Source organism: Meriones unguiculatus, assembly GCF_030254825.1.
Source record: "Meriones unguiculatus strain TT.TT164.6M chromosome 13 unlocalized genomic scaffold, Bangor_MerUng_6.1 Chr13_unordered_Scaffold_41, whole genome shotgun sequence".
NCBI lineage: Eukaryota > Metazoa > Chordata > Mammalia > Rodentia > Muridae > Meriones > Meriones unguiculatus.
This window is the reverse complement of record NW_026843650.1, coordinates 3,856,982-3,929,070: the sequence shown is the minus strand read 5'-3', so window position 1 is coordinate 3,929,070 and position 72,089 is coordinate 3,856,982. Positions and strand designations below refer to the sequence as shown.

The 72,089-nt window shown below is 38.1% G+C and overlaps 1 protein-coding gene and 1 pseudogene across 1 annotated transcript; one reads left to right on the top strand and one right to left on the bottom strand.

The window, feature by feature from the left end:
- The window catches only part of LOC132651214 (zinc finger protein ZFP2-like), a 17,068-nt pseudogene extending 12,200 nt beyond the window's left edge, over positions 1-4,868 (top strand).
- Positions 4,869-39,001: 34,133 nt separating this feature from the next.
- Positions 39,002-71,059, bottom strand: LOC132651235 (cytochrome P450 3A1-like). The gene is made up of 13 exons (XM_060376483.1): positions 70,883-71,059; positions 69,855-69,948; positions 66,220-66,272; positions 60,115-60,214; positions 56,471-56,584; positions 56,297-56,385; positions 55,794-55,942; positions 53,400-53,527; positions 52,483-52,552; positions 49,840-50,000; positions 48,340-48,566; positions 46,780-46,942; positions 39,002-43,939 (listed from the first exon to the last, which is right to left on the bottom strand). Exons 1-13 carry the CDS (start codon positions 70,951-70,953, stop codon positions 43,838-43,840), a joined length of 1,521 nt encoding a protein of 506 aa, XP_060232466.1. The 5' UTR covers positions 70,954-71,059; the 3' UTR covers positions 39,002-43,837.
- Positions 71,060-72,089: the final 1,030 nt, after the last annotated feature.

Below are 72,089 nucleotides of genomic sequence, written 5' to 3'. Positions count from 1 at the left end.
ATGTGGCTCTGGTCTAGTGACCCAGTGCCTGTGTGACCTGGGTTCTTGCTGGGTGACCCGAGAGTAGACCCGACTGATTCCCACACTTTGGTGTTTCCTCTGACCTGGAAAACACAATCACTGTTGTTTTAGTGTCCAGAGTTCAGTCTCTTAGGCACTGTACTAAGATTGCTGCCCTGCTTCTCAGACAGTGTCATCCCGGTGCCACCATCTTGGATTGCCTTCTTCCTCATCTCTTTCAATTAATGGTTGTTGAAAGTCTATTTTATTAGATATTAGAATGGTTACTCCTGCTTGTTTCTTGGGTCTATTTGCTTGAAAACCTTATTCCTGCTAAAACAGCCCAGGAAATTTTCAAGGGATTAGCTGAGTGCTCTCAGGTTGAACCCAATTGCTTTTCTCATCATTGGGGTTCATCTCACCTGGTAAATACAGTCAGTGGTGTTTGGAGGCCCACAGTTCCAACTATTGGTCACTGTGCAGTCTCTGCTACCCTGCTGATCAGGCACAGTGTGTGTTCAGCCCTTCCAGCTGGGATCTGTTTTTAATTTTTACTGAATATGAGTATCTTGATTGTATGCATGAATATGCACCTCTTGTGTGCCTGATCTTCACTATAGTCTGAAGATGTGTTCAGAACTCATGAACTGATAGTAGTGGGGTCCAGGTAAACAATGACAATTGAGCCCACTTATTTGGAAGAATAGCAAGAGCTCCTCACTGCTGAGCCATCTCTTCTACCTTATGTTGCTTATTTATGATCAGCATTGACATTGCTAATATTTTCATTTTTCTATTTTTAGCTCTTTAAACATGCATTCCCTTTTAGTAAGATGTTATTAGAGTTACAGTTTAAGCTGGGGCAGTGCAGATTTCTGGAAAAGGAATGCACAACTGGATTGAATGTATAATTTCTTGTAGAAGCTTCAGTAAAGACCTCTGAGTTCTTTCAATGTTTTATGTTTGTTTGACATTTAGGGGAGGCTCTGTCTTACTATATAGGTATGGCTGTCCTGGAACTCTTTGCATATATCATGCTGGCATCCAATTCAATAAGATACACCTGCCTCTGCCTCCTGAGTGATGGAATTAAGGCATAACAGAATACACTCAGCTTGTCCATAATTTTTGTAGTTAGTAACTGTTCATAAATTTCTCTGATGTGTACTTAGTACTGCTCATCTCTTAATTTCTCTATGTGTCTCTGTCTCTCTCTTTCTATTTTGCTCTCTTCTCTCTGTTTGTCTTTGTCCACATTAATTACCATGACTATTCAGAAGCTATATCCTATTCAAAAAAGTTCAGATATGACATAGTTAAACTTCATTATTCAGTTTTCTTCTAAAATGACTTAGTGATAACTTTAGCACTTATGTTTTAATAGAAAAGTTTTAATCTTTATTTTTAAACTATAGACTATACCTGATTTAGAAAAGAGAATATACAAAACAATGATCAAAGAATAATCATGTGTTCTATGCCTTTTCTTTTGTCTGGGAACTCAGAAATATGATGTTATCAGCTATGATTATTGTTGCTTGCCACCCACATTGTTTTTATCCATCTATTCACTGTAGTACAATTTCTCTTCCACAAATATATGAGCCCCCATTTTCATCTACTGGTATGCCACATCTCTGATCCCTGGTCAAAACATGATATCCAGTGCCATGTTGTCTTTTGACTGACACCACCCATCTGTTCACTGTCACCTGATAGCCACCTATCATTTGTTGCTAGATAAAATATCATGACTGTTTTTTCCTTCCACCTGTCTCAGGACAGTGTCCTGAGCTACTCACCCAAGTAACTGAAGATGATTCATAGATCACTCAAGAACCCAACTAATGGCTACTTCATATTCATGTCTTACAAACTAATACAAAACCTTTAACACAGGTTTTCAAAGCAAGCCTTTTGTTTCCGTTACAATCTAACCTTTAGGCTTTTTCTTGTCCCATCCTTCACCTGATGCACAGCACCCAACTGTCTAACACTAGCACTTCTGTGTCAGAAAATAAATAGAAGAAGCACTAGAATTATATGATTATATTGCCAATGAAGTATAAATTTATATTGTTGCCAGTCTTTCTTTTGTACAAATGTATGGTATATTTTAGAATTCAGTGACCTTCAATGATGTGCATGTGAAATTCAGCCAAGAAGAGTGGGCTTTGCTGGAACCATCTCAGAAACAACTCTACAAAGATGTGATGTTAGAGACCTGTAAAAACCTCACTGCTATAGGTAAGACTGCAAATTTTCTTTCACTTTTAAAATAAGGAGACAACTCTTACTTTGTTATTGATTCTCTTCTGTAATTCCAATTGAGACTGAGGAGGAATGAAGTGAAGAAATCAGGCATGGTTCTAAGGGTCACAAGAAGATAATGATTTAAGTTTTGCCTTAATAATAATATATTTCCAATAATATATATTTTCTGGTACTATATTTTAGGCTACAATTGGGAACACCATAATATTGAAGAACATTTTCAAAGTTCTACAAGTAATAAAAGGTAACTTTATGTGCACAATGATACAGATATGAATCTTAAGAAATTTTAATGTGTCCTGGAAGTATGTTTGTCTGTTTCTTTGTTGGCTGCTTTTTTTATTTTCTGTTTTTGAAATAGTTTTTTTTTTCTGTGTAGCTGTGGCTTGACTTAGACTTACTTGTTAGACCAGCCTGACCTTAACATCACACAGATCTGCCTGCTTCTGCCTCCACAAGCGCTGGGATTAAAGACATGTACCAGCACCCCTGGCTGTGTCCTGGAAGTTTTAAAAAAATCAACAGTGCAAAAACAGCACTGCTTTAAGTGTGATGATGATCATTAAAATCTCACAATTCCATGAACTTAAATGTCATGTATCTGATTTGTGTTTACAAGGCACTCCCCTAAGATAGAAGAAAAAAAATAATATTGTAACAGAAAATACCATTTGAATCATATGGATATTACAGCTATTGACTTGAACTGCCAATCTGTTTAGTCTCATTTTATCTACTCAGATATTGTAAGAGGTATACACATTGAATAGGTTATCAGTATATGTCCAAAACCTTCTAATGAGCAAATATTTCATAGTACAACCAGTGTTACTCATATTCATGCAGTAACATTGTAAAGTTTAGTGAAATGAGCAGCTTATGAGAATCAAGAATATTGTTGTGGAGAAACACTAATCCCTATATGACATATCTATGATGAATAAAAAAAATGTGTTAATTCAATGTGGGAATCTTTTATTAATCTTTTAATTTAAATAGGTGTATCATATGTCACAATGTTTCTCAGACACATGAGCATAGGGATATTGAAAGAAGCAGTGTACCTATCTTTCTCCAAGAACGATTGATTTTGTAGTAGTCCCCACTTTGAGTAGATTTTTGTGAATGTGATAAATGGTTACTCTTAATTGGTTTTGCAACTTCACTGAGAATTCATCAGCAAACACTTACTGCTGAAAATACCTATGAATAATAGGAATTTGGAACTTCTTCTGCTTGTTCTGCTCACTTCTTAAATGAAGTGTCATTCATACAGTACAAAAATTTGCGAATGGAATTGCTGTGGTAAAACTCTGAATTCTTACAATACTCTTGATATATTTGAGAAAATCTCTTATAGAAAAATGATGTAATCAAGTAACAAATTCTCTTACCATCATAGGAATCTTCAAAAATACCCATAATGAAGGGGAATACCATGAATGTAAATAAAGTGATAAAACTTTAAAATTTTATTCTTCTTTACCATTAGACTGAATTTTAAAATTAATTCATTTACATAAATATATTTATTACTGTAATGAAATTACTGGAGTAAATCTTTCACATGTGCCAATTATCTTTGCAGGCATGACAGTAGTCATACTGGAGAGAAATCCTTTAAATGCACTTTATGTGGTAAAGCCTTCCCCTATACCACTGTTCTCACGCGGCATAAAAGAACACATACTGGAGAGAAACTTTATGAATGTAACCAGTGTGGTAAAGCCTTTGCAGAAAACAGTGATCTCATACAGCATAAAAGAACACACACTGGAGAGAAACGTTATGAATGTAATGAGTGTGGTAAAGCCTTTGCAAAAAACAGTATTCTCTTAAGCCACAAAAGAACACACACTGGAGAGAAACCTTATGAATGTAAGCAGTGTGGTAAAGCCTTTGCACAAAACAGTGCTCTCATAAGCCATAAAAGAACACACACTGGAGAGAAACCTTATGAATGTAACGAGTGTGGTAAAGCCTTTGCAGAAAACAGTACTCTCTTAAACCACAAAAGAACACACACTGGAGAGAAACCTTATGAATGTAAGTAGTGTGGTAAAGCCTTCGCACAAAACAGTGCTCTCATAAGCCATAAAAGAACACACACTGGAGAGAAACCTTATGAATGTAATGAGTGTGGTAAAGCCTTTGCAGAAAACAGTACTCTCTTAAACCACAAAAGAACACACACTGGAGAGAAACCTTATGAATGTACCCAGTGTTGTAAAGCCTTTGCACAAAACAGTCATCTCATAAGCTATAAAAGAATACACACTGGAGAGAAACCTTATGAATGTAACGAGTGTGGTAAAGCCTTTGCAGAAAACAGTAATCTCATACGGCATAAAAGAACACACACTGGAGAGAAACCTTATGAATGTAACCAGTGAGGCAAAGCCTTTACAGAAAACAGTCATCTCATAAGACATAAAAGAACACACACTGGAAAGAAACCTTATGAATGTGACGAGTGTGGTAAAGCCTTTGCACGAAACAGTAATCTCATAAGCCATAAAAGAACACATACCGGAAAGAAACCTTATAAATATACGCAATGTGATAAAGCGTTTGCACAGCAGAGTAGTCTCTGAAAACATGAAAAAAAAAAAAAAACAGTGGAGAGGAGCCTTGTGAGGGTAATTAGTGAGATAAAGCCTTTGCATTTAATAATCATCTCCTAAGACAACAACACATTCTGGAGTGAAACCACACGAATATACCTACGTGGCAAAGCCTTTGCACATAACATCACCTAATGCATAAAAGAACATATACTGGAAAGAAGCTGTCTGTCTGTAACCAATGTGAATAAAACTTTTGGATTTCAGAATCATCTTCACACTCATGAAAGAATCCTAATGGAAAGAAATCTTGTGAGTGCTTTTAACATGGTGAAACCATTCCACATTTGTATAATCTTCATCATCATGAAAGGATTCATAATGGAGGAAAACTTATGAATGTGTTAAAATGGTGAGGCTTTTCACAAATCTGGAGTCATCATCATCATAAAAGTATCCTTACTGGAGAGGAGTTCTGTGACTATAAGCAATATGGAAAGGCCTTTGTGTTCTTTGGTCTACTGAGATCCAATAGAACTGAAAAACTAGCTCAATGGAAATGACCTCCCTTTTCTAAAGGGTAAAGGGAATACGGGGAATAGGAATGGAGGGTAGTACTGGGGGAGAGAAGGGAGGGGGACTACGATTGGATTTTAAAGTAAATAAACTTATCTTTAAAAAAGAATACAATGAATGGTGAATAATGGTGAACAATTACATGCAACAGTATTATATAATAAGGTGTTTATGGAAGACTTATTGATAATCCTGATTCTCAATATTTACTGTTTTCAATTGCCTCACTTTACACAAGAAACTTTGAGTCCAGTGGATGAATATGTAGGGAATGGTGAACTAACACCAGCCAGGAAGTTCTCTGAGAGTAACACAACAGTGGCAGCCTGTAGAAGTTTCTTTGTGTACACATACCTATTGTTCGAGGGGTTCTATTGAAAACCATCACAACTCAGACTGAATTTTGAGATGTGAGGGAGGAGGCTTTCTCTTCCATGTATGACTCTGCTTCTGGCCTAGATGGGTAACCATGTCAAGGGTGAGTTTTCTCTGCCTGACTTCATCTGGAGAGTATCTTTAGACATGGACACCACCAATCAAATTTGATAGATGGCCTTTGACACAGATCCCTGATAACTCTCCCCTCCCTTCAAATATAGGATAATTTGGATCTGTGTCCTTGTTCTTATTCATATAATAGGAATGTGCTGTTTAATGCAAATCAAGCATCCTTGAATTGCCTAGCATTAAACAATTATCTACACCTATGCTTGGAGCATCCCAGGCACTCCCCAAGGGATATAAGCCTCTGTTTTCTGTTTTCTGGAATTAAAGTTGAACTTACTTTCTGAGGTGGTTCCCAGAGTGGCTGACCACAGTTATGCTTACGGGCTTTCAAAGCTTTATGCTAATCATCTTCTGCCCCTTTTGCCTTCCTGGGCTGGTGGGAAACAGCCCTCCAGGCAGGAAGAGAGTCACGATCTCTGAAATGCTTGTGATGAAATGTCTCAGACTTCATAGCATTTCAAATTTCACATGTTTCTGGATGTGAAAGGGTCAATCAAACACTGTCTTGGGGTGGGACTCTTTAAAATGAGTTATACTTAGTGTTTAGTTCATGGTAAGTTTGCAGGCAAGCTTCATGGTATAAAATCTTCTGAGGTGAGTACAGTGGCCCATAAAAAGAAATAAGAGCAGAAATTTTATTTCTCTGTTTTTAGTAGCTGAGCATTGTTCCAATAAGGTATGGGTGGATGGCAGAGGAGAGGAACTCCCCTTTTTAGTAGGCTAGGGAAAGGGGATGGGGGAAGATGAAGGGAGGGTAGGACCAGTAGGAGTTGAGGGAGTGACCTTCAACCATCATACATAATGAATAAATGGCGAAAAATAAAAACAATTAATAAAATTAAAAAAATAGTTAGAAAAACAAAAGAGCAAAATAGCAAAATTTTGAGTCTAGTTTGGTAACTGCCCTCCCTCAAAGAGAAGAAAGAAGATATATAGAAAGAAAAGAAAAACATAATCTTTGTCTTTGTCACCTTTCTTCCCTGTGGGCTCACTTGAAGATCACTATCCAACGGAGACCAGCTTCTCTCTCTGAAGTTTATGTTACCATAGAAGTAGGATTCAAACCTGGAACTAATGGCAGAGGTTCCTATTTAACATACCAAATCAAATCTACCTGCTATTTTCTCCCAGCAATCCTTCAGTCCTTCCATGTTACCTGGTCTTCCAGGCTAGTACAGCCCATGCAATACCCTGAATTCTCCTTCCCAGGGCCTGAGCTAACCTCACTCCCCCCTTACCCATCTATAGGCAAACTATTTTGGCTTCCTGCCACTGTCAAGAGCCATGCAGTAGCAACAGCAAAACAGCTGTAGATCTCATGGAATGTTGCTCCCCTGTTAGCATACTTACGATGAGTTTGTCTTGGAGAAGCATAATCCCAAGAACTGATTTTCCAGAGGACTTTGTGTTCTTATGTAGCATATCTCTGCTTGTTGTCTTTATGATGCTCATATTCCTTATAACATGAGTTGTATGAAAACCATAAGTAGTCTTCTATCTCATCACTGGGCAATATCACTGGCATTTAAAATTAACAATGTTTGATCTCTTTCCACCTGTTTACTGGAGCAGATTAATGAATTAACCACTGCCCTTGATAGGAGCCATAGATGTAGATTGTTAGCAATAACCATTATACTTAGAAACAATTTGGAAAAATAGATTGTTTAACAAGGTCAGGGAAGATGTTTTTGCTAATGGCTCTGATGTAAAAAATCTTAGAGAACAATTTAAAGTTAAGAATAGTACACTATTAATAGTAAAGCCATGGATGTTTTAAGGTTGATGAGCCGAAACAATAGCCCAAGGTAGCATTGGCTGTCTGGGCACCCTCAAACTGGGTTTAAAACTGAGACAGCAGTTGATTCCTCTACATTTGTTTTTCCCCTCAGCTTCTTGATATGATTTAATAAAAATGATTAATGAGTAGATGCACACCCCTTTAAGATTTAAAGTACAGGTGCCAGTACCATGCCATTTTTTTTATTACTGTTGCGCTATAGTACTACTTGATATCTCAGATGAAGATACCTCCAGAAAATCTTTTACTGTACAGGCATTCTTTTAAAATCAATTCTGTTTTGTTTTGTTTTGTCTTGTTTTGTTTTTCCATATGAAATTGAGAATTGTTCTTTCAAGGTCTGCAATGAGTTGTGCTGGTATTTTGATTGGAATTGCATTGACTCTTTAGATTTCTTTTGGTAGAGTGGCCATTTTTACTATGTGAATCATACCAATCCCAGAGAATGGGAGATCTTCTGATATCTTCCTTGAAGTTCTTTTTTCCATACAAATCATTCACTTGCTTGATTAGAGTCACACCAAGGTACTTTATATTATGTGTGGCTTTTGTGAAGGGGTTTTGTTTCCCTAATTTCTTTCTGAGCCCATTTGTCTTTTATATACAGGAGGGCTTCAGATTTTTTAATTTAATTTTGTATACAGTCATTTTGCTGAAAGTGTTGATCAGCTGTAGGAGTTCCCTGGTTGAATTATTAGGGTCATTCATGTGTACTCTCACACCATCTGCAAAACAAGTTGGACTCGATTTGGAGAAAAGGGAACCCTCCTCTATTAATGGTGGGAATATACACCTGTACAAACACTTTGGAAATCAATCTGATGCTTTCTCAGAAAATTATGAATAGTGCTACTAGAATATTCAGTTATACCAACCATGGGCATATATTCAGAAGATTATCAACCATACAACAAGGACATTTGCTCAACTATACTCATAACAACTTTATTGACAATAGCCAGAATCTGGAAACAACTTAGATGTCCCCAAACCGAGAAATAAACACAGAAATTGTGGCACATTTATACAATGCAATACTATTCAGCAATTAAAAACAAGGAAATCAGCAGGCAAGTGGATGCAACTAGAAAAGATCACTCTGAGTGAGGTATCCAGAAGCAGAAAGACACTCATGGTATATACTCACTTATATGTGGATATTAGCCATATAATACAGGATTAAAAATACTAAAAGCTAGAGTCCTAAAGGATCTAAACAACAGGAAGAACCCTAAGGAAGATGCTTAATCCTCATTCAGAAGGGCAAATGGGATAGACTTCGGTAATGGGGGAAGATAGGGAACAGGGCAGGAAACTACCACAGAGGGCCTCTGAAAGAATCTACATAGCAGGGTATTGAAGAAGATGGTTAAACTCATAGCCAAATTTTGTGCAGAAAGCATGGATTTATATGGAATATTTAGGAGGTAGAAAGACCTGGATGTGAGTGGCCCTCCACAAGGAGGCCAATTGAGCCCCAAAATATGGGCCTGGGGGGTCCTGTTCCAACCAAGGACCATGAATGAAGAACACCTAGAATCCCTGCTCAGATGTAGCTCATAAGTATCTCAGTTTCCATGTGAGTTCCCTACTAAGGGTGACAGGGGCTGTCTCTGAAATGAATTCAGTGGAAGGCTCCTTGATCAGCTACTCCTGGAAGATGCAGACTTGCCAGGTCACAGAGGAAGAAAGTGCAGCCATTCTTGGTAAGACTTGATAAGATAGACTAGGATAAGATAGTAGAGAAGGAGGATTTTCCCTATCAGTGGACTAGGAGAGGGGCATAGTGGTAGAAGAGGGAGGTAGGTTGTAACTGGTGGAAGATGAAGGAGGGGCTTACAGCCAGAAAACAAGGTGAATAAATTGTAATAATCAATAAAAAAGAAAAAAATGAGTTTTTTTTTCATGAGATGGCTGGACTCAGGCAACTGTCTCTTAAAAACAACTAGAAAGAATAGTATTTCATCTCTACTCATTTTCCTTTTTCCTGTGATACTATATATAATAAATACCCTTAATAAAATTCAGTGGTTTGTCATATATTCCTAGTATTATAATATTGTAAAATATTGTACAAATCAAATTTTGCTATGTTAAGTGTGTAAAAATAGTTTATGAAAAAGTGGCTTGAATTTTCAAAAGAGCAAAGAATGTTTACTCAAAACTCAGGAGGGTGAAAATGGAAGGAAAATTGATGGAAGAGTAAATAATATATAAATAAATTAATATCTCTTACACAGTAATTATAACATTTTGGTTATTGAGATTAAAAAATATACAGAGAATATTTCTCAAGTAAACAATGTAAGCTATTATTAATAGCTCTTATGCATGCACCCCAAAGTATTTCTTTATATTATTCCTCTTGTCACTGAAATGTGTTCTTTGACAAGTCATGCCACTACACCCTGATGTTCAGGCTCTAATACTGACTATTCAGTTCTTATTTCAGAGCACTGAGTGCTTATAACCCAGTTATAAGTCAGACAATGTTTCATTTCTGTGTCTAGCTCAGGTCATAACTTGATACATTTTGAGTTCATCCACAATTTCAAAGTAAAATGATTGCCTTTCTTGAAATGTTAAATGTTCTGTCTCACTCTTGCATATACACACACACACACATACACACACACACACATGATACATGTAATAGCAGTTATTGGCAACCCAAGACTTGAAATTGAAAGAGCCAAAAGAGGGATATATGAGAGATTTTGTAGGTAGGACAGAGAAATGAGAAATAATGTGATTATATTAAAAATCTCAAAAAACAAAAGTACATGTTTTCCATGAATAAAATTTGAATAATATATTTTGCACTCATGTGATTTAGGACAATCAAGTCCATTCTCTCTTAACATACGGTAAGCTTTGCTTCACTAAACATGAGTGTAGATGTGTGCTGGACCAGTCCAAGTCATCTGTTGCATATCCTCATTCAGTATGTACAGTACATACTCTCTTTTAAATTGACTCAAGAATTTTAGTATTTGTTTGTGTGAACTTTATAAAATAAAGTTCCCCTAAACTTCTTTTTTGGTCCACTTTCTTCTACTGTCTCCTTCCATCCTTTTAAACAGAGACGCTGTCCAACCTGGATGATAAAGAGTGTTCAGTAGATGCAGCAGAAAAATGGACATTGTTGTCTAGTCCATTCTGTTAGTTCCTGACTTTCTATTGGAGAATTGAACATCCAAGTTGAGAGATTTCAATGAGCAATGTTTATTATTTCCCTTTATTTTGTAGTTATGGTGTGAGGTTTTTGCCTCCTGATTTGATGCTTGGGATTATTCATTCTTTCTCTCTTGAGCGATCAGGAGTTATTCTAAAGAGCCTGAATTTATATGCAACTTAGTATTTTCAACTTGCAACTTTTAATATCCCTTTTTTGTTTAATATACTTTTCTTTACATTTAATGTTTTAATTTTATGTGCTGAGCACAATTTCTTTTCTGGTACACTTTAATTGTTGTTCTATATACTTTTTGTACTTTTATAGGCTACCCCTTCTTCATTAGGTTAAGGATACATTCTTCTATTATTTTCCTGAAAATATTTTCTAGAATTTTTGATCTGAGTTTTGTCTTCTTTTTCTATTTTTATTATTCATAAATTACTTTTTTGCACTTTTTAGATTTTCTGGATCTTTTGTGCATAGCTATTTAACCTTTATTTTGACACACTTGTCTTCTTCTTCTTCTTCTTCTTCTTCTTCTTCTTCTTCTTCTTCTTCTTCTTCTTTCTTCTTCTTCATCTTCATCTTCTCATCCTTCTCCTCCTCCTGCTTCTCTTCTTTCTCCAACTCCTCCTTCTTTTTTTCTTTCTCTTCATCCTCCTCCTTCTCCTTCTCCTCCTCCTTTTCTTCTTTTAAAAATAGTCATTTTACTTATATATTCATCCGGATTAAAGTTTTCTGTTCCTCTAATCCTGGCAACTCTTTCCCATCTCCCCTTCTATTCTGTCTAAATTCACCCTCATATTAAACAAGGAGAGCTATAATGTATAATAAGAAAATAAAATAGCAAAAAGACAAAAACAAACACATCCGAGTAGGAAAAAAAAAAAGAAAAAGAGCCCAAGTTGGGAAATGATGTAGACATGCTCAAACACGCAGGAATCTCACAAAATATTAAACTTGAAACAATGGTATACACACAGAGGACATGTAGCTTTAAAAATAGAAAAAAAATCTTCAGCAAATTAAAATGAGAACTATGATAAAAACATTTTAAATGAATGCCAGAATTCTAGGACATGAGAATCCAAACTTGTCAGTGAGGGAAATTTTTGGGCATCTGCCTATTGGAATGTACTCTTAAAAATACAATTAAGAGTAGTCCCTTGGATAAAATGAGTGTCCCTTGGAGAAAACTACATTTTCATTTGCAAACATTTATCAATTAGAGATAGGGCTAGGGCAGAACACTAAAGGCCTTGTGCATGCTGCCTCAGTCTCTCACAGTTTATCTATTCTTCAGTCCTCTTAATTTATAGTGCTTTGTTCTTTGATATCCTCTTTCTTTTCTGGTTCTTACACTCTTCTGGCTGAATTACTGAAGAGCCTGAAGAGCATATTCTGAGGTCTTTCACTGACTGTCTATTTTCTCTATGGGTCTCTGAAATTGTCTCCATCAGATGCAGGATGATACTTTTTTGATGATGGCTGAACAAGATACTGGTCTATGAGTATAGCAGAATGGTGTCAATGGTCATTTATTACTTTTAGTAGAATGTACTATTTGTTTTTCCCCCAGAACCATGGGCTGTGTAATTTCCTTTTCTTGATCAATAAACCAGTGTTAGGTGTGGATTCCATCATGTGAAGTGGGCCTTAAGTCAAACTATAGATTGGTATTTACTCCTACAACTCTTGCACTAATATGTCTTACAGGTAGAGCATTGTTATAGTTCAAAAATTTGGTATCTGGGTTAGTGTTTATATTTCTCCTCTTGTAGTTGCAAAGTACATCACATATCAAAGTTGCTAGAATGTAAGCGTGAAGGTTTTATGTAAGCACAAGCTCTATTTATCTATGTTCCAGGTAAGTGTAAGTGTTGTCTCCAGCAAGAGGGCATTGCAGTCAATTTCTGAAGAGCATCCTATAGTCTCGGCAAAAGCCTGTATTGTTTTGGCATTACAATCACACTACTTTAACCAGTACCTCAGTTAAATATTACCAGTACTGGATGCTTTACTTAGTGTCAAGAAATTTCCATTTGGGACTTTCTTTTTGTGTGGTGATTTCATTTATATTGGCTCTTTTTATAAATATGATTTAGAAAGTTTCTATTGCATTAGGTTTCCAATGACCCTTAATTTTACCTGTCTTTTCTCATGTTACCTTTTCATTGCCCTCTTCCTTTCCCAATCCCCTTCAATTCTATCTTTTTAGCCCACTTTCCATTTGTTCCAAGTATTTTATTTCCTTTTCCTATGGAGAAATCTCTGCCTGCCCTAACCTCCAGTTCTTAATCTGTATGTATCCCTGTGGTATTATGTTCAGTTGCTTGCATATTATACATCTTGCAACTAATACATATGTAAAGCAAATACATACCCTATTTCTCTTTTTGGGTCTAGGTTCTCTCACTCTCAGTTACCTGCAAATCTGCATTTACCTTCATGTTTCATGATTTGATTTTTTAAATGTCTGAGTAACATTTGATTATGTAAATGCACTAGTACTATAACAAAAAATAGAAATACACACTGGAATGCAAGAAATACACATTGGAAAAATAGATAAAATCTTCATAAATGGTGCTGACCAAACTAGATGTCTATATGTAGAAACATAGAAATAGGTGCTTATTTTCACTCAACATCACCTCCAAATGGATTAAAACCTCACCAAAGTTCATATACAGTTAAAGCCATGAAGTCAGCACAGCTATTTGACAAAGATCCAGCACAGCTGAGCTGCATGTTATAGTAGCCTTCATGCTATCTTTCAGGCTTGGTCTTGATCTCCACTTGCTACATGCTTAGAGGGCTTTCAGTACATGTATGACCTGGGGACATTGGAGCAATGAGAAAATTTTTAATGAATCATTTATGCCTTCACTCTGTGGTACTGCTTCTAAGCTTCCCCAGAAAAATTCTGAGCATACTGCCCCTCTCAGAAATATCAATTATCTGGCCCTACATGAATGTCTTCCTTGTGGAAGTTGTAACTCACATAAAAATGGCAGAGAACTCCTTATGAGACTTCAGCTCCAAGACAGTCTTGAAAAATCTACCCCTATGCTTCCTCAAGAAGAAAATAATCAGAACAACATACTCTTAAAAAGGCAAACAAAGTTTGTAGTGCTAGGAGAGTTGATATCATTGGAGAATAAATACATCATACTGCTGTATCCTCAGGTGCACAATTACTTTGCATATGAGATTAGGAGTTACATATGATATGCCCCCCATGACTATATGGAGCTGTAAATGAATGTCTGGAGATATCATCACCTTAAACTAGGATCTATAATGATGGACAAAGAATGTTTTGTAAAAATGATTTTAAAAGTGAGGTATTATGACCTCCTTTTCCTAGAAATATCAGCTTTCACAGTATCACTGTAGTGTTGTATGACCAAAATAATGAAAAAAATACTTAGATTTAGCACATAAATAAATTCTACAAAGATATGAGGTATAGACATTGATTTATGCCAGGAATTGAATAATAACTGTTGCTGCTTTGGCCTAAATTGTTTTTCTTGAGGTTGTCCATTAAAATTTGATAATATACTTCTCAGGACAAAGCAATATGTCCAAGGCTGCTTAAAGATTTTTTATTTATTGCCATTGAATCTGAGAATGCTTCCAACCTGAGAATGGGCTTTCAGGCTGTGGCAAATATGCCTCCAGATCCTCAAAACTGTCAGGTTATGGGACTGATGAAGAAAAATGATAGTAAAAGATAAGGTTTATCAATGATGACTAAATTTATCACCAAGAGACAGTTAAAACACACGTCTGGGGACAAAAAGGATATCATCTATGTTTTAGAATAATGTGAATCCATCTTTTATTATTGAAATCTGTCTAAATAAAGAGGTACTATGACTGCCAGTCAGTCAAGACTCTAAGTTTCTTCGGACAACCATTTCTGACTCATTTCTGCCCTGCCTTATCCTTCCCTTTTCTCTGGAAACTATCAACTGCTGGGGCTGGTCCCCAGTCTTTCATGACAATCTTTCTTTTCTTTCACAGTAGGGTGACTACTCACAACTGAAGATCTAGAGTTACATGCTTCAGAGTTGATAGGACATGTGATATCTGTTTTCTGGATTTTAGTTACCTAAATCAATATTGTCATTTATATTTCTATCTACTTATGTGCATACCATTTCACTTATCTATATCAGTTGAAGGATATTTAGGTGTTCCCATTTTGTACCTATTGTGAACAGAATAGCAATGAGCATGGTTGAGAAAATATTTTTGAAGGAGTATGTTGAGTCCATTGTGCATATGTCAAGGAAAGTTATAAGTGGTTCATATGGTAGATTTATTTTCATCATTTTGAGAATTCTGCACACTGATTTCCACTGTGGATATACAATTTTGCAAGCACCCTTTGCCAGAGGTCCAGGTTTTTGCCTGTCCAACAGAAGATGTCAACTGTCAGCCTAATTCCTGTTTCCTCCGGAAAAATAAAATACTAAGGGAAAAAATATAGTACCTTTATTATTTATCACAATTACGATTATGTAATTAAAATTTGAATACTTATATGTCCATGAATTAAAAAGTAACATGTATAACTTACTAAAATGTTTTTTCAGAAGTGGTTTCTATTCTGAAATAGAGTGTATCTATATAACATTGTTTAAATGAAGGGCTCTTTTAGTTACGGTTAGAAATACATTTTATATAAACTTACTAAAAGTAGGGGTAAATAATTTCATTTGAAGACACTAAGGTATTTTATTATAGTCTGGTTATTGGACTTAATGATGGGTGAGTCATGGTGCTTGAGAAAGATCCCCAAAACTATAGCTGTGCTGACAGATAAGCACAAAGCCATGCAGGCCATGGCCAAGCCCAGAGGATCCTCAAAGGACAGGAAGGTCACTGCCATGGACAGGTACTGGTTTCTCTCAAGGTTTGGGTACTCTTGAATTCAGCAAGGGATAAATTCCTGCTGATCTGTGGGAAGAAAGTATATCAACATCTCAACTCCTACAAGTCACTCCATGTCCAGTGCATGAAGAAAGATTTCCAATGATATTGTGTGCATCCTATCACATTCTCTTTTACTATAGTGCCAAGATGGACACTATACATACATTATTTTTCATTTGAGGTATTGGTTGCCTAAGTTTTTTTTTTCTAGCTAGATCTATGATTAAAAATGATGAGTATTTTTTGTTTCTCAGTAAATTGTGTCTTATTTATGCTTCATTCTGTCACCCATGTTTATCATTAATTTTTACAGTTTATTCACTTTGAATTCCACTTGTAGCCCCCTCCCTCATCTACTCTATGTCCCACTATCCCTCCCTCCTCTTCCCCTATCCTTCTCCTGTAGTCCTCTGATAGGAAACGTCCTATCAGACCCTAGCCTATCAGGTTCCATTAAGACTCCCTGTATCCTATTCATCTGTAGGCTGTGTAGGTGGCCCCACCAGGGAGAAGTGATCAAGAAGCAGGCAACCAAGTTCAGATACTGTCACTTCTCCCCTTACTAGGAATCCCATATGGAGACTGAGCTGTTTATGGGCTACATCTGAGCAGGAGCCCTAAGTCGTCTCATACTCTTTGGTTGATGCAACAGTCTCTGCAGGGCCCCAGGACCCAGATATTTTTTCTTTGTTGATCTCCTTGTGTGACTCCTGACCCCTTTTAGGTCCTTCTATCTCCCACTTCTTCAATAAGACTTTTTGTGCTCTATACAAAATTTTACTGTGGGTCTCTGCATCTGCTTCAATCACTTCTTGAGTGGAGTCACTTAGTGTTCATCCATGGAAGGCTCCTTCCCTGTTCTCTCTCTTCTTCTGGCATCTATCCTGTTGTCTTTTCTGAATGAGAATTAAGCATCTTCCCTATGTTTCTCCTTGTACTTTAGCTTTTAAAAGTCTGTAAATTTTAGTATGTCCAATCTATATTGTATGGGTAATGTCCACTTATAAGTGAATATATACCATACATGTATTTCTGCTTCTGGGATACATCACTCAGGGTGATCTTTTTTAGTTCCATCCTTTTGTCTGCAAATTACATTATTTTCTTGTTTTTAATACCTGAGTTGTATTTCATTGTGTAAATGTACCACAATTTCTGTATCCATTCCCCTATTGAGGGACATCTAGTTTGATTCTAGTTTCTGGCTATTATGAATAAAGCTGTTATAGTCATAGTTGAGCAAATGCCCTTGTTGTATGGTTGAGCGTCTTTCTGATATATGTCTAGGAGGTGTTTAGCTGGGTCTTGGGGTAGCAGTATTCCCAGTTTTCTGAGAAAGTGCCAGACTGATTTCCAAAGTGGTTGTACAAGTTTACATTCTACCGGCAATGGAGGAGGGTTCTCCTTTCTTCACATCCTCTCCAGCATGTGTTATCCCTTGAGTTTTTGATCTTAGCCATTCTGATGGGTGTGAGGTGGAGTCTCAGAGTTGTTTTGATTTTCATTTCTCAGATTTTTAAGGATGTTGAGCATTTTTAAGTGTTTATACACCATTCAATATTCCTCTGTTGAGAATTTCTGTTTAGCTCTGAACCCTATTTTAAATTGGATTATTTGATTTGTTGGGTTATTTATATATTCTGGATATTAGCCTTCTGTCAGATGTAGAGTTGGTGAAGATCCTTTCCCAGACTGTAAGCCATCATTTTGTTCTGCTGACAATGTCCTTTGCTTTAGAGAAGCTTTTAAGTTTCATGAAATCCCATTTATTGATTGTTGATCTTAGAGCCTGTGCTGCTGCTGTTCTGTTCAGGAAGTTGTCTTGTGTGCCAATGTGTTCAAGCCTCTTCCTCAGTTTTTTAAATAACAGGTTAAGAGTGTTAGTTTTATGTTGAGGTATTTGATCCACTAGGACTTTACTTTTATGCAGGGTGATAAGTATGGATTTATTTGTATCTTTCTATATGTGGACATCCAGTTAGACAAGCACCATTGGTTGAAGATGTTCTTTTTTCCATTGAATGGTTTTGGCTTCTTTGTCAAAACTCAGGTGTTGTAGGTGTGTGGGTTTATTTCTGGGTCTTTGATTCAATTCCACTGGTCCACCATTCTGTTTCTATGCCAGTGCCACGCTGTTTTTACTGTTTCTCTGTAGTACAGCTTGAGATCCAGGATGGAGATACCTCCAGGAGTTTTTTATTGTACTGGATTCTTTTAACTTTTCTGGCTTTTTTTGTGTTTTTATGTGATGTTGAGAATTGTTCTTTCAAGGTCTTTAAAGAATTGTGTCGGTATTTTGATGGGAATTGCATTGAATCTTTACATTTCTTTTGGTAGGATGACCATTTTGCTGTTATTCCTACTGATCCATGAGTATGGGAGATTGTTCCATCTTATGATATCTTCTTCAATTCCGTTCTTCAAAAACTTGAATTTTTTTATACAGATTTTTTCACTTGCTTGGTTAGAGTCACACCATTGCACTTTATGTTATTTTTGGCTATTGCAAGGTTCCCCCCCCCCAATTTCTTTCTCAACCCTCTAGTCTTTTCTATACAAGAGGGTTCAGATATTTTTTAGTAACTTTGTATCCAGCCACTTTTGTTGAAGGTGTTTATCAGCTGTAGTAGTTCTCAGTTCACTCATCTATACTATCATATCATCTGTGAATAGTGATACTTTGACTTCTTCCTTTCTTCTTTGTATCCCCTTGATTTGCTTTAGTTGTTTTACTGTTCTAACTAGAACTTCCAGTACTATGTTGAAGAGAAAGGAGAGAGTGAGCAAGCTTGACTTGTCTCCGATTTCAGTGGGATTGATTTGTATTGCTTTCCATTTAGTTTGATGTTTGCTATAGGCTTGTTGTATATTATCTTTACTGTGTTTAGGCATGTGCCTTTTATCTCTGATATCTCTAAGACTTTAAACATTAATTGATCTTGAATTTTATTAAATGCTTTTCAGCATCTATTGAGATGATCATGTGGTTTTTTATTTTTCAGTTTGTTTATGTGGTGGATTTCACTAATGGATTTCTGTATATTGTACCTCCCCTGCATGCCTAAGATGAAGCCTACTTGGTCATGGTAAATGAGATCTTTGTTGTTTTCTTGGATTAATTTTGTGAGTATTGTATTGAATACTTTTGTTTCACTATTCATAAGAGAGAATGGTCTGAAATTATCTTTCTTAGTATATTCCTGCCTTTCAGTTAGCTTTTGTGAAGTTTAGGTATCAAGGTGAATGTGGCCTCATAGAATGGGTTTGGTAATGTTCCTTCTTTTTCTGTTTTGTGAAATCATTTGAAGAGTATTGGTGTTACCTCTTCTTTGAAGGTCTGGTAGAATCCTGAGCTGAAACCATGAGGCCTTTGTATGGCATGGAGACTTTTGATGACTGCTTCTATTTCATTAGGGCATATAGGACTATTAATTTAATTAACTGATCCAGATTCAACTTTGATTAGTGGAATCTAGCAAGAAAATATTACATTTCACTTAGATTTTTAAATTTTGTGGCATATAGACTTTTAAGGTAAAACCTAATGATACTTTGAATTTCCTCAGTGTCTGTAATTGTACCTCCTTTTATTTTCTGATTTTGCTGATTTGTATAGTGTGTCCCTGTGTTTTAGTTAGGCTAAAGGTTTGTCTATCTTTGTCATTTTCTCCAAGAACCAGCTCTTGCTTTTGTTTATTCTTTGAATTTTCTTTGTTTTAATTTATTGATTTCTGCCTTAAGTTTGATTATTTCTATCCATCTACTCCTCTTATGTATGTCTGCTTCCTTTTGAATAGGTCTTTCACTTGTGTTGTTATGTTGATTTGAGATGCCTCATATTTCTTTATGAAGGCATTTTTATGAACTTTCCTCTTAGAATTACTTTCATTATGTCTCATCAGTTTGGGTAAGTTGTGCCTTCATTTTTGTTCAATTCTAGAAAGTCTAATTAGTTTATTTCTTCCATAATCCAGCTGTCATTGAGTAGAATTAAGTTTCCATGCATATACAGGCTGTTAATTATTTTTTGTTACTATTGAGGACTAGTTTTAGACCATGTTGTTCTGATATGATACAAGGGATTTTATTGGTATAATGTTCTTTTTTTGAATGTATAAAATTTACCCTTGTTCATTCAAATGCTGATTTTTCTCCTCCACTGTCTGGTTTCAATCCAGGTATTGTATTGTGATGCTTTTTCTAAGCATCACCTGTCTCAACTTTGCATAAACATGCCACCATTTGTTCTCTATATTGTCAATTAAAACAACCAGCCACAATAATGAGCAATAGAGAGGATAGGGTGAGACATCCTGGTCCAGAGTGGGAGGAATAGGAAGAAGGCAGAAGAGGAGAAGAGGAGAATCTGCAGGAGAGGTCTTGGCACCACATGCGGAAATGATCTGGAACTAAGATATCACTAAAGGCAAGTATGATGGGTGAATCTGAATGGTAGGAAACTCTGGAGGCTTAGAGGTTTAGGATGGATTAACTGTTGGCCAGCATTGTGCTCTAGGTTAATTAAATAAATCCTAGTTTCTCTGTGGTGATTTGGTTATATAGCTGTTTAGGAATAACCATTGATTAACTAAAAGATTTATCAATAGTAAATATTAATAACCAACAACAAATTGCACCTAACTCATCTAAGTATCCACACCCTTTAAATCTTACTTTAATATAATTGGGTGGGGGAGAGGAATAAGCTCCCAGTGATACAACCCAAACTTTAAACCTAAAAACTCCCAGATAAATTACTGGCTCTTTAAAAGAGACTCTTAAATAAGTCTCAGAACAAAAGACAGCCTACTTTGGGCAGAACTGAGACTGAACAAAACTGGCTGCCACTACATTCTAACAGGATGAGAGAAACATTAAAACAGACTTCTCAGAGCTTGGCTGATAATCTCTTCTATGGTTTTAAGACAAAAATAAAGGAAAGTTTAGAAATTATGACTATGGTTACATTCATATTCCTCAATTTAACTTTAATAATTGATTTAGCCTTTTATTTTTTCTCAAAGGCAAAGGCTTTAGAAAAGATACTGGAACAATACAAAAAACAAGTAGAACAATATAATGAAAAAATGAAGGTTGAAAACAGGACATAAAACAAGAGGTACAAAAACTTACATAACATAAGAAATAACAGGAAAATAGGTCAGAGGATTTAGAAAAGATACTGGAAAACACAAACAACTAGAACACTATAAAGAAAAAATTAAAAGTTAGAAGAGAGGCGTAAAACAAGAGATTGAAGAGATTATTGAACTAAACAAACAACAGAGAGATAGGTGTGAAATATGGGTACAGACCTTAAAAAATTGTTTAGAATACTAAGTAAAGAAAATACTCAGGCAGAGGCAAAAGATAATAATAAGTAAAGTCAAACAAAAGTGGTTAGAAAACAAACATTAGCTTATCCAGTCAGTGTATAACAGAGACCAGCAGATGATGATTTCCCACAGGATTACCATGAGGCTGAATGGCACCCTGTGGAAGTGCCAGACCAGAGAAAATTTAAAGAAAGTGTCAACAATTTTGGAATGCATTCACCATTTTTAAAATAAGTGCTGACTTCCTGGCCAATCAGTAGAGTGATCCCAAAGGACTGGGAGGATATGGCAAAGGCAATAAAAGAACCTGAGCCATATTTACAATGGCTATCATGATGAGGAAAAGAGGCTAGAGAGATAGCATACAAAAATAGAGCCAGGGCTGTTGGTGTTTCTAAGGAACAGTTGTTTGGTGATGGCCAATAGGCTGACACAGAGATACAAGCTGTATATAATGAAGAAACCTTAGCATTATGTCACTTAACAGCCTTAAATACCTGGGACAAGGTTGAGGAATCAGGAAAAAGGCTTGATCCATTCTCTCAGGTCATACAAAGCTCCATGTGAAACATTCATTAATGTTTTGCAAAGATTGACTTCAGCTGGGGATACAAGTATATCAGATCCACTAGCTAGAAAAGCTTTTGAAAATGCAAAGATTTTGAATGCAAAGAAGTAATACAGCCACTAAAAGCAGGGTGTGCACAAATAGATGAATGGGTTATAAATAAAATTGACATCAGACCTCAATCACCCAATTTGGCCCTGATAGGAGAAGCTACCCCTAAAGATATTGGGAAATGTATTTATTTTGATTGACAAACAAAGTTACCAGAAAAAAACAAAATAATTCAAAAAGGGAGTCTATACTTCCTAGAATATGCAGCAGATGTGGCAAGGGTTGACATTGGATTAGTGAATGTAGAGCACAGACGAATGGGGTAATTCATTATAAAAAATGCCTGAGGGGGCCTTTCTCAGGCCCCAATACAGGACAGAAATACTCCTCCACAAGAAAGTTAAACACCACTGCTCTGGGAATAAACATTAAAAACTTCAACAGTGAGGCCAGGGTAGGTTTTATAGATAAATAAATAATTAAAAAAAAAAAAAACAGAAGGCAACAAAAAACCAAATATATTGGCAAACCTGTATAAATGATCATAGGCCAAAGTTAAAGATAATTTTAAATAATATTGAAATTGAAGGAATGGTGGATACTGGGGCTGATTTCTCAGTTATCACTCCTAAAATCTGACCCCCAAATTAGCCAATTCAGGAGGTGGATATCTAATTCCAAGGAGTTGGAACTTTATATAAAGTAAAACAACATGTCAGATGGCTTAAATGTATAGGACCAGAAGGTCAAATAAGAAATTTAAGGCCATATGTGGCTGAGATAGCCATAAACTTATGGGGAAGAGATCTGTTACAACAATGGGAGACCCAAATTAACAACCCCAATTTCAGAGGCAAAAGAGGTAATACTCCTGATAAAGAAGTTAAAATTATTTTAAAATGCCATCAAAAACAGTTACAGGCTGCCCAGGCTGTCCATAAATGAAATACAACAGAGGCTGTCTTTTCAACTTGATGTTGGGAAGCCACTGCTAATAAAACCCCCACAACCTTACCAATGTGGTTGGCTGACCAACCAATTTGAACAATGGTCTATGAGTAAAGACAAATTACTGGCACTAGAACAGTTAGTCTTAGAACAGCTGGAGGCTCAACATATAGAGGAATCTAACAGCCCTTGGAATTCTCCTGTATTTGTCATCAAAAAGAAATCTGGCAAATGGAGGATGTTAACAGATCTCAAAGCCGTTAACAAAATTATTCAGCCAATGAGATCGTTAATGATCCAGAATCCCATTACCTTCCTTGTTACCTAAGGAATGGCCTATTATGGTGATCGATTTAAAGGATTGCTTTTTCACAATTTCTTTACATGAGCATGATATGGAAAGGTTTGCTTTCTTAGGACCCACTTTGAATAGAAGCTGTCCAATAAAGAGATATCACTCGAGGGTCTTACCACAGGGGATGTCGAACAGTGCTACTTTGTGCCAATATTTTGTACAACAGCTGTTGGAGATAATTCATAAGCAGTTTCCTCAATCCATAATTTACCACTATATAGATGCAATCCTATTAGCTGATTCAGATACAAAAACATTAGAAAATATTTTTGTTGATATAAACAGAACTTTGCCTTGTTGGGGTTTAGAGATTGCTCCTGGAAGATTACAAAGAAGAGATTCTATTAATTACCTAGGATACAAAATAGGTCTACAGAAAACTCGACCATATGATTTTCAAAAATTGCTGTGAGATATTAACTGGCTATAGCCTACCTTCAGTTTAGCTACTCAAGAGCTAAGTAACTTATTTAAAACCTTACAGGATGATAAGCACTTTAAAAGTAGTCCAAGAACGTTATCAACTGGCAGAAAGGAAATTACAGATGCATATATAGACCATATTGATCTAAAGAGGGCCTGTATTTTGGTTATCTTGCTTTTCACTCATTCACCCACAGGAATTCTTATGCAGTGGGAGGACTGTCTTAGAATGGATATTTTTACACACAAACAAAATAAAAACTTAAAAACTGAATCCTTATGATTTAGTTCAAAAATCAAAATTATATACAATTCTCTTGGTGTTATCAAATTTTCAAGAATCTCTTAATATAGTCACTGACTCACAATATGCAGAAAGGGTTTTTCTGCATATAGAAACTGCTGATCTAATTCAGGATACTTTGGATTTAAAGTCACTATTTCTTCAATTACAATTAGTAATCAGAAATAGAAATAATACACTGTATATAACATTGATCAGATCTGATATGGGTCCACAAGGCCCTTCTAGCACAAGACAATGATGAAATTGATCAACTATTGATAGGAAGCGTGTTAGAGGCCTCAGAATTTCATTAAAACACCATGTTAACAGCAAAGGTTTCAAAAGAGAGTTTTCTATCACTTGGCAACAAGCCAAAGAAATTGTGTGAAAATGTCCCACTTGTTCATTATATAACTAAACTTCACTAACGGCAGGAAGTAACCCTATTGGTAAATAAAGAAATGAAATTTGGCAAATCACGTGTTTTATTTTATAGAGTTTGGTAAACTGAAATATGTGCACCATACTATAGACACACGTTCAGGGTTCTAATGAGCAAAAGCCATAAGTTCTGAGAAGGTTGATTCAGTTATTATGTATTTATTAGAGGTGATGGAAGTTATGGTTATTCCTACACAAATTAAGACTGATAATACTACATTATATGTCTCTAATAAAATGGAATTTTTTTTACATATTTTAAGATAAAACATGTAAGAGGTATACCTCACAATTCTGCCAATCAAGCAGTCATTGAAAAATCAAATCGTACTTTAAGAGACATGCTTAACAGAGAAGGTTATTACCCGCCCCCAGAGATAGATTACATAATGATTTATTGACTTTAAATATCTTAAATGTTAATGAACAGCAATCAGCAGCTGCACAGAGACACTGGGTTATAGAAAAAAACTGCTGAATTACTTCAGCCTATATATTTCAAAGATACCCTAACTTCACAATGGACAGTAGGGAATGTGTTACACTGGGGAAGAGGTTTTGCATATGTTCATAAAGGAGAAGAGAAATTATAGGTTCCTTCAAAACTAATAAAAATCAGATATCACAGAGGAAGACCACCTGAAGACCTTGGCCACACATAAGAAGAGAGAAATCAAGAAGACCAAACAGAACAGGTAATATAATTTGATAATCCCTTCACATGGGAACAACTCTAAAACTGACTGAGACATTAACAAAATGTCTCTAACCAGAACTTCAGCAGTGCATGGCCAATAAATCCTTGGCTATAATATCTTCAAAATTTATTATGCCATTCTTTTAATTGACATTGATGAAATTGGTTCACAGTTTAATTTTATTCTGAACATCTCATACATTTATAATTTTATTACTGTGTAATGCTTGTGAGAAATTATATGTTTTCAGAACAAAAGGAGTGAATACTGGAGATGCTGGACCAAACCTGACAGAATCCTCCTTCCAGCATGCTGAGACATTGACACATCTGTTTCAGTATCTTGCATGTTCCAGAATTCTGCTTGTTCCTGCCTCAACTGCTTCAATTACTGTTTCTCATCACGACCTGTTCCCAAGAGAGCTTTGAAGAAAGCTACAAATCTTAATTGGTCCCACATTTTAGACTGTTCTAAACAGGACTTTTATTAACTCTTATTATTTTCTGAACATTTAAAGACTGGATCACAAATATTGCTTGCTTAATTAAACATTTTTTTCAATTTTCTTTGGGCCCCCAACAGGATTTCTGCATGTCCAAAATGTCATCTAGAAGAAATCAATGAGAATGATGTCCTATTTTCCTTAAGGGGGATTGAGTAGGTTTTTGTTGTTGTTGTTGTTGTTGTTTGTTTGTTTGTTTTTTTTCCTGTGGCTACAAGTGTTTATTGTCATTGGGAGATGTTTATAAATTACTAATGGTCTTATTCAGAGTGAATCTGTTATGCCCAGTTTGGGAACCCCAAAAGACCAGGGATACACTCTGCTGTAAATATATGAGGTTTTTAAAATTGTATACGTGTTCGGACATGGGACACAAACTTCCTGTGGACAAAGGAGAGGAATGTAGCCCTGAGATATAGGGAAGCAAGGTTTTTATGGGGCAAAACTGAACGCATGGACTTACATGGTTTGGCATTACATGATTGGGTAAGGGGAATTGACTTTTGAAATGATTGGTCCACTTTAGGCACCAAGACTACAAACCATTCTGGCCTGGTCCTATGGGCCAGTTTCCTAGCAAATGTATAATTAGTGGGCAGGAAAGAATGCAGTAAGGCTAATTTGTGCCCTCAGGTCATTAAGGCTAGTTCTTCCCTGAAAGTGGCTGGATGCGTCTCCACCTACCTAGCCTTCCTTCAGGCTTTTGCTTTAAACTTTAAAACAATACCCACTGATTTTCAAGTCTTTGGGCTCTTAAACCCACTAAGAATTTCTTGTAATGGAGATTAAAAATTGAGATAAAATGAAGGTTCAAATCTTTCTTCCATCTGCTTTTTTTTTCTATAAACTCTACTGTGTGCCTTCCTTGTGAAAGGAACCTACCTGGCAATATGCCAGCATGCCTGGCTTTGATTTTTTTTTATTTCAATCTTATTATTATTATTATCATCATTATGTGTTTTTGAGACAGGGTTTCTCTGTGTAACATTGGCTGTCTTGGACTTTCTCTGTAGACCAGGCTGGCCTTGAACTCACAGCCTCCTAAGTGCTGGGATTAAAAGTGTGTGCCAACGTGCTTGGCAGGACTTTTCTATAGCCTGGGTGGAATCACACTGTGTGACTTAGAACACAGAGATGTGAGTGTGAAGAGCTGGCAGGAGTCACAAGCCCTATTTTTTTGGAGACAGGGTTTCTCTCTGTGGCCTTGTATATCCTGGACAACCCAGATGACCTGGAACTCACACCTCTTCTTGCCCCACTGAGGATCACAGGCATGTGACACCACAGCTGGCTTTTTGTTATAATCCTTAAAAATGATTTATAATCTCTGTCTACCTTCCCTAGAGCAGGCCTATTTTGACTGGGAGAGTCGGCACTCACTAAAAGAAAGGGGGCCAGGGACCCCAGGATTCCTTTTTCAGTGAGCAGGGACTGGCTGAGCTCTGGCTGAACAGGAGAATTTATACTGGACACATTTAAACTGGGATTATGTAAATTTACAGCTGGGGCTGTGGGGCAATAAACTAGCTTTACTTACAGATGGTTGTGCTCTTTTCCCCTCTTCTAAGTAGTGTAAATCCCATCTATTTGCTTATTTTTATGTGATGAGTGTTTTGCCTACATGAATAGCTGTACCTGTGTACCAGGTGGATGCCTGGTGCCTGAAGAGGCCAGAAGAAGGAGCTGAATCTGCTGGAATTGGAGTTACAGATAGGGTGAGTTACCAGGCGTGAATAGACCTGGTCCTTTGAAAGAACAAGTGCTCTTAACCCCCAAGACATCTCTGTAGCCCTGAACTATAAAAGGCATCCATGATCTGGTCCTCAGTTTTGGGGCATATTGGTTGAAATACTCTCATGATATTGACCCTAAGTCTAGAAGGTAGTCACTGAAATTTCTTGGTTCCAGTGATGCTCTGCAGCTCCCGTGACCTTGTCCTGGTGCTATGGGGGTCAGTCAAGAAAGTGGCCAATACACTGCAAAACACCAGCGTGCTGGGTTTTGGGAGGCTGGCTTCTGTAAATCAGTTAGGAAATCTATAGCCAAAAAATTCACAGTAGACACTCCTAAGTGATGGGATGGCTGGGCATCCCAAGACACCAAGGAGTTGTATCCTTGTTGAATATAACAATTGCCATGGCCTGGGAACATAGATTCGGGTCACACCAAATTCCACGTTCCAATGTGGAGGCAGTCCTGTCAAGTATTTCTACTAGCAGAACAGCAATAAATGTTCTTCAGTTAGATCATAGAAAAACAGGTTATGGCAAAGCATAGAAAACTCAGATATGGGCCTCCAATGCCATCAGGTGAAATTCTTTTTTTTTTTTTTCATCAATTACACTTTATTCATTCTGCATCCCCCCATAAGCCCCTCCCTCCTCCCATCCCAATCCCACCCTCCCTCCTCCCTCTGCTTGCATGCCACTCCCCAAGTCCACTAATAGGGGAGGTTCTCCTCTCCTTTCTGATCTTAGTCTGTCAGTTCACATCAAAAGTGGCTGCATTGTCCTCTACTGTGGCCTGGTAAGGCTGCTCCCCCCCCCAGAGGGAGGTGATCAAAGAGCAGGCCAATCAGATTATGTCAGAGGCAGTCCCTCTTCACATTACTATGTAACCCAATTGGACTCTGAACTGCCCTGGGCTACATCTGTGCAGGGGTTCTAGGTTATCTCCATGAATAGTCCTTGGTTGGAGTATGAGTCTCTGGGAAGTTCCCTATGTTCAAATTTTCTTGTTCTGTTGCTCTGCTTGTGGAGACCCTGTCCTCTCCAGCTCTTACTATTTCCCAGTTCTTACCTAAAATTCCGTTCACTCTGCCCAACAGTTGCCCATCAGGCTCAGCATCTGCTTTGATAGTCTGAAGGGCAGAGGCTTTCAGAGGCCCTCTGTGGTAGGTTCCTAGGTTGTTTCCTGTTTTCTTCTTCTTCTGATGTCCATCCTCTTTGCCTTTCTGGATGGGGTTTGGACGTTTTAGTTAGGGTCCTCTCTCTTGCTTAGTTTCTTTAGATGCACAGGTTTTAGTGGGTTTGTCCTATGTTGTATGTCTATATGAGTGAGTATATACCATGTGTGTCTTTTTGCTTCTGAGACAACTCACTCAGGATGATCCTTTCCAGATCCCACCATTTACCTGCAAATTTCATGATTTCCTTATTTTTCATTGCTGAGTAATATTCCATTGTGTAGATGTACCACAATTTCTGCATCCATTCTTCAGTTGAGGGGCATCTGGGTTGTTTCCAGCTTCTGGCTATTACAAATAAAGCTGCTACAAACATGGTTGAGCAAATGTCCTTTTTGTGTACTTGAGCCTCTTTTGGATATATGCCCAGTAGTGGTATGGCTGGATCTTGAGGAAGCGCTATTCCTAGTTGTCTGAGAAAGCGCCAGATTGATTTCCAGAGTGGTTGTACAAGTTTACATTCCCACCAGCAGTGGAGAAGGGTTCCCCTTTCTCCACAACCTCTCCAGCATGTGTTGTCACTTGAGTTTTTGATTTTGGCCATTCTCATGGGTGTAAGGTGAAATCTCAGGGTTGTTTTGATTTGCATTTCCCTAATGGCTAATGAGGTTGAGCATTTCTTTAAGTGCTTCTCTGCCATTCGGTATTCCTCTACAGAGAATTCTCTGTTTAGCTCTGTTCCCCATTTTTTAAGTGGATTACTTGGTTTGCTGCTTTTCAGCTTCTTTAGTTCTTTATATATACTGGATATGAGTCCTCTGTCAGATAAAGGGTTGGTGAAGATTCTTTCCCAATCTGTAGGTGGTCGCTTTGTTTTGATGACGGTGTCCTTTGCTTTACAGAAGCTTTTCAATTTCATGAGGTCCCATTTATTGGTTGTTGCTCTTAGAGCCTGTGCTGTCGGTGTTCTGTTCAGGAAGTTTCCCCCTGTACCAATGAGTTCTAGGGTATTTCCCACTTTTTTTTCAAGCCGATTTAATGTGTCTGGTTTTATGTTGAGGTCTTTGATCCACTTGGACTTCAGTTTTGTGCAGGGTGACAAGTATGGATCTATTTTCATTTTTCTACATGTAGACATCCAGTTAGACCAGCACCATTTGTTGAAGATGCTATCTTTTTTCCATTGTATGGTTTTGGCGTCTTTGTCAAAGATCAGGTGTCCATAAGTGTGTGGGTTTATTTCTGGGTCCTCTGTTCGGTTCCATTGATCCACCATTCTGTTTCTATGCCAGTACCATGCAGTTTTTAAAACTGTTGCTCTATAGTACAACTTAAGATCAGGGATGGAGATACCTCCAGAAGATCTTTTATTGTAGAGGATTGTTTTAGCAATTCTGGGTTTCTTGTTATTCCATATGAAGTTGAGAATTTTCCTTTCCAGGTCTGTAAAGAATTGTGTTGGTAATTTGATGGGCATTGCATTGAATCTGTAGATTGCTTTTGGTAAGATGGCCATTTTTACTATGTTAATCCGACCAAGCCATGAGCATGGGAGATCTTTCCATCTTCTCATATCTTCTTCTAATTCTTTCTTCAGAGATTTGAAATTTTTTTCATACAAGTCTTTGACTTCCTTGGTTAGGGTTACTCCGAGGTACCTTATGTCATTTGTGGCTATTGTGAAGGGTGTTGTTTCCTTAATTTCTTTCTCAGCCCTTTTGTCTTTTGTATACAGGAGGGCTACTGATTTTTTTGAGTTAATTTTGTATCCTGCCACTTTGCTGAAGGTGTTTATCAGCTGTAGGAGTTCCCTGGTAGAGTTTTTATGGTCACTCATGTATACTATCATATCATCTGCAAATAGTGATAATTTGACTTCTTCCTTTCCAATTTGTATCCCCTTGATCTCCTTCAACTGTCTTATTGCTCTAGCAAGGACTTCCAACACTATGTTGAAGAGATATGGAGAGAGTGGGCAGCCTTGTCTTGTCCCTGATTTCAGTGGGATTGCTTTAAGTTTCTCTCCATTCAGTTTGATGGTGGCTATAGGCTTACTGTATATCGCCTTTACTATGTTTAGATATGTGCCTTGTATCCCTGATCTCTCCAGTACTTTGAACATGAATGGATGTTGGATTTTGTCAAAGGCTTTTTCAGCATCTAGGGAGATTATCATGTGGTTTTTTTCTTTCAGTTTGTTAATATGGTGGATCACATTGATGGATTTCCGTATATTGAACCACCCCTGCATACCTGGGATGAAGCCTACTTGGTCATAGTGGATAATATCTTTGATGTGTTCTTGGATTCGGTTTGCAAGTATTTTATTAAGTGTTTTTGCATCAATGTTCATAAGGGAGATTGGCCGGAAATTCTCTTTCTTTGTTGAGTCTTTGTGAGGTTTAGGTACCAAGGTGACTGTGGCTTCATAGAATGAATTTGGTAATATTCCTTCTGTTTCTATTTTGTGGAATAGTTTGAAGAGAATTGGTGTTAGCTCTTCTTTGAAGGTCTGGTAGAATTCTGCGCTGAAGCCATCTGGTCCTGGGCTTTTTTTGGATGGGAGACTTTTGATGACCGCTTCTATTTCTTTGGGGGATATAGGTCTATTTAGTTGATTTACCTGGTCCTGGTTCAGCTTTGGTAAGTCAAATCGATCAAGAAAATTGTCCATTTCATTTAGATTTTCAAATTTTGTGGCATATAGACTTTTGAAGTAAGTCCTAATGATTGTTTGGATTTCCTCAGTGTCTGTAGTTATATCCCCCTTTTCATTTCTGATTTTGTTGATTTGGGTGGTGTCTCTCTGCCTTTTAGTTAGCCTGGCTAAGGGTTTGTCGATCTTGTTGATTTTCTCAAAGAACCAGCTCTTGGTTTCATTGATTCTTTGAATTGTTTTATTTGTTTCCAATTGATTGATTTCAGCCCTGAGTTTGATTATTTCCAGCCGTCTACTCCTTCTTGGTGTGTCTGCTTCTTCTTTTTCTAGGGTTTTTAAGTGAGCCATTAGGGTGCTTGAATGAGCTGTCTCGAATTTCTTTTTGAAGGCACTTAGTGCTATGAACTTTCCTCTTAGCACTGCTTTCATTGTGTCCCACAAGTTCGGGTATGTTGTGTCTTCATTTTCATTGATTTCTAGAAAGACTTTAATTTCTTTCTTTATTTCTTCCCTGACCCAGCTGTCATTTAGTAACAAGTTGTTCAGTTTCCATGTGTGTGTAGGCTTTTTGTTATTTCTGTTATTGTTGAGGTCCAGCTTTATTCCATGGTGATCAGACAAGATACATGGGATTATTTCAATCTTCTTGTATTTGTTGAGGCTTGCTTTGTGACCCACTATGTGGTCTATTTTGGAGAAGGTTCCATGAGGTGCTGAGAAGAAGGTAAATTCTTTTGTGTTTGGGTGTAAAGTTCTGTAAATGTCTGTTAGGTCCATTTGATTCATGACCTCTGTCAGAGACATTGTTTCTTTGTTTAATTTCTGTTTGGTTGACCTGTCCTTTGTTGAGAGTGGGGTGTTGAAGTCTCCCACTATTAAGGTGTGTGGATCTATATGTGCTTTAAATTTTATCAATGTTTCTTTCACAAATGTGGGTGCCCTTGTATTTGGGGCATATATGTTCAGGATTGTGATGTCTTCCTGGTGGAATTTTCCCTTGATGAGTATGAAGTGTCCTTCCCCATCTCTTTTGATTAATTTTGGTTGAAAGTCTATTTTATCAGATATTAGAATGGCTACTCCTGCTTGCTTCTTGGGTCCGTTTGCTTGGAAAGTTGTCTTCCAACCCTTTACCCTCAGGTAATGTCTATCTTTGTGTCTTAGGTGTGTTTCTTGTATGCAACAGATTGCTGGGTTTTGTTTACGTATCCATTCTGTTAATCTGTGTCTTTTTATTGGAGAGTTGAGTCCATTGATGTTAAGAGAGATTAATGACCAGTGGCTGTTAGATCTCTTGATTTTGATGTTGGCTGTGGTCATCAGGTTGTGTGCTTGGTTGCTTTTTGTTTTACTGAAGTGAGGTTATTTATTTCCTGTGTTTTCTTGAATGTAGCTAGCTTTCTTGGGTTGTATTTTCCCTTCCAGTGTCTTCTGTAATGCTGGATTTGTTTGTAGGTATTGTTGAAATTTGTTTTTGTCATTGAATATCTTGTTTTCTCCATCTATGAGGACTGAGAGTTTTGCTGGGTATAGTAGCCTGGGCTGACATCTGTGTTCTCTTAGGGTCTGCATGATATCTGTCCAGGCCCTTCTGGCTTTCATAGTCTCTGTTGAAAAGTCAGGTGTGATTCTAATGGGTTTGCCATTATATGTTACTTGGCCTTTTTCCCTTGCAGCTTTTAGTATTTTTTCTTTGTTCTGTATACTTACTGTTTTGATTATTATGTGGCGGGAGGATTTTCTTTTCTGGTCAAATTTGCTGGGTGTTCTGTAGGCCTCATGTATTCTAATTGGCCTCTCCTTTAGCTTGGGGAAATTTTCTTCAATGATTTTGTTGAAAATATTTTCTGGGCCTTGGAGAAGGGAGTCTTCTTTTTCCTCTATACCTATTATTCTTAGGTTTTGTCTTTTCATATTGTCTTGCATTTCTTGGACGGTCTGTGTCAGGAATTTTTCAGATTTAACATTTTCTTTGACAGATACATCGATTTCTTCCATTGTATCTTCTACACCTGAGATTCTTTCTTCCATCTCTTGTAGTCTGTTGGTTATGCTTACCTCTGTAGTTCCTGTTTTCTTCCCTAGATTCTTCCTTTCCATTATTTCTTCCATTTGTGTTTTCTTTAATTTTTCCAATTCTATCTTCAGGTCTTGAGTTGTTTTGTTTACTTCCTTCACCTGTCTGATTGTACTTTCCTGTTTTTCTTTTAGTTCCTTCAACTCTGTTTCTTTCATTTCATTCAGTGTTTTAAGCATTTCCTTTCTAAAGGCCATAAACTGTTTGGCTGCAGCTTCCTCTATTTCTTTACGGATGGCAATATTCTGTTTGAGTTTATCTTCCTCTATGTCTTTACGAATCTTATTTGTTTCCTCTGTTATCATCTTCATGAGCATACTTGTTAGGTCATCTTCTTGGATTTCAGTTATGGTGGGGTGTCCAGGGCTACTTGCCCCTGGGTAACTGGGTTCTGGAGATGCCATATTGCTCTGTCTTTTGTTGCTTGAGCTTTTACGCTGGCCTCTACCCATTGTGTTATCTTAGGAGTTTGGGGTTAGGGGTTATTTTCTGGTGGTTCCTGGGGATCCTGTGGTGGAGAGAATCCCCTTTGCAGAAAGCTGGTTTTTCCTGAAGGATGTCTTCTCAGCTTTTTGGGTATAGTCCCTGGATGGCTGGTGTTTTTTCAGGAGTTGCTCACCTCAGGGATATAGACCTGAGTGGTAACTGTGGTCTTTGTTAGTCGAGAGGGTTCTCCTCTCACCCAGGGAAGTCCTGAGGGCAGCTGCCCTGTTTCTGGGTTTCTTGTTGCAAATTTAATGATCAGCTGCTGTGACCCAGTTGGACATCAGGTGCGCCTCAACTGTTTGTGCTTGTGTCTGGAGCACAGCTGAGTGCTGGCGCCTCGGCCCCACTAGACTACTAGACTTTTTCTAGGGAAGGATTGGGTGATTTAGATCAGTACAGTTTCCTTCCTTCCCCGTGGATTCTCTGGAGACAAGGACTCCTAGTGTCTTTTTTTGCCCTGGTGCACACTGCTCAGTGTCCGCCAGCTGGCTGGCCACAGAAATTTGCTTGTGCCTGGAGCACAGCTGAGTGATGGCGGCTCAGTCTCTGCCAGCTGTCTGGTGCGCAGAAACTGCCTGTGTCTGCCTTTGTGGCTTTTGGGAGTCTGAGTGGCTCCCTAAGCTGGGTAATTTTCCGGGGACCTTTTCAGGTTGGGGGTGAGCTGAGTGCTCTGAGATCAGACCCGCCGTTTCTATCTCTGGCGGCGAATCAGGCGCGCAGGCAGGCAGGCCTCTGTGCCGGAACCTGGGTCCCCGGCTCTGGCTCCGGGCTGCCTCCTGGGGTGCCCGTGGAACCCGCCCGAGTCTTTTCCAGGGGATGTCTGGGTGACCTAAGGCCGGTCCCAATCGTTTCCTGTACCCTGGGGTTATGTCTCGACTGAAAATTCCAGTCTCTGATAGTGTGGTGCCCAAGGTTCAGTCTGGGACCGTGACCAGAGACACTGGCTTGTGGCTCTGGGCTGGGGCTGGGCCTGGCGGCCGGCAGCCAAGCGTCTGGCGGAACCGGGATCTCTTCCGCGGTTTAGCCAGGTGAGTTAAAAGCTGATTGAATCCCCCACCGTGGGGTATCCTCTCACCTGGGAAACACAATGACTGTGTTTTATGGCCGAGAGTTCTGATTGCTGTTCACTGTGCTGATCCTGCTGTGCTGCTGCTCAGAATGAGAGTCCTCCTGGCGCCGCCATCTTGCCCCTCCTCCAAAGTCGAGATCTCCTCCCAGTCCTTAACTTCTTCCCCCTTCTACATGCATGCCCCTCCCCAAGTCCACTGGTAGGGGAGGTCTTTTCCTTCCTTTTGATTCTAGTCTATTAGTTCTCATCAGGAGTTCCTGCATTGTCTTCTCTGTGGCCTTGTAAGGTTGGTCACCCCTCAAGGGGAGGTGATCAAAGAGCAGGCATGTCAGAGACAGCCTGTGTTCCCATTACTATCTTCGCTTTTTAAAGTAGGCGCCAAGAGAAGTGGACTTTTCCCTTTAAACCACATTCATTGTATTCCAAATTTGGAGGGCTGTTTTTGTTGTTGTTGTTGTTGTTTTGTTTTGTTTTCTCATTCAGTTAGATAGTTGTGATAGTTCTTCAGTTTCTATGAGTTTGCCAAATTTTTTTGTATCTGTTTTTGTTGAAGTCCAGCTTAAATCAGTGGCAGTCTTCTAAGATTCAGGGAGTTATTTCATTTTTATTGTTTTTGCTTTGACTTGGTTTTTGTCTGAGTATGTTGTCAATTTTGGATAAAGTTCATAAGGTGCTAGAAGGAATGCATATTCTTTCATTTTTGAGTGAAATGATCTATAACTTGATTAGGTCCTTTTGGTTTAAAGCACCTGTTAGCTCCAGTATTTCTCTGTTAGTTTTGTCTGAATGACCTGACCATTAGTGAGACTGGAGTACTGAGATCCCCACTATCAGGGCTGGAAGGTCAATATGGTATTTAAGCTGTGAAAAATCTTTCCTTTTTAAAATAGCATAAGCACACAAAATCAGATAATTATTATGAACTATTTGCAGAGAAAGGACATGCATTTTCAGTGGACTCATCAGCTGTAGCCTCCTCATCTGTTTTTCAGTTTCTAATTTATTTCTGCTTTAGAAACAGAAAGTGTGGTACATTTACACAATGGAATAATACTCAGCAATTAAAAACAAGGAAGTTATAAAATTTGTAGGCAAATGGAATGAACTAGAAAAGATGAGACTGACTAAGGTAACCCAGACACAGAAAGACCCACATGGTATATACTCACTTATAAGTGGATATTAGCCATTTAATATAGAATAAACATACTAAAATCTATAGTCCTAAAGATTCTAAAGAAAAAGGAGGACCTTGGTATTGTTTCTTTTACAAACATTTGTCAACTTGTCTTGAGCAGTGATGTTAAATATTGAAATGTCATCTTGATGGAATTTTACTTTGATTAGTATGTAGTATATGTAGTATTTTTACTCATCTCTTTTGATTACATTTGCTATGAAGCCTATTTTTTAGATAGTAAAATGTCTACACAAGCTTGTTTCTTAAGATCATTTCCTTGGAATGTTTCTCCAAACCTTTCCCCTGAGGTAATGTCCTATTTTGAGGTGTTTTTCCTGGACCCAACAGAAGGATAGAAAGTCTTTTCACATCCACTCTGTTATTTTGTTTCTTTCTATTGGGAAATTGGGACCACTGATCCTGAAAGATATCTGTGACCAATGACTGTTGATTACTTTTATTTTGTGTATGCTGCTGCTGTTGCATCTAGTGGTGAAGGTGTGTGTGCGTGTCTGTGGTTTATCCTTACTTTTACTTTTCTTGTGAGATTTTTGTTTTCTGTGTTCTCATCAGTGTAGTTAACTCCTTAGATTGGAGTTTCCCTACTCTTTCATTTTATAGACCTAGGTTTAAGATTGATGTGGTCTAAACTAGACTTTATTATGAATATTTTATTTTTCCAACTTGTTTTGCTGACTAAATTGCTGGATATAGTAGTAAGTGCTGCCATCTATGTGATGTCTTATAGACAGGCAGGCCCTTCTGGACTGAGAGTCTCTACTGAGATGTCAGGTGAATTTATAATATGTCTGTCTTTGTATTATATTTTATAATTTTCTCTTGCAGCTTTTAATATTCTTTCTTTGTTCTTATGTTTAGTGTTTTTATTATTATGGGATGAAGGATCTTCTTTAGTTCTATACACTTGGTTTTTTTATGTTTCATGTACCTTTATAGGCTTCTTCTTTAGCTCAGGAAAATTTTATTCTCTAATTATGTTTAAAACCTATTATAGCCCCTTAGGATGGGTTTTTTCTCCTTCTTCTATACCTTTTATTTTTAGGAATGGTCTTTTCAATGTGACCCAGATTTTCTGTTTGTTTGTTTCAGGAGTATTTGAATTTAACATTTTCTTTGACTGATGGACTCATTTTCTCTGACATATGTCCAATGACTAGATTCTCTTTTCCATGTTTTGCATTCTATTGATACTCACTGAGTCTGTATTTTTTTTTACTTCCTAAGTAATTTCCAGAATTCCCTCAACCATGTGTTTTCTTTATTGACTGTATTTCTGTTGTCAGGTCTTGATGACTTTTTTTTTTCCTTCAAGGGACTGTGGGGTTTCATTTGTTTGTTTTATGTTTTTTAAGAGATATATTTATTTCCTCCAACTTTTGTTCATGTTTTTCTGGATTTCTTTATGGAACTGATTAATGTTATCTTTGAGAATCTCTAACATCTTTACCTAGTTTATTTTAAGGTATTTTACTTGTGCTTGAGCTAAATTGGAATATTCAGAGCCTGCTGTCATGGGACAGCTGGGTTCTTCTGTAGACATATTGACTTGGTTGTTACTGATTCTGTTTTTTTTTTTTTTTTTTTTTTTTTTACCATCACCTAGGCACCAGGTTTATCATGATTAGATATCTAGGAACTGATTCCTGGGTGTTAGTCTTTGTTGGGTGGGTGTCTTGTTTCCAAGCTTCTGTTTTCTTTCTGGATTTTTGTAGAGTATAGTGAATGGGTGTTACTTGTTTTATTTGCTTGCTCAGCTGCTGTGTTCACAGGGAATGCCTCCTCCTGTTGGAGCTGGAATAGTCGAATGAGTTGAAGGAAAGAAAATTGGAGGAGAAGTCCTTGTGACCGGTAGAAAATGGTATCAGAGAGGAAATGGAGACAAAACATTTTTTGCTAGAAAGTTGGAAAAGTTCTAGGGGATTGTATCTCAGGAGCAATAGGAGTGCTATGGGTCTGTATTAACCTGCTTTTTGCCCTGGGAGGAACATCCCTTGGGTTAGCAGGGAGTGCATGCTAAAATTGGTGCCTGAGACAAAGCAACGAGTGGAGACAGGAAGGATCTAATGGTAAGATCTGTGGAATCCATTGGAGAAAGGAGCATAGGAGACAGATGGCTGCCAAGAACTTCATCACAAATCACTGTACAGAGAGGCTTCTTTGAGTAAGAATGAGAGTATTACTTTTCCTTGTACACATACACAAATATTTAGAAGATTGTTTGACAATAAGTACATTAAGATAATGGGAACCTCAAGTTATTTCTCATGTGATATGGTTTCCCACCTCCTAATATTTCTTGTGGGTCCATAGTACCAGATATGAAATATTCCTTGATAAATATCTTTCTACTGTATTTTATGTATATGGTAGGTGCATATATATATATATATATATATATCCAATATACACAGAGTAGGAACACTTCAGTCCTGAATACAATAGCATGCACAATTTTGTCATAGTTACTAGATTGTGAAATATACTCAAAGCAGAGGAAACACATATATGATAAAAATTAAAATTTGAAACTACCAAGGATTCATTATTGTAGCACAATAAAATCCTATTTTTAGAATAGATATTTAAAAAGAAGTATTATCTGTATATAAATTAGTTAATAAAACACATATCATAAGTCAGATCTGGAATCCAATAGTTAAAGCATACATTTGATAATGGAAAAGCAACAACAAAGCATAATAGCAGCAAAGTGAGTGTGAAATTATCTTCTTGAGAAAAATTTATTATTGTTCATGATCACTAAAGAAAAAGTATACCAAAATTGAGATTTGATTGTTCTGACAATAAACTTGGTAAATGTTTAGTTCAAAATGTAAAACAAAATTATTTGATGAAATGATAGTTTTTAGAAATACACAAAGGTTAAATGTAATAGAAATATTTCATTACAAACGACAGTGTATGTGTTTTTAAATTCAAGATAAAAGTCACAAATGTTAGAAACAGAGTATTCTAAACTTATTTTTTGACTACCTAGAAATACTTCTCCTCCATTTCTGGTTGAAATGTAAACTTGTACAACCACCTTTGAAATCAGTCTGGTGCTTTCTCAGAGAATATCCATCTATACCACTCATAAGCATATATACACAATATGGTCAAGTATACAACAAGGACATTTGCTCATCCAAGTTTATAGCAACTTTATTTGTAAGAACCAGAATCTGGAAGAAACCCATATGTCCCTCGGATGAGGAATGGATACAATAATTGTGGTACATTGGAATACTACTCAACAATTAAAAACAAGGAAATCATGAAATTTGCAGGCAAATGGTGGGAACCAGAAAATATCATCCAAAGTGAGGTATCCCAGAAGTAGAAAGATACACATGGTATATACTCACTTATAAGTGGATATTGGACATATAATATAACATAAACATTATAAAATCTGCACATGTAAAGAAGCTATGCAAGAAGGAGTACCCTGGGTAAGATGATCAATCCTCGTTGAAAGGCAAAAGGGATAGACCTTAGAAGATGGAGAAAACAGGGAATAGGAGCATACCACAGAGGGCCTCTGAAAGACTCTACACAGCAGTGCATTAAAGTACATGATGAGAATCATAGCGAAACTGGGCAGAGTGCAGGGAATCATATGAAAGAAGGGGGAAGATGGAAGATCTAAAGGGGACAAGGTGAGCAGCAGAAACAAAATTTCTGGGCACAGGAGTCTTTTCTGAGACTGATACTCTAGCCAAGGACCATTCTTGGAGATAACCTAGAACTCCTGCACATATATAGCCCATGGCAGCTCAGTCTCCAAGTGGGTCCCAAGTAAGGAGAACAGGGGTCTTCTCTGACATGAACTCAGTGGCCTGCTTTTTGATCACCTCCCCATGAGGGGTGGTGTAGCCTTGCCAGACAACAGAGGAAGACAATGCAGCCAGTCCTGATAAGACCTGATGTGCTAGGGTCAGATAGAAAGGGAGGAGGACCTCATCTGTCATTGGGCTGAGGGAGTGAGTGGCAAGGGAGAAAAAGAAGAAGGGTGGTTGGGATTGGGGGGATGAAGGAGAGGGCTACAGATGGGATACAAAATTAATATATTGTAATTAATAAAATTAAAATTAAAAAAGAAAAATAAAATAAATTTTGTTTGAAAAAACAAAATAAGGCAGAGCTGGAATTCTATAGTGAAAGTGTACATTCTACAATAAAAAGCTGGAGTTTGAACATAGAATCAGATTTCAGCAAACCTTAGTACAATCAAATGTTCTATTACTTATTGCACTTACATGCCATTCCATGGTTATTTGGTTAGATCAGAGGGAATATCATCTATTCAGCACAGGTTAGAGGGGCCAAATTAATATGGAGGAAATGACAAGTTCATTGCATGCAATCAGACTTTTTACAGACTTATCAGAAACAGAATGTAAATGCTGCTCCCCTGAAGAATACAATTGTAGTTGCTGGGATGTTATGATATTTGCAAGTTATACAGAGTATAAAGGATTAATGTCTAAGATTAAATGTTCTTTAAAGCTTCTTTATGCTTTTCTGAGTTCTAGGGAATGCAGAGCTACACAGGTGTCCTTAATGCTCCAAAGTCTGAGGGAGGGTTTCAGGTCTCAGGGACTGAAATGGACACAGTGTCCAAGGAGCTCCTGAGTATAAATGGAAAATACTATGGCACATGCTCCTCAAGGCATCAATAATAGACAAATTCCATGACTCCCCAGAGTTCCCAATTTTTTTATTTTGTTTATAATATATATTTTATTTATAATATGTATTTGTATTCCAACCCAGATTTTCTTTTATTCCCACTGTTAGTTCTGCTCTTTCCTGATCACTTTTACTTTTAATATTAACTGGAACACTTTTTATCTGTTATGATTTTTATTTCTTTCAAAAGCTGAAATGCATCACTAGAAATTTTGTTTTAGTTCCATTGCATCAAATTATTTTTTAATATCATTTCCTAAATTCAGGATTTGGACACAACGGCAGACAGTAATGAGTGCCAAAGGTGAAAAGGATTAAGATGTGGGTGATGTAATGACAGGTTTTGAACACTGATTTCTTTAAAAAATACAAAAAAAAATGCTTTTATTTCAAACCCATGTATAGGGATGTGGGGGTGCTTAGGACTGACCACAGAAGCTGACTATGATTTGCTCTATAATCCAGCAGAGGAGTGGTTTTGGCAGATAGTTTCTGTGGTTGTGTAACATTCGTAATTCTGGAAACATTTCAGAAGGTATACAAATGCTAAGGCCCCAAGAGGCACGGTTGTTGGTTGTTGGCTATCAGGGGTGTTTCCAGGTTATTAGGAGTTGTGCTCATAAAAAATGCAAGAACTAAAAGCAATTGTTTTCAGGGATCTCTTCCATCTCCTTTCTCTCCTTTCTTGTTTTTTCTCTCCTATCTAGTTTTCTCCTATCTAGTTTTAAAATTGAAAGTTTAGAATTTAGGCTTTCAATACCAGTAAGTGTTCAGTGTATATTGCAGTCACAAAAAGACTAAGAGCCACAATAATATGACCTGTCTGAGGTCTTAGTTATGTTAGCCCACAGACAGATTAAGAGTACAGAAATAAGGTAAATTCATCAATTTCATCAACCCGGTACTTTCGTTCTCTGGGTTTTAGATTTATCAAATTGTCCTAGAAAGAGGCAGGACATTCATAGACACTTCTAAGAGTCAATAATTTGTGAAAATTATCTGGAGCTTTTGACCAAACGGGTTCCTGAAAATGACCTAGGAAGTTTTTGGTTTTGTATAGGGATTTCTTAGGAAATGGAAAGTTAAATGCAGCTTCAGGGGTTTGTTCAGTCTGTACTTCCTGTACTATTTTTTTGAGAAGCCCATTTTAATTTTAGAGACTGCTTTGACCTGGTTATCAGCATACACATTGTGGTAGTTAGATGGTAACAGTGTGAAGGAAGGGGTTTTAACATGGAGCCTGGGTTTTCAGCAAACCTTAAGGGAAATGGAAATTTCTAGGATCCAATTTTAAACTGTCTCTCTCTACCTTGTTATCCCCATCTTTCTCCAACCACTTTCATGATTGCTACATCAAAATGCAGAAGACCCTAGTGAGTTTTAACCCTATAGTGTTATTTAAATCTCAGACTGTAAATGTATTATTAATACTCACACACATCCTTTATCTGTGTACACTCATCCAAGTGTTTATTTATTCCAACAAAATCTTACAAAAATATCAGTACATGATTCCAAGGAGTGAATTGCCATGGAATACATTTGTTTCTGTGTCCTCCTTAGTTAGAGAGATCACAGCAGATTGCTGGAGTTAGGTTGAGGCCAAGCAGAGCCACACAGAGGTCAAGAGAAATGCCAGATTGAATGAGTCAGCTGAGAGAGGAGTTTGAGCCAGAACAGCTGAGCTGAACCAGCCAGTCCAGAAATCAGAAAGAACAAGAAAGGGTGAGCTCATTCAGCAGTGAGGCTCAGATACTGAAAACATTCTAGGCCTGGGTTAGATTGTATGGAGGCTATCAGCTTTCAAGACTAAGCCTAGATAGCAGAAGGGGGAATAAACTTCTCAGATGACAACACAAACAGGAGAATAAAAGCTACTTTTACAGATGAAATTGCTGGATGAGAAAAGCAATATTCAGTCTCACCCAGATGTGAACTATAATGACCAACCTGAAATTTATGACCACTGGTGCAATTGTGGCACAAATGTTATGGAAGTAAACAACCACTTTTAAAATTGGACTTCATGCCCACTCCATAAGATTGAATCCATGGCTGATATTGTCAATGAAGCCACAAAACAGAGAGCAGATAAATCATAAGCCCTAAAAGAAAACATACTACTATTAACCTACTACATTAATGTAAGAATAAAAAGATTCCTAATGACACACAGCTATATCTGTAAAAATAGTGGATCACTCAGTCCTTATCAGAGAAGCTTCATCCTGCAGTATAGAGTAATTAACAAGGAAACTTATGACCTGTCAAAGTGAATGTTAGATACTTTGGAATTCTCAGCTCTCACTTAGGATGTTTATGTCATACCTCTCCCCTCAAGACCCAGAGATCTGTATGGAATAGAAGGCAGAAAGTTTGGAAGAACCAGAGGTAGTAGATGGCTTCAAGGAAACAAAATTTTCAAGCTACAACACGGCATATGCACATAAAAACTCCAAGAGACTATGACAAAATTCAAAAGATCTGCACAAGATCAAACGAAGCAAAATCCTAGTGAGAAGGTTCTCAAAGTCCTACCCCTTGCCAAGGAGATATTGTCAACTGAAAGCTCCTGAGAGAGGATAAGTCCATTTTCTTTGATGGGGTGGCATGCGGTATATCAACTACTCTCCAGAGCAGGCCTCACACACAGGGGTAGTTATCTAACATGAACTGGACTCCTTAGTTTTGGTTTTGTTTTGCTTTGTTTCATTGTGAAACATTTGGAGAGAATGTAAAGGTAGTTGGGAGCAGAGGTGAGAAGAATATAGGAGGAGATGGAGGAAAAGAACTAATATGATCAAAATACATTGAATGATGCTCTCAATAAATATAAGACACTTTTAGAACCAGGTTTTTTGAAAGAGGTGTGTATTTATATTTTCAGTGTAACTTTTATTGCAGAATATTGCAATTAAAACATCTTACACACATTTTACAATTTGAGTTGTCACTATAGTTCATGTTTTCATCAAAAAATATTGATAAAATACAGTTATCTGGTTAATCTCAAAATAGCTCAAAAGAAATAGATGGAGTCAATCATATGTGGATGGAGATGGTCCCATGAGAACCAGACAAGATGAATTTCCTGTTCTGTCACTGACTTAGTCTTCTTTAAATGATATGGACCTCTGTATAGACAGAGAAACCTTAGTGGGTGTACTGAATCAGGGCCAGTTGATTAATCCCTATCTCCATCTTGGTTTTATTCATGATGAAAATTAAAGAGTTCAATGTTCTTAGACACCACCTTTCTGAAAAGCACAGCAGAACTCCTTGAGAGAAAGTCATGCTCCAGTTATGATTGCATTCCTTGACACAACCTTTAGAAAAATGTTTTTTTCTGGTTGAAGTTGAAGAAGTGCTTGTCTGCTTAATTTCAGAGGTATCTGCAACAGTGGAAGAAAAATATTGAGAGGCAATGAATGAGCCGAAACAACTCCAGAAGAAAAGTAAAACAAACATTCAGTATAAGAATGCCTCTGAGAAAAAGGTATCGGACAGGTCTGATGCTCTTTGGGTGGATGACACCTAAATGAACATCGGTACAAAGTCCCAATTTATTTCTAATATCAGAGATCAGACCTCTACTCTTGCCTGATGCATCTAAAACAAAAAGGGGGAACTGTAGAGAGCTGCGTAATGCCGCGCCTTAAAGATGGAGCTGGTTTCTGCCTTCCACCTTCCCGATGGTGAGTGCTCTCTGTCACAAAGAATTCCATATTTGGCTAAGGCTGAGGATCTGGCTTGCTTCCGTGTATGTGGACCTATCTGCATTGCCCACGTGGCACTCTGGGGTTGGCTACCCAGAGGCTATTTAAGGTGTGCGCTGGCTTTCCCCAGGGTCAGAAGATTGTTCAAGGTTCCTGAATAAACTGCATTGAGAAGAAAAAAAAAAAAAAAGAATGCTTTGCAGAAACTTAATACTTACATTTATCATCATATTTTTACTTCCTCTTCCCCAAACTGTGTCAGTTGGATAGTGAGAGGATGCAACCAAACATGCATTGGGTAAATTGATTGATAATCTACTTAATTCAGGCCCTGAGACAAGTCATGTTGGTTTGTATTATTTTTGTTCTCTGCTCATTTAGAGTAAAACAGGTAAGCTTAATATTTTTCATCCTAATTTTTAGTTAATATGTCATACTATTGTTTTAAGTATTGAAAAGCTATTTTTGGTTTGTTGAAACTTACATTTTAATTCTGAGAGGATGCACTTCAAATCAATGAATTATCCTCAGGTCCTAGATCATGTGTCAGTACTACAGTTGAGCCACTAAAAGCATATATTCAGGGGAAACTCACTTTATTGTCTTTGCTAACATCTGTTTTTTTTTTTTTTTGTTTGTTTCAAAATACAGAATGAATGTATGGTGGAGAAAGTCTCAGTTGCAGGAAATGTAAGGTAAACAAAGTTGTCATGGAGATAGAGAAATGTCAAGTTTAAGATTACTGGTGCTTGCCAGAGAATCTTCCCCTTGCCAATTGTGCCATAGGCTCTCAAAGCTAGACCCTTGATTTATCTAAATTCTGGCATATGATTTAAATGCTTTATTGACAAAGTAATAAAATTAGTGAAGTTGTATGTAGATAAAGCTATATAACTTCCTTAAGCCACAAATCAAAGAATAAATACTTCCATCCCTTCATTTGCCCAGAAGTAAAACTAACTGTGAAAGAGAGCCACACCAGATAAACAAGTCCTGTAAATTTTAGCCATCCATTCACATGAAACAAAGAGCAAGTTGCTCAGGAAAATATAAATACTTTATCTAAATGTCTTATCTTATACTAGTAAAACTTTAAATACTATACATGAGTCTTCCATGGACACATACAAAAGATACCTTTTAATTTAAATTATTGCTTTTATGAAAAATGTTATAACTGTAAACCATGCTTTAAAACATTAACAAAAGGGTTCAATGTGCAAACTCTCTTCAAAGAACAACTTGGAGTTTGTGGAAGGAATAATATGAGGTGATATATAAATGAGAGGGGAGATCCTTCAATAGAGAGAAAATAAATTTAACTAAAATGGACTTTTTAATGACAAAATAATACCGTAGGTGATGATAACAGCGTGTAGAATACAAAGGTAGAGCATAAATTAAATGAGGTTTGGAAATGGAACAGAAGATTAATTTGGGAAGTGACTAAGAATTTGAAGTATGAGAGAAGAATAAAGAGAAAAAATAAATTATTTCTGGAAATACCTGTCTTCTGGAGCAGAGCTCCTAGGAAATGATGCAAAATCATCTAGTTAGGATGGAATCATCATAACCAGCAACTTTTTATAGGTTAATATTTTGTGTGTATGAGTGTTTACCTGCACATTTGCATGTATAACTAACACACATGTGCACTTTCAAATGATGCCAGAGTAGGGCATCAGAACCCTAGGAACTGGGGTGACAATTAGTTTTTAGCTACCACATGGGTGCTGGAAACTGACCTCAGGTTCTTTGCAAGAATAGCAAATGCTCTTTACCACTGAGCCATCTCATTAGTCCCAGAAATTGTATTTTGACATATTGATTCTCAACTTGGCATAACATGGGAAATCAGAGATGAGCTTTTAAAGCCACACTCTGGGTGAAATGTTGTATGACCAGGCATCATGAGTTTCTGTTTTAATTTTTTAGACTGCGTGTCACATGGCCCATGCTGGCTTCATATTAACTAAGTGGTCTAGGATTCTTTGAATTTCTGATCCTCTAGCCTCTAGTTCAGAGATTAGAGGTAAACAATACCACTTCTAGTTCTTGTAGTTCTGCCAACTGAGGAACATCTATAGAATCCATATATGAGTTTTAAATATCCTCATTGATTCTTATGATCAGTCAGTGGTTGAGAGGACTGTGAGAATAGGACTTCTGTGAGATCTAGAAAAAGAGTTAACCACTCAACAAACACTGAAAATGTGACCATTGCAACTCCTGGTGACACATAACATACCCGATTTCAAATGGACATGATTAGAAGTTCAATAAAATGCATATAATTTGGTTACATTTGTCTGCACTGAGTCTTCATAATGCTACAGCTGCATTATATACAGGTATAGAATAAAAGGCCTCTTAACTAATTCTTGAAGAGAAATAGCTCATTTGGCCAGAAAAAAATTTTAAACCCCAAACAAAAATATTCATTTTTATACATAAAACCTCAGTTCGAAAAATGTCTCCTGTAAAACTTCATTTATACAGATAATTTTCTCTCTCACCTGTGTTTCCTTACAAGGCTGGAAGGAAAAGTTCTGAAGGACTTTAGTGAGAGCAAGTTTCATATTCATGAGTGCAAACCTTATGCCAATGCAGTTTCTGGGTCCATATCCAAAGGGCAGGTATAGATAAGAATCAATGCTGCCCTTGTTCTCCTTGCTAAACCTGGAGACACAGCAGTAGGTGACAAGTTAATGAAGAATAAAATCATAAGGACTACCTATGTGAAATTGCCTTTCAACATCTATCCAGCAGCATACAGATAGTTTGGGTTAGATTCGTTGAAGTTCTTCTTATAGGTATTTGGCCTAGAGGATTGTACACTAAAGGTCTTTTCCATTCCCCTTGCCTTTTCAGGGTCCCCATATGATTGAGATGAGACAAATGCTATTTGAAATAAATGAATCATTATGTTTCACTAGTGTAATCATGGTGATATGGCTAGATGTAAGAACCATTTTCTGATTATAGTGGCAATCCATTTTCAAGAGGAAATTAATGTCTGGTATTGTAAATCTGGCTAGTGGGGTCACACGTACTATAGGAGAGCTTACTACTATTGCTTTGCTAAGCATATATGGTATCGGACTGCCTTCTAAATATTTATGTTTAGACAAAAAAATAGGGTTTATCTCAGCCTTGGTCAGTTTGCAGTGGGAGTCAGTTAACCTAGAATTTCATGACTGGTCAAAGTGCTGAGAATAAGTGATGGTGGGGTGCTCAACCTCCTCCAAGCCTCAGGAAACATCACAGAAATGGGGCAGCAAGAACTTGAGAGCCATGATATGAAATGGATGTTGTGAAATACTATCTTCTGAACATGGCATGGCATTGCACGCATGAACAAACATGTAACTACACAAGACTCTCCACATGAGAAAGGGAGTTCATGAGACTCCACCTCCCTAAGAAGCTACTGCCAATTAATAGATGCTAGAGGAGGAAGAAGCGTATCTTCAATAGTGTAGCCACTGGTGAGTAGCCCATTCTCCAGTAAACAACGGCTATACTTATATTTATTCAAGAAACCCTAATTAAACTTATAGTCACAAAAAAAACTAAAAGACATAAAAGCAGGAGAATTGTTGAGGACAAACAGGGATTCAACATGAGTCGGAGAGAGAAGTGGCAAGATAATGTGATGTGAAAATGAGCAAAATACATTATACATTCACACAATTCTCAAAAATTATGAAAGAGAGAGAAAATTTAAAAAGGGAAATACTCCTCTAAAGAATAAAAATTCATTCAATATAATGGCATGTTCCAAGTCTGAAAAGCACATAACATTTAGACTGAAAATAAAGTGGGTTCCTGCCTCACACTTAAGTTGCTCATTTACTACTTAAAGAATGAAGAAAAAACATTCTGTATTTAAGTTGTCATATTGTCTTCCCAACTCATGCCCCCTCTCCTCTCTTTCTTCCCTTTCTCTGCCACTCTCGTAACAGAATGAAGATGGATACAAAAATCATAATTAGACCATCTTTCTACAAGAGACACCATAGCATGAACAGACCAACATAATTCAGGTTTGGTTTTCGCTCTTGGGATTTTGGTACCTTTCAGGGTAGAATTTCTCAGGCTCTGGCCAGTGCTGTGGGTCATGTTGAAGAGCATAAGATGGTATCATCACTATCGACCCTTTGGGAATAAACACACCATCGATTTCAACATCTTTTTTACAGACCCTCTCAAGTCTATTAGCAATTGGGTATAATCTGAGGGTTTCATTCAACACCATGTCCAGGTACTCCATCTCCATCACACTATCATAGCTGGGAGATGCCTGAGAAGAAAGAAAAAGATTTGTGCTAAGATTTTCGAAAACTTTCAACTCCATCTGCTTTGTACTGGTGAGTTCTCTGTAGTGAAGCACAGCATCTTGGAGCATCTTCATTAGCACGACACATTTTAAATGGTTTTAAAACTTGTTTTGTTTGTTTGTATGTTTTAATCATTTTTATTAATTACAGTTTATTCACTTTGTATTCCCCTTGTACCTCCCTCCTTCCTCCCTTCCCAATCCCACCCTCCCTCTTCCCTGCCCATGTCCCTCTCCCAGTCTACTGAAAAGGGAGGTCCTCCTTCCCTTCCCTTTGATCCTAGTCTATCAGGTCTCATCAGGCCTGTAAGTCCATGGCCTGCTAAGGCTGTTCCCCCCTCAGGGAAGAGGTCATCAAAGAGCAGGCCAATCAGTTCATGTCAGAGACAGTCCATGTCCCCATTACTATGGAGACCACTTGGATACTGAACTGCCATAAGCCACCTCTGTGCAGGCGTTCCAGGCCATATCCATGAGTGGTCCTTGGCTGGAGTATCAGTTTCAGAAAAGACCTCTGTGCCCAGACTTTTAGGATCTGTCACTGTCCTTGTGGAGCTCCTGTCCTCCCCCACTTCTATCATAAGATTCCCTGCACTCTGCCCAAACATTGGCTATGAGTCTCAACATCTGTCTCAATACCTTGCAAGATAGAGCCTTTCAGAGGTGTGTGTACATGTTTTGCTACATATGTGTTGTACCTCACGTGGGATAATTGCCCACAGAAGCAAAACAGGGCATCAGATGCCCCATGAATAAACTTCAACAGAGTTGACAGCTGCCATGTGGGCACTGGGACTCAAATATGGATAGAACCTCTGTAAGAGCAGCCAGTGCTCTTAACCATTGTGCCACCTCCCCAGCCCCTTACACAGCAGTTTGTATAACTATCACGTGAGGCTGGGAGGATGTCTCAAGTAGTGAAATGTCGGCTACACAAGCCTGGGGACCTGGGTTCAGACACACATCATTCATAAAGACAGATGCAGTGGCAGATATCTACAGTATTAGCAGTTGGGGGACAGAGGATCATTGGTGTTCATTGTCCAGATACCCTAGCCAATCAACAAACTGCAGGTTTAGTGAGCGAGCCTGTCTCAAAAATATATGTTGGAGAATAATTTAGACAAATACACACACACACACACACACACACACACACACAGAATTGAATGTGATGAGAAGCTGTTTTTGATGATCTTTCCTCTTTCCCTTCCTACTCCAAGCACCAACCAGTCACCTTGTTGGGCAGAACGCTGTCGATCTCCTCCTGCAGTTTCTTCTGTATATCAGGGTGAGTGGCCAGTGAATGCAAGATGAAGGAAAGTGTAGTGCTGGTGGTATCATAGCCAGCAAAAATAAAGATAATTGACTGTGCCATGATCTCCATGTCAGACAGGGCTAGAGGTAAAAAAAAAAGATATCTCATGTAAGTCATGTCAATATGGACTATCACAGATGGAATGAGGAAAACCTAATGAGGCTTTGGTTTTCTTAGAGAGAAATATGGAGAAGCTGTTTGGTCACCCTGAACCTGTTATCATTATGACATCCGAGTGACACATCCAGAGATGAGGGAGATCACTTCAGCCAGGTTGTCCCAAGGTGTGTGCTATGTTACTCATGGTCACCATTGGGCAACTTCGAGATATGGGATTTCTGAGACTCATAACCAAACTTTGGGCAGAGAGCAGGGAATCGTATGAAAGAAGGGGGAGATGGTAAGACCTGGAGAGGACAGGATTTCAACCAGGAGAACCATAGAACCAAAATATCAGGGCACACGGGTCATTTCTGAGACTTATAATCCAATCAAGAACCATTCATGGATATAACCTAGAACCCCTGGTCAGATGTAGCCTATGGCAGCTCAGTATCCAAGTGGGTACTCTAGTAAGGGGAACAGGGACATTCTCCAACATGAACTCAGTGATAGACTCTTTGAACACTCCCTCCTGAGGTGGGAGCCTCCTTGTCAGGCCACAGAGGAGGACAATGTAGCCAGTCCTGATGAGACCTTATAGACTAGGGTCAGATGGAAGGAGAGGAGGTCCTCCCCTATCAGTAGAATTGGAGAGGGGCATGGGAGGAGATGAGGGGGGAAAGGTAGAATTGTGAGGGAATGAGGGAGGAGTTACAACTGGGATACATAGTGAATAAACTATAATTAATATAAAAAATAAAAATTTAATTTAAAAAAGGGATTTCTTATTTTTACGATTTAATTTTATTTCATTTGTGTGTATCTTTGTGTGTGTTTATGTAGAAAGATGGATGCCACATAGGTGTCAGGGGTATGCCCATGGAAGTGCGAAAAGGCCATCTGATCCCTTAGAGAAGGAGTTATAGAAGGTTGTGCGCTGTCAGAGGTAGGAACAGAAAACTGATCTCCAGTCCTCTTCTTGATCTTAAGATTTTTTTTTTACTAATATTTATGTGTGTGCACACACATGTGTACAAGTGTCCATGTAGGCCAGAAGATGGCATTGGAGACCATAGAGTTAGATTTACAGGTAGTTGTAAACCTACTGACATGAATTCTCTGATTCTGTTGTTGGTAAATTCTTTTTCCCAAATAGTATAAGCCCTTGCTTCTATATTGAAATGGGACTATAAGCCTGTTCTTTTTTTAAATGAATATCTATTTTAGAAATCAAAATGAACCAGAAGGGTTGAGGATATATAGCTCAGTAGATGGACTGCTGTGGAGTCATTCCCCAGAACATGCTTAAAGGTCATGCATTCTCAGGCATATTATGAACTTGAGGTCAACCTCTCCTTCAAACAGGGCCATGTAAAACTCTGTTTCTAAAAAAAGATGAAGTACAAAAGAAGTTAACATTAGCTGATCACATGAAAGGGTTTCAAGTGGACAAACTGGAAAGAATTTATACAAAAAAAGAAACAGTGACTTTGAAAAGTATATATATGTATGTATATATATGTATGTATATATATGTATATATATATAAAAGTATATATATATGTGTATATATATATATATATATATAACAAGTGTCATTTTGCCACCATGAAAGTAATGATAGTTTTAAATTTGAAAAGAAACATAGATGGAAAATTACAGAGATCGCTCAGTAGGTAAGAGCACTTGTTACACAAGCTTGAGAACATGAGTTTGAATATTCTGTCCCCATGTGAAAACCCAGGTGTGGCAGTACACCACTGTCACCCCAATGCTGTGTATCATTGGGACCTGCTGGCTGCCAGCTTAGATCTAGGTTTAATAAGAGGAAATAAAGCAAAGAGAGATTAGGAGAGATGTTTGGTGCCTTCTCTGTTTTCTGCATACACTACTTGGGTTTTGCACATGTGCACCTACTCGTGAACACACATACATACACCACACAAAAAAGATAAAAAAATATATAGGTAGTTTTTAAGTGTGTCAAAGAATGGAGAGAAGCAGCGTGTTTGTACAAAGAGGCTTTCCTTGGAAGCTACTTATTCATCAGGCAAAGGAAAAGTCAATATCTACCATAGATTAAGGTATAGAACACATTCATACTAGGGGTTCCCAGAATGCATCAGCACTGTTTGGGTACATGCCTCCTGTCTGGATGTTTAGACTCAGATGTCTAGGCAGAGTTTCAAGTCAGTGTGTGGGAAAAGACAGAAACAACACCTATAGTCTCCTGGATAACACAAAGGCATCTGAGGTCTTCCATTGTGACTACCCTTCACGTTTGGAACAGTTATGCTGGTGCGCTTTCAAAAAATTTCATGAAGATGGTAGCCATGTCTGCCTTTCAGCAACTTGACAGAAATATTCCTCTATCTACAGAAGCCTCCTTGCATATTTTCTGAGCAGCATGCCCACTTCCTGAGAGCTTCCCTGTGCATAGACCAGGTAGTCCTTGGTTACCTTTGTGAGACTCTGTGTCTTTGGAATTCTTGTGAGCATTCATTATCAGCTGGAGAAAATCCACTTGGTGCTGGAAGCAGAAAGAGTATTTACAAATGTAGAAGGTCAACTGATGAGGTAAGAGATGGATCAGGAGTGCAGAAGCTTTATTCTCTCCTTTCTGAGTATGTGACTCCCTTACACTCACAAGCATAGATAGTGTCACTTGAGTCATCAAAGACCAAACTCACAAGTGACTAAACCAGGAAGCAATCCAGCCACCATATGAACTACTTTTACAATAAATTACAAATAGATGCAGTTTTAAACAGTGGATTTTATTCTTTGCAAATGCTTTTGAATGACAGGAAAATAATCATTTTTATTTGTTATTAGAGAACTTCACACATGTGCACCATTCTTTTTTTCCATCCAATTCCTTCTATATCCTATGTAACATTTCTCCCTTCCTTAATAACCCACTGAGTTCAACTAGTGCTGCCCATATGTGCAGGGCTGTGGACATCCACTGCTACATGGGAATCCTTCCAGTGCCCACAGCCTCCATCCACAGCTATTAACTGCCAATAGTCACTCAGCAAGGGGCAGAACTAGGAGAGCTCCTCTCTGATATATGTTAGAGTTTTATGGTCTTGACCTTGTGCAGGTCTTGCACTGTGACTATTTCTTTTAATTTTTCAATTCTTATGCCTGGCACTCTAGTTCTCATTCAAATTGCTATTCCTGGCTTATTCTCAATCAAAAATTTAAAACTCGAACTGCTCCTGCCCTAGAAAATATAAATATTCTCTGTCTTTGTCTACTCGAGCCTCCTCTATCTACCTTTACTGACAGATGAAGGGAAATACACAACTCACATGTTCACAGCCCAACATGTTTTCAAACCGTGGACCTCTCATGAGACCACCACTTTTTACCTTCTTGTTTGAATCCAGGCGGGTTTCCTTCATTTTGTACAAAAATTTTTTGAAAAATGCTAAGGAATCCTTTGAGAACATGGAGATATTTAACATCTCATATATTGGGGTGAGGAATGGAAAGAGTACTGGAAAGAAAAAAAAATAAGTTTTAATGGACATGCAAGGTTCATCTAGAGAAATCAAAACACAATCCAAATAAGTCAGTGTCTCAGCCAGAAGCTGTTATCCCCCTAATCTTGCTCTCATACTGTGACTGTGCTCACTTTGTGTCACTTTCACACTGCTTCTTCTGCACTTTGCAGCAGCCAGAACTGCAACTCTGACTCTTGTATTGAACTCTGTTCCTGTAGTCCTTGTATAACCAGAGAGAAAAGATGGGGGCTTTTGAGATGGTTCAACAGATAAAGGATCCTGCAGACAAGTGTGAAAATCTCAGCTTGATCCCTAGATCCTACACTGTGGAAGGACACAACCACAAGCAAGGTGAACATGTATAGACACACACAAACACACACACACAAGGACAGCTGATGATACACAGAGAAATCCTATCTCAAGAAAAAAAAGACAAGCTCAAAAACAGGTGACCACAACACAGAAAGAAAGAAAATCACGTAATGTTTCTCATTTCCCAGTTCTATACTATAATGAATAAACGTAAATATGTAAACAGGTGTAAGTGTGGATATCATATAATACTTAAAAGGAGACCAAGAGGATGATAGTAAGTGGAGAGGAAGGATGGAATGTAGGCAAAAGGACACATGAGCTGTATATGGAAATGTAATTAACAAGGAAAAGCATTAAAGCCCTAAATCAAGCAACATGTTAAATGGACCCAGAATATACATACATACACACACACACATATATATGTACATAAAGATACATATACATAAACACACACACAAAACACACACAAACACACACACATATACATATTATATATATATATATATATATATATATAGCCACTGTACATTGGCTGGAGACATGCCCCAGCAGTTAGCCTACTTTTGAAGAGAACCCAGGCTTCATTCCCAGCCTCCACATGGCTACTTTCTAAGGAGAAGGAGGTGGGTGAATGAGAAGAAGGATTATGTGAAAAGACAGAGACAGCAAGGAGAGATGGGGGCTATAATAAAAATGTAAAATGAATACATAAATAAAACTTTAAAAATAAAATATTTCCACACAAAAATTTTAAAAATAGGGTTACCTTTTATCTAAGCAATGATGATTCTTAATATATACCATGAAACATAAAAAAGTAACTATATCCTTCTATGCATATGTTAATAGCAATAAAATTCATGGCAAACATGTGAAACTAACTTCATGTTTGTCAATAGATACAGAGCATTTTTTGCTCATGGGTACAGCAGGTAGTGATGTTTGTTTCATTTACTATTGTGCTATATAAAAGATGCCTGCCACAGAGACCACAATCTATGATCCCATTGACGTGAAGTGCCAAGGATATGTAAATATACAGAAAGTGAACAGGTGTTGCTTAGGTCGATGTGGCTTAGGTCTAGGTGAAGAATGATGGTCAAAAGAGCCAACACAGCTAGAACAATGTACTATACAGTCCTCATTGGCAAGGAGCCATGTGGTCCTTCAGTCAATGCAGATTTCCAAGTGATCAAAGTACACAGAATCAGTGACTGCTGAGTGCTCACCCCCAAATGGAGTAACTGTATCAACACCCCACCCTTCAAGGCTCAAGGAACATCCTGAAAGAAGGTGTGGAAAGAAAGAGCCAGCAATGGGGCATCTGCAGTGCCATATCCCAGGCATGGCATGGTCCACTCATGGACTGAACACCTGCATAAGATGAGGCCAATAATACTGTCCCATCCTAGCAGGCTGTGACTGAGTGCACTTGGTTACCAAAACACAGAAAGGGACATGAAATAAGGAGGAAAGCATGTTGGTGTGTCTGAGGAAAGTGGGAGGGAAGAGTTATGGGTGGGTCTAATCAGGATATGTTGTATTCCTATATGACACAGTCAAAGAATAAATAAAATGATTCTAAAACAAAGCCAGGAATTCTGGTGCACACTATAGTCCTCAGGAGGTAGAAGCAGGAAGATCACTATGAGTTCAAAGCCAGTCTGGTCTACACAGCAATTTCCAGGCCAGCTAGAGATACACAGTAAGACCCTGTCTCAAGATAAAATAAAGTTATAAAACAAACATAATGGGCTACATGTCTTTGAATGCACTAAAAACATTGAACTGTGCCTTTAAGAAAACTAATTACATGGCAACTAAACTACATTCCAGTAGAGAAGCTAGTTTTTGGGGAAGTGTGAAAGAGAAAGGCAGAAGTGACAAATGCAGCCACAGACAAGACTAATGGAGCAAAAGACAGAACTTTCTACATACCTACTGACAAGAACAATGGATCAAAAAAATCAAATCTTAAGAGATTCTTGGCTTTCTCCACAAAAGGATCATTTGGGTTGTTGAGGGAATCAACGTTCACTCCAAATGATGTGCTGGTGACCACATCCATGTTGTAGGCCCCAAACACTCTGAGGAGGCAGAGACATGGGAATTTAAGACAAGCAGCATGAAGCCTGAAATGGTTCATAGTTTTGGGACAAGAGAAACAAAGCCACCTCAGTATTGACCAAGTGCCTTCCCATCCTGCCCACCATCTACCCTTGTGGCTTTCAGACCATCATGATTCTTCTTTTCAAACTGTGTATTTATCTAATATATATATTAGATACATATAATATACACATACATGTAATCTATGTATAGTATCTAAAGGTAGAGTATATGCAGCTAGGCCATGTGAGATACACAAGGAAAAAGACTCTCTGATGAAGTTATCCTCCCAGATAACCTCCCAGAACCACCTTGGATGCACCACCACTTACTCTTTAATAGGGACAGGCTTGCCTTTCTCTGCCTCTCCTCTCAAGTATTTTACCAAAATATCTCCATACTGTTCAATAATGGGGAACATCTGAGCACAAAGCACAAAAGCATCCATAGTTAGGTTTGGAGAGTCAGGTCACACAAAGATTTCAATCATAAGTCCTTTCAGTCACCTCTTTGAGTTTTCCACTGGTGAAGGTGGGAGACAGCAAGGCTCGGATTCTCTTCCACTCGTCATCCTCAGAGAAGAAGACAGCTTTTTTCATAATCCCCACTGGGCCAAAATTCTACAGTCAAAAAAAAAAATGGTTTTGTGTAAGTATGGAACTCACCATGGTTGCAAAAGTACTGAGCAGATAGCACCATATTACAATTTGTTACACTGCTTACTGTTATACTGTTTACTATGGACTGAACTGAATGTTGGATGCAAAAGAAAAAAAAGTTTAAAATTTCAGCACTTCCTCACAGCCTATAAGAAATCCAGAGCTCACCAGGTAACCTGTTGTGGTTTCAAGCCTGTATATCCCAGGATTCTTTTAAACGCAAATCTCTCTATAAATTTAAATTAGGTCCAATGTTAGGGAAAAAATAGGAGCAATAAGGAGCATGTGCCTCAGAGTTGTGAAGATGGCAAATGGCTTGGACACAGAAAGAAAGTGAACTTTGCATCACAGAGGTTCTCCAGTTCTGTCTTTATAACATAAACAGTGTGTGTGTGTGTGTGTGTGTGTGTGTGTGTGTGTGTGTGTGTGTGTGTGCACATGTAAGTGCTGGTGTACCTGCCCATGTGTGGTCCTGTGAAGACCAGAGGTCTGTGATCTTCCTCTATAATTCTCTACAGCACTTTTCTCAGGCAGGGTCTGTCACTGAATCTTGAAGGTTCTGGTTTGGTTGGAATAAGGTGACAAGCAAGCCCTTAGGATCTACCTGTTCCTATGCACAGTTCTGGATTCACACTTGCATGCTGCTCTGCCTTTTATGTGTATACTGGGGATCCACACTCAGGCCCTTTTCCCATTGATGGTGCCAGTAACACTTAAAAGATTTGATGTATGAGTTTTTAACAATTTGTTTTACTATTTTATGCATGCATGTATGTATGTATGTGTGTGAGTGTGTGTGTGAGTGCATGTACATGTGTGTAGTGTATTCAGAGGACAGAGGAAGGATTTGGATCTGGTAAAGCTGGCAATACAGTTGGTTGTGAGCTGCTGGATATGTAGACAACCAAGCTCCCATCCTCATTCAGAGCTTTCAGCAACTAAAACATCACTCTAGCTTCTGGATGGTTTGATTGATGGATCAGTTGTTTTTGTTTAGAAATAATGCTATAGAAATCCCTTTGCCTTAATTCTTTATACAGTGATAAAGAGACAAAAAGAAAATTTTCCCTAATAGGACCTTTCTTCTATCTTTCATATTTATATATATTTTTAATTTTTTATTTAACTTTTATTAATTACACTTTATTCATTTTGTATCCCCCCATGTGCCCCTCCCTCCTCCCCTCCCAGCCCCCCTCCCCCCCTTTCTGCATGCATGCCCCTCCCCAAGTCTACTGATAGTGGAGGTCCTCCTCTCCTTCTTTCTGATCTTAGTCTATCAGTTCTCATCAGAAGTGGCTGCATTGTCAGGGTTCTAGGTTATCTCCATGAATAGTCCTTGGTTGGAGTATGAGTCTCTGTGAAGTTCCCTGTGTTCAAATTTTCTTGTTCTGTTGCTCTCCTTGTGGAGTTCCTGGTATCTCCAGCTCTTACTATTTCCCACTTCTTACATAAAATTCCATTCACACTGCCCGACGGTTGGCCATCAGGCTCAGCATCTGCTTTGACAGTCTGCAAGGCAGAGGCTTTCAGAGGCCCTCTGTGGCAGGTTATATTTTATGCTAATGTGGAGTCCTCAACACACCCTTAAACTACAGTACTCAGCACTAAAGGAAGAAAGGAAAACAGCTTGACATGATGAAGGGCAGCTGCAAACAAGGCCTTCAGCGAACTTCACCAAATGACCAAAGACTAAATGAGGTCCAATAAGCTATCTCAAAAGGTAAAGGTGATTGCTGCCAAGCCCAACAACCTGAGTTTGATACCCAGGACCCACAGTGTGGAAGGAGAGAACCAACAGGTTTCCCCAGATAAAACAGTTAGATAGCCATGGTTTCAGAGAGAGGCCATGCATGGGAAGAGCCTAGATCCCCTCTTCAGAGGAAGCCCATTGGGGCTTCAGTTTCCAAGTGGGTTCTCTGGAAAGGAGTACAGGGGCTGACTCTGATGTGAACTCAATGGCCTGCTCCTTGATCACCTATCCATGGAGGAAGATGATCCAGCGAGCCTTGGTGTGACCTGATAGACTAGGGTCAGAGAGAAAGAAAGGAGGTCCTCCCCTATCAGCGGACTAGGGAAAGAGCATGGGGGAGAAGAAAGGGGGTGCAGGGACTGGGAGGAGATGAGGGATGGGGCTACAGCAAGAATACAAAGTGAATAAATTGTAATGAATAAATATATAAATAAAATTATATTAAAAAAGAGAAGTGGGGACATTGAAGTAAATAGTATCCTGCATAGAAAAATTAACATAAATAAAACCATAGATTTGAGATCAAATCTCAAGAGCAAATCTATGTGCATGTGATAGGTAAACAGTCATGAGATTTGACACCTAAGAGCACAGTCCATGAGAAGGAAAATGGATAAAAAAAGGCAAAGAGAAGACAGGCTGTACACAACAGCTAATGGGCTCTAGAGGGAGCTGTGTGGTCAAGGAGGTTCTCTGTATTCTGAATGTTTGACACCACAAAAATCAATACCATACAGACATAAAAAAGGACTTGTAAATGGGAAATGTAAATTACTCTAGATGACAAGTGTCCACCTACAACTAGATTACAATGCCATAGTATATTTAAACTTACTCAACACATTCCTATTAGCAATACTAATACCTAGACCCTGCTTGTACATTATTATGGAAGCCACTTGAATCTGTATTTATTTCATTTTTAAGTAAGTAAAATATAAAGGTTTAAATTATGAAAAGGGGAGGTTGTGGAGATGACTCAACAGTTAAGGGTGCTTCCTGTTCTTCTGGAGGATACAGATTTGGTTCCCAGCACCCCTGTCAGGCAACTCACAACTGTCTGCAACACCAGCTCCAGAGTATGTCATACCTTCTGCTGGCCTCCACAGGAACCTACACACATGGCATTCGCTCACATATCCATACATATGTAACTGTAGGCATAAGGTTGTTGTGTAATTCAAATACTGACTTCTGTACTCCCCCATATCTGGTTGCCATCCTTGTTCTGAGAATCTCCTGTCTCAGTGCTATATAAACACTGCTCCCAATGGTCTTCTGATATGTCAAGGAAGAAGCTTACAGCTCATTGCTGAGCATGGGAGAAAACGGGGCAAGACTTCTACTAGCCAGGGAAGGAGGATTTAGAAAAGGAAGTAGGGGATGCAGTCACAGAGTAGGTTGAAGAGACATGAATAGAAAAAGCCGGAACAAGAAAAGCTAAATGCAAGTACATCTGTGATGTACACTGGGAGGAAGCCAAATTAGCTTAGAGGGTTAGAAATAAATTAATAACTTCTTAGCTATTGCATTGTGAAGCTTATTACTAAACAAATATAAAAGAGTGAATTATTTGTGTGATGTCTATATTTAGAGAGAAACTAAGAGTAACAAATACAGCTTTATAAAATTAACATTAACATATACCCATAAATAAATAAAATAACAAAATAACCATAAATAAAATAACAAAAATGATCATTTAAATTTTTTTTAATTAAAAAAAGAAGTTACGTACCCGCCGGTTTGTGAAGGCAGAATAGCATTCTTTCACTAGCACATTCCGGATCATCTCTGTGTCTGTGATGGCAAATAGAGGTGTTGGACCTTCAAACAGCCTATGCAAGGAAAACAGCTGATTAACCCAAAGTCAGGCTCTGAAGTGAGAGCTACACACAGACTTTGATTTTAATGGAGCATGACCCTCACTCTGGTTATACAACACACTGTCACAGGAGTTCCCAGGGCAATTCCCAGATTCTGACCTGGGACACAATGAAGTCTTTGTAAAATGTCATTCAAGACACAGTGAGTCACTTAAAGACAAAACAATTCTGAAAGACATAACTAGAAAAAAGAGGTGGGAATTTGATAAGTCTAAATGTCCATGTGTGAGAGTTGCCTATGCCATTTTCTGTGATTTTTGAATAGATAAAATACTGTGAGGAGCTGGAGAGAAGGTACCACAGTTAAAAGCACACACTTCCCTTGTAGAGGATCTTAATTTGGTTCCTAACACTCATATTGGGTAGCTCACAACCCCCTATAACTAGAGCTCCAGGAAAATCCAGTGTTTATGGCCTCCAAGTTCATTTGTACTCATGTGCAGAGACACATATGCACATGTATAATTAATAGTAATAAAAAGATATGTTTAAATATAAAACATTAATTAATAATAATTTAAAATAAAAATTACTATTAAATTAATATTAACAAATTTGTAATAAATAATTAATTATTTATTAATATGTACTATTAATAACCATAGTTATTAATAAATAATTGTTTATTTTTATTAATGATTATTTATTTTCCTTGGCAATTTTATTAATAATTAATTTTTTATTTTATTATTTATTGATAACATATATTTATCGATAACATATATTTATCGATAGCATATATTTAAATATAAATATATATTTATATTAATGCATATTAACATTTTATTAATAACTATTTATTTTTTATTTTTTATAATTATTTATTTTTATTAATACCTTTTTATTAATTTTTAAAAAATATTTATTTTATTATTTATTGATAACATATATTTATATTATATAGATATATATGAATATATATTTATAGTAATGCATATTAACATTTTATTAATAATTATTTATTTTTATTAATAACTCTCATCAATATTTTATTGCTAATTAATTATTTATTTTATTAGCCATTAATGATGTGTCAATAAATATAGTTATTAATGACTAAATAATGCTAATAATTATTTATTTATTAATATGTTGTTAATTATTAAGAAATAATTGATAATATATTGATATTGAAATAATATTAATATTAATATTCCTCCATTGGTGGTGGGAGTGTAAACTTGTACATTCATTTTGGAAAGTAATCTGGAGGTTCCTCAAAAAATCATGAATAGCTCTATCTCAAGATCCAGGTATACCACTCCTAGGTAGATACCCAAAACATGCTCTACCATTCAATCAGGACATCTGTTCAACTATGATCATAGCCGATTTATTCTTAATAGCCAGTATCTGGAGACAACCCAGATATCTCTCAAGTGAAGAATGGATAAAGAAACTGTGGTACATTTACACAATAGAATACTGTTTGGCTTCTATTAATTTAAACATTTATGATTGGGGGTCACATATATCCATTTTTGTATCTATACAGAAGTTTTTTTTTTTTTTTTTTTTTACTTTAATATATTTTTTTTTTCAATGCAGTTTATTCAGGAACATTGAACAATCCTCGGACCCCGGGGAAAGCCAGCCCACAGCTTAAATAGCCTCTGGGTAGCCAACCCAGGCGTGCCACGGGGGCAATGCAGATAGGTCCACATACATGGAAGCAAGCCAGATCCTCGGCCTTAGCCAAATGTGGAGTTGTTCCTGACAGAGAGCACTCACCATCGGGAAGGTGGAAGGCGGAAACCAGCTCCATCTTTAAGGCATAGCATTCTGCAGCTCTCTACAGTTCCCCCTTTTTGTTTTAGACGCATCAGGCAAGAGTAGAGGTCTGATCTCTGATATTAGAAATAAATTGGGACTTTGTACAGATGTTCATTTAGGTGTCATCCACCCAAAGAGCGTCGGACCCGTCCGATACCTTTTTCTCAGAGGCGGGACCTGGGGCATCAACCCGCATGCAATCAGACATGCTCTTCTCACTGCTTATCCCTAAACCTCCAAATTTGTATTTAATATAGATTAAATGAAAATCTATATGCTTGAGAGGTCCCTGAAGATCATATTGTTATAATAATGCAAACGGCCATTTTTAAAAAAACATTTACTCAATACTAATCTCATAGCGAAAATTCAAATTTTTTACTTTAAATAAAGTAAAGTACTTTAAATAAAATAAAGTAAAGATTATTTACTTTAAATAAAGATTCTTCTTGGAAAAAAAAATAAATATCTTTGAAACTATGCTTATAATTCATTCTTCCTGTTATAACTGGATATTACAAAGGTCCAACTTCATAAAAAAAAAAAGAATACTGTTTGGCTATTAAAAACAAGGGTATTATGGAATTTGCAGGCAAAATGTAGAACTAGAAAAGGTCACCCTGAGTGAAGTAACTGAGAAGCAGAAAGACACTCATGGTGTGTACTCAATTATAAGTGGATATTAGCCATATAGTACAGCATAACCATACCACAATTCACAGACCCAAAGGAGATAAGTAACAGGGAGGACCCAAAGAAGGGTGCTTAAATCACACTCAGAAGGAAATAGAAGAGATATCAGAAGTGGTTAAAGAAAAGGAACAAGATAGGAGAGGGAGCATAGAGAGAAATGAAAGCAAAGATCAGACCTTGGGAGAGCAGAAGCAGGAGGACAGAGAGAAAATAAACAGAGTGGGGACATCTCTTTGACAAGCAGGAGACCTATGACAACCTAGTGGCTTCTGGGAGGATATGGGGATGATCTGGCTGAGACACCTAGTAGCAGGGGTTATGGAGACTGAAGAGGACATCCTCTTACTAGATAGGACCCCTTGTAGAAAGGGGAACACCATGTAACCCACAAAAACTTTGACTCCAAATTTACTCTACCTACAAGATGTGCAAGGATAAAGATAGAGCAGAGATTGAGGGAATCTACAACCAATGCCTGGAACTATCAATGATACTCTGCTGTGATCACAAATAAGTGCCCAGCATAGCTGTCTCTGAGAGTCTCCACCCAGCAGCAGATAGAAACAGATGCTAAGACTCACAGCCAAGCCCTGGGTAAGGCACAGGGAGTCTTGTGGAAAAGTGGGGTGTGTGTGTGCAGAGATAGAAGTATCTGGAGAGGACAGGAACTCCACAAGAAGACCAAGAGAGCCAGCTAAACAGAGCCCAGAGCATCTGTGGAGACTGAAGCACCAATGAAAGACCATGCATAACTAGGCACCCTATACAAATATAGCGAAGGCATCACGTGGGTTTCCTAGTAAGGGAGTAATTCCTGTCTATGGATTATATTGCCTGCTTTTTGATCACTTCTGTTTGGTGGGGCTGTCTCAACAGGCCACAGGGGAAGAGAATGAGCTCAGTCCTTATGAAACTTGATGTGCTGGCGAGGGTTGGTAGGGGGCACTCCTTTACTGAAGAGTAGGGTAGGGGAATGGGGTGGGGAAAGGAGGGAGAGTGGGATCAGGAGTAGGGAAGGGAAAGGCTACAATTGGGATGTAAAAAGAAGAAATTAGTTAATTAATTAAAATAAATAAATGAAAAATTTAATGACGCACCTACATCAAATTCTCCAAGGCTCATATAATGTTTGGAAGACAAGGCAGAAAGAACATGAGAGTGAGGAAGTAGAGAGGAGAGCAGCCAAATGCTGACTTCTATATTCTTGAACTCACTGAAGCTGGGGTTACTCCACAAGGCCTGTGGATGATTTTACAGTCTTCATTCTAGCAGGAAGTTTAAGGTCCTGACACTGCCTGAGTATTGACACACAGCTAGTTCCTGGAGGGAAAGCACAATGGCCCAGTGATACAGGCCCCTGATGAGGTCCATTCAGTCGCTGGAATTTACATGCAGGAATGAGGGAACTGACTGTCACAGTTGCCATTTGACCTTTATGTGTATACCACAGAACACATGTGTCACACTGACGAATAAATCAGTATAATAAAAAACATCGAAAAGAAAATAGTTGCTGAGGGAAGACAAGGTATCATCTTCAGTGATGGACCATTGGTGAGTTGCTCATGGTCATGTAAATAACCTCTCACTCACTCATGATTCTGTAAGTCCAATTAAATTCACTGGTATGCACACACACACACACAAAAACTAATTTTTAAAATAAGCAAAATGTTTGCTATAAAAAACCATAGTAGGTCCAGGCATGGTGGCACATGTCTCTAATCTCAGCACTTAGAAGGGTGACTCTGACTGATCTCCAAACTCAAGGAAAGCCTAGTCTACATAGTGAGTTTCAGGATAGCCAGGGCTACATAAAGAGATCTTTGTTGTGGTTAGTCTAAAAATATTTATTAACCCACTATCACTGTCAATAAAAGACACAGACAACTGATAGATTTTAGAATAGCCTTATATCACCTGGGGCAAAGTAGATAGTAACCTTCTAAACAACCTTTACTTCCAAGCCTCAACCCAGGCTGCCTTCCACCCATGATTCCATAAACACTTGCATATTCTCTCATTTATATCATTTCTTCCATCCATACCAACATGTGCTTCTTTAAAGCTAAGCCATGATAGCTCTCTGCTTTCTTCCTCTACCTCTTCCAGTACCTGTCTTTCTACCCAACATACTTCTGTGCCCGAAGCCCAAGAACCTTAGCCCATCTACCTCTTTCTTCCCTGCCTGGGTATAGGCATACTAATCATCCAGTAATAGATAATTGAAGAATATTCCTTAACATCCCATGGTTACAGGAGATAGTTAAACATTATAACAATGTCCATAGCGGGGCAGTAACCAGATCTCAAGGCACTGAAATAGCATTTGAATACATAACACATGACTAGTCCCCAACAGACACTGTTAGATAGATAGATAGATAGATAGATAGATAGATAGATAGATGATAGATAAGTTATTAGGTCAGAGAAAAATGAAAAATCACTATCAATTGCCAACAAGCAATAATATTGCAAGGAGAAGTTCATACAGGGCCATTGGACAGACAGCAAAGCCTGCAGTTTGCATTGAATGATATGGTCTTTATGGGCTATATCAACTTAGTAGAGCCCTATGTTCAGACCTGTGGTTCCAAAGAATGGATAAGAAGAGATGAAGAGGCAGGTAGAGCCAGAGCCTCTTCCCACAGGTTTATGTCTCACAGCTTGATGACATTTGCTCCAAGGTTCTCACTAAACTTCCAGCATCAATGACAGAAAACGACTGCTGCTACTCGCTTTGCTGCTTTGTAGAAAGAACCATTAATGCCAGAGATTCGAGAAAGAAAGGTGTGGTTTTAAATACATTGTCTCTCCAAAGTCGATTTAATTCAACAGGACACAATGATGTACAGTCATAAAAATCCTAGCTGGTGCTGATGAGATTGGTCAACAGATAAAAAGCAGTTGTACCACGTCAGATGGACTGAGTTAAATCATCTGAAGGTACAAAAATTACTTCCACAATTGTCATCTGACCTACATATGTGCCTGATGGCATATGTCCCCCTTGGTTTGAAGTAAAATATCACAACAAAGTCTCTAACATGTTTTTTGAAAGCAATAATGGGATGACACAGATAAGGCCTTGGCAAATGATTTATGCTCTAGCATTAAAAAAAATAAAACTTCTGCACATGTAAAGTCAACAATAAAGTGAAAGTGTGGGCTTCTAAAGAGAAGTGAGTGGATGTGGCAAGGAGATAGTATTACAAATTTTCAGAGCGCTGAATGTATTTCATGTAATGAAAAGGAAGTTTCAGAAGAGGTTAGGACATTGGATAAAACAGCAAAACCTGTTAAAGAAAAACAGTGTGCAATGTTCTCAAGTTAATTAGAATTATGAGCAGTGACATTTAATGACATGTGAAAGCACCTTCACAAAAGAGATGTCCATTACTACAGTTCTAGGCTGGTATTGTCCTTGCACAAGTAGGGCACCTTCTCCTAAAAAGAGTTGACTTGATGGAACTTTCCAGAATACTCACCCCCATATTTTTCCATACTTTTTATAGCATTCCGCATCATATTTCCATATACCCTGGAAAGACAAACAGTATGAAATCCATTATTGTCCTATATGCCCTGACTCTTGTGCAGCCAGAGCACAAAAACCTCAAATCCCATGAAATCAGGTTTATTGTCTCTGACAGAGAAAAGTTCTTCTTCAGAGATGATTGAAGTATCACCAGCAAGATGTCTCAGTGGGAAAATAAAGAGTGATAGAGCAGCACATCTTTCTGTGGCCTCTGCATGCACACTCATAGACACAATCACATACACAGACACAAGATACATACAACACACACATGGACATAAATTTGATGGTGATGATGATGAAAATGATAATGAAATTGTTTAAAGAATGTACAAGATAAGCATAGAACGTTAAGAAGAAACCTGAGCCAACAGCAACACAAGCTGTTGCCACATGTCCTTTTGATGTGAGTTCAGGAACATCTATCTGGAACAATGACCATGGAGCAGGTAAGTCACAAATTATCCACCTAGAATTAAAGTCTACATGGTATATACTCACTTATAAGTGCATATTACACATATAATGTAGGATAATCATACTAAAGTCTGTACAACTACGGAAGCTAATCAAGGAGGATGACCCTGGATATGATGCTCAATCTTCATTCAGAAAGGCAACTGGGACAGACATCAGAAGACGGGAAACAGGGAATATGACAGGAGCCTACCAGAGAGGGCCTCTGAGATACTCTACCCAGCAGGATATCAAAGCATATGCTGAGAATCATAGCCAAATTTTGGGCAGAGTTCAGGGAATCTTAGGAAAGAAGGGGGAGATACAAAGACATGGAGGGGCCAGGAGCTCCACAAGGAGAGCAACAGAACCAAAAAATGTGGGGTCTTTTGTGAGACTGGTACTCCAAACAAGGACCATGCATGGACATAACCTAGAACCCCTGTGCAGATGTAGCCCATGCCAGCTCAGTGTCCTAGAGGGTTCCCCAGTAATAAGAAGAGAGAGTGTCTCTGACATGAACTCATGGGCTGGCTCTTTGATCACCTTCTCCTGAGGGGGAGGCAGCTTATGAGGCCACAGAAGAAGACAATGAAGCCAGTCCTGATGAGACCTGATAGAATAGGGTCAGATGGAAGGGGAGGAGGACCTCCCCTATCATTGGACTGGGAGAGGGGCATAGGAGAAAAGAGGGAGGGAGGGTGGGATTGGGAGGAAATGGGAGAGGGGGCTACAGCTGGGATATAAAGTGAATAAACTGCAATTATTAAAAATAAATTAAAAATTAATAAAAGTCTGCATGGAACATTGAATTTTCATTCATTTCCCAGTAATTTTGTTTAATCATTCTTTCTCTAGTGGTTTTGCCTTTAATGAATCTTTAAAAGGAATAGGAGAAAAAGATTTCACTTTATAGTTAAGTATTTGAGGTGACTGACAGCCATCATCCTGTCTCAGATATTCGCAACTCAGACTCATGCATAGGATTCTGCTGTTAAAGAAAGAGAAGCAAGAAAATTTGAACACAGGGAACTTCCCAGAGACTCATACTCCAACCAAGGATTATTCATGGAGATAACCTAGAACCCCTGCACAGATGTAGCCCATGGCAGTTCAGTGTCCAAGTGGGTTACATAGTAATGGGAAGAGGGACTGCCCTCTGACATAATCTGACTGGCCTGCTCTTTGATCACCTCCCCCTGGGGGGGAGCAGCCTTACCAGGCCACAGTAGAGGACAATGCAGCCACTTTTGATGTGAACTGACAGACTAAGATCAGAAAGGAGAGGAGAACCTTACCTATCAGTGGACTTGGGGAGTGACATGCATGCAGAAAGAGGAGGGAGGGTGGGATCAGGAGGGGAGGAGGTAGGGGCCTATGGGGGGATAAAAAATGAATAAAGTGTAATTAATAAAAAAAATTTTTAAAAAAAGAAAGAGAAGCAGCTGTAGTTATATTTCAGAGGCAGAGCATGTTGCCTAGCATACTTAAGATCCTGGATATCATTCTCAGGACTGCAAAAACAAAACAGAAGCTAAAATTTTGTCATTGGAAGCTGGAGATATGGCTCAGCAGTTAAAAGAGGGTCTGTGTTCCCAGTACTGATTTCCAGATTCTTACATGCAGCTCTAACTCTGGCTCCAGGGAACACCGCCCCCTTTTCTGTCTCCTGTAAGTACTACACTCACATGCACAAACCTGCACACATCCAAACACAGAATCTTACTATATGAAGCAATCATTACCCAGAACCCATAGTGAAGCAAAATACTCTAGTTACTTTGGTTCTCAAGAAGATCCCAAGCATGCCATGAATAGTAAATGCTGGGGCTAGAACCATAGAAATAAGTTCAGAGGTTCAATGACTATGCAGAAAACTCCAGTATATGAAAAGTCCCCCAAAATTGTGTATATTGGCCTGTTATAAGTGGATGCTTCTGAAATAGTCAACCAAAAGAAAAAAATGTTGAACATAGCCCTGGTACAAAGAGGAGATTTTAAATCTAGTGCATACTTCAGTGTCCTAGAAGTTGGAAACCCTCTCAAGATTTTTTCCAAATAAGTGCAACAGTACCTTCTCAGAATCTACACTGGGTAAGAAACAAACTCTTCTTTGATTGTTCACAAAGTCAGAATATCAAGACTGAATGAGTTGGAGATCTTGGCACTTCTGATGTAGAAGTTTCAGGGTTTTTTTTAAAATTTAGATGTGTCATGTGATGTTTTGCTACAGGCTGTCTTGTGAGAGGGCATATGATGTCTTGCTACAAGCTGTCTCATGCAAGGGGCATGACTGTCCACCTGAAAACACCTGTGTGTGAACTCTGAGGAGAGGATATATATAAAATCCCACAGACAGCGAAATAAGATTCTTTGTATCTACATCACTTTGCTAGTCTTCTGTCTTCAACACTTGACTTCCCAGAGACAAACATTCCAGAGAACTTCCTGGGGAAATCCAAATGAGGCTTGCAGCTCTCACTGACTTGCTATGATCTTCTGAATCATGCTGATCTGTGTTGTAGTTTGGTGTTGGTCTTTGGACTGGACTGCTGGTTTCAGGTCAATGAAGAGTGGACTTGCTCCAAGTAAATACTTCTAAAATGTCTACAACCCCTTATTACTAATAACCTTCTTTTCTGCCCTACCTCTGGTCAGTGGGTGGAAGAGAGCCAGAAGTGTTGAAGAACCTTAAATAAAGTAGGTTTGTTGAAAAATCTAAGTCTAAACACTTCACTTACTGTGAATTTGAGTCTCAATAAACTGACAATAGGGCCAGAGAGATGGCTCCAAATGAGAAGCACTTGACACCAAGCCTGATAACCTGAGTTCTGTCCCCAGGACTAAGATGCCTATATGAAATCCACAGTATAATAACTATTCTCTCTCTCTCTCTCTCTCTCTCTCTCTCTCTCTCTCTCTCTCTCTCTCTCACACACACACACACACACACACTCACATTGTTAATTTTGCAATAGAGCCCTAGGAGACAAACAGAAATTCTCTAGAACTATGAGAACACACAGTATGAAGGCCTGAAGTCTCAGTTTTCTCTCAAAGAGCACTTATTAGAATGAACCATAATTGGCAATCAAGAGAAACCATATGAAAAGCTCAATCAATACCCACCTTGTAGTAATTCAGTACAGTTCCTAAAAAGGGCAGAGGTGTGGGCCCAGGAATTCCCTGTTTCTTAAAAACTCCATGTGTACAAGTCCCAAACCTATAAGGAGAAAGAGAGAGCCTTGTGACCACACACAAGAGAAACATGACCATAACCAAAACAATAAAACAAATCAACAACATGGCTGCCCCTCCAGTTTCCAGAGAGTTTAGGGAATGGTGAAGGAACCTGTGTGCATGGCATCACACTGTTCATTTCTGTGCCTACTGAGTTCTGGTGGATCTAGGGTTAACACAAAAATCAATCAGACCGTATCAGGTGTAAACCTTATCAGTAAACCTCACCAAGAGGAAATAGAAGAAAGATAAAGGTGGGGGTAGAGGTACCCAGAATATCTGCATAACATCAGTATGAACTTTGAGATTTAGTATCACTGGAGCTATTGTTCAGTAGTAAAGGTATTGCCTACTAGATATAGGCTCTGGCTTGATTCCCCATACCACCAAAAAATCAAAATGCAAAATTAATTCCGTTGTAATTTCATTTGGGACCTTCAAGATGACACCACAGGGAGAGACACTGGCTGCCAGTACTGATAATCTGAGTTGGATCTCCAGGATGCACACAACATGAGGGAACTGAGTCTGCAAAGTTGTCCTCTGAACTACACATGTACACACACACACACACACACAGTGATAGTGATGCCCCTAACCAAAATGAATAAAAACACAAAATTTTATAATGTTTATACAAGAGTTCATTTCAAATTTTGCTATTACTTTTTAAATTTTTATTCTAGTGCCTGTGGAGGGTGTTGGATACCCTGGAACTACAGTTACTGGTGACAGCCAGCTCCTTGTTAATGTTCAGACCGGGGTCCTTTAAAACAGCAGCAAGTACTCTTAGTCACTGAGTCATTGTCTTTCCAGCCCCAGCTTCCAAAACCAGTTGTGACCTTCCAGACAATAGGTCTGAGTATTACCCCAATCACTAGAACATGGTCTGGGGAGGAACTTTGGAGGTTACTCACCAGTAGAGGAGCATGAGACTGATTGCCAGGAGGACCCAGATTTCCAGGGAGAAAACTGAAATCAGATCCATCTTTGCTTGTCTGTCAGCAAATTACTCCTATGTGTTCTCCCTCCTGCTGTGCATGCTACCCTTTGCAGGGCTTCCCTTCTGCCCAACTGTGCTGCAGTGAGCACAGCCTGCAATGTTATATAATGGGAAGATGGGTGGGGCAGAGCTCCAACCAGTAGATGGCTCAGCTCTGTTTCATCTGGACTTTGGTATCCTCTCCAACTTGACTGTTTGTAAAAGTTTATTCACAGCCTATTTTTACCTCCTTTGAGTTCATATTCTGTGCAGCAATCAATAAACAACTGTGCCATGTGAGACCAAAAGCTCTTCCTTTCTATCAAAAATTCAACCAAATTTATTGATGTGAAATGCCTTTTCACCAAGGCTGTCCTCATCCAAGAATACCTGAAATAAAGCCAAAGTTGTATCAACCACAGATCTTTGCAGAATGTCTTTGTCTACCCATGACAGATACTTTGTCATTTATCAAAACTTAACTCAGGAAAATGTGGCAGTCTGTCTGAGTCTGCCTGGACCTGGACCCCTAACAATAAAATAACTCCCACATATGGTCATCTCCTTCACTCTAGACCACAGTGAGGGTCTTCTTGTACATCTCCTTTCACAGACTGTGAGAATACTCTGGATGTGGTCACCACTATGCAGTAGCGTAGTCATTCAGACACACTAGTCAAGTGGGGTCAGGTCTCATGGATGAGTAAGTGAGGACAATTCAGTGTGGGTCATGATTTATGGATGTTAGAAATGAGATTCAAGGCTGCAAGTGAGTCCTGACAGCTACGGGTCACAACAGAAGACTTACAAAAAGCTAATATGAACCATTATAAACCATTCTGTTCAGTTGCTAATATATTGTAGAGAAGGTGTTTTTTTTTTTTTTTTTTTTTAGTGATGAAATGTTCTGAAAGTGACCAACTGCGTACCTTATTTAGCTGAATCAATGCTTCATATTGAGAAATATATGTTTGAAACCAGAAAGCTATTGGGGTTTGGCCTAAAATCTGAGCAGTTTCCGGGAAATCTTTGTTGGCATACTGGGTAAAACAACTAGATGAAACAGAAATTAATCTCTCATAACCTGGGCAGATAGTTTTGAAGATACACACATATCATTCTCTTAAACAGTTCAGAGCATA

Bases quoted from the DNA above. Each gene is read 5' to 3' on its own strand.
- LOC132651235 (XM_060376483.1), bottom strand. From the start codon at position 70,953: ATGGATCTGATTTCAGTTTTCTCCCTGGAAATCTGGGTCCTCCTGGCA. The intron at 53,528-55,793 runs GTATGTAGAAAG...TTTTCTTTCCAG, and splicing joins TCCATTGTTCTTGTCAGTAG to TACTCTTTCCATTCCTCACC. The intron at 46,943-48,339 runs GTACCAAAATCC...CTGTGTCTCCAG, and splicing joins GAGAAATTCTACCCTGAAAG to GTTTAGCAAGGAGAACAAGG.